Source organism: Saccostrea cucullata, unplaced genomic scaffold, assembly GCF_032062105.1.
Source record: "Saccostrea cucullata isolate Sc308-1 unplaced genomic scaffold, CSIRO_AGI_Scuc_v1 ctg1102, whole genome shotgun sequence".
Taxonomy (NCBI): Eukaryota; Metazoa; Mollusca; class Bivalvia; order Ostreida; family Ostreidae; genus Saccostrea; species Saccostrea cuccullata.
The window spans coordinates 147,934-220,022 of NW_026929005.1; the positions used below are offsets into that span (position 1 = coordinate 147,934).

At 32.2% G+C, this 72,089-nt stretch overlaps 1 protein-coding gene and 2 long non-coding RNA genes across 3 annotated transcripts; all 3 read left to right on the forward strand.

Annotated features, from left to right (window-relative positions):
• The first annotated feature begins 11,509 nt into the window (after positions 1–11,509).
• LOC134279552 (uncharacterized) lies at positions 11,510–12,556 on the forward strand. Its single transcript, XR_009994673.1, has 3 exons — positions 11,510–11,623; positions 12,122–12,230; positions 12,505–12,556. It is a non-coding gene; the product is annotated as an uncharacterized LOC134279552 (long non-coding RNA).
• A 10,524-nt stretch (positions 12,557–23,080) lies between these two features.
• Positions 23,081–26,790, forward strand: LOC134279553 (uncharacterized). Its single transcript, XR_009994674.1, has 3 exons — positions 23,081–23,147; positions 26,173–26,280; positions 26,477–26,790. It is a non-coding gene; the product is annotated as an uncharacterized LOC134279553 (long non-coding RNA).
• Positions 26,791–30,239: 3,449 nt separating this feature from the next.
• Positions 30,240–40,276, forward strand: LOC134279554 (uncharacterized). Its single transcript, XM_062761957.1, has 6 exons — positions 30,240–31,154; positions 36,535–36,793; positions 36,921–37,095; positions 37,330–37,572; positions 37,662–37,768; positions 38,005–40,276. The coding sequence occupies exons 1-6, from the start codon at positions 31,151–31,153 to the stop codon at positions 38,309–38,311; spliced, it is 1,095 nt and encodes a 364-aa protein (XP_062617941.1). The 5' UTR covers positions 30,240–31,150; the 3' UTR covers positions 38,312–40,276.
• Positions 40,277–72,089: the final 31,813 nt, after the last annotated feature.

Here is a 72,089-nt window from a genome sequence, read left to right on the forward strand (position 1 = left end):
AATATGAAACCAAATATCGCAGAGGAAGTGATGTTAATGACTATGATGCATCTTCATCAATAATATATGAAATACCAGGTAATAATACTTCTTGAAACACAATCATGTAAAATAAAATGTAAACTTCAGTATAATTAATTTTAGATCATAATTTTCATGAATTCAACTGATTTACAATTTTTCGTATTAATATGTTCATGTAGGTGATTAGAAGTGCCCTGTGTCTAGCCTGGAGAAATACATCGGAAAGCTGACTCCAAATTGTGAAAGTTTCTGGCAGAGTCCGGAATGCCATATCAAGGAATCGGATGCTGTTAGGTACGATAATTCTCCAGTAAGTCATAACACTTTGGGAAATTTTATGAAAACAATATCTATGAAAGCTGAACTCTCAACTCTGTATACAAACCACTGCATACGTGCCACGTGTATTACTAGTTTGGATCAGCGTGGGATAGAAGCTAGACATATCTGTAAGTGGACATAAGTCGGAAACTTCGATAAGAGGTATTCAAGATGTGTTAGTGAATTCAAAAAGCAAGAAATTTTTGATGTTTTATCATCTGTGGTTTACCCATCACCAAAGTTAGGGCTAGAAAACTCAGTATTTCTAACACATTTAAATACCGATACTTCAGATCAGAAACTCGGCTCTTGGATTTAAATAACTGTGAATTTGAGACTGTAATTACCGAAAAATTGCTTTCTGAAGTCCTGGTTATGAACATATTTCATATTTGTTTGTTCCAGAGGAAAGGGAGAATGTAAAGTTTACAAAATGCCTCAAAACTCTGGTCCAGTACTTGGATATGTCGAGCAAGTGCATTTTCACTATTATGTTGGAAAGGAACAAAAAAATGAAGAAAATGTCAAGTTTTTTTTTTCTGGACTTTTGTGATCGTTAATGGTTGTAAGATGTGTTTTTTTACTTTTCTATTAAACATTCAAATTTGAAGTTATTGTTGTTAAAATTGATATTTCTGAATATGCATTATTCTGTTGAAACTGTTGAAATAAAATGCTACATCAAAAATGTGTTCAAATTTTTCATCATTATTATTGTCGGTATAATAAAACAATTGATCACCCTTTATGAGGTCAGCATGGTGAAATGATGCCCCTTGACCTGACCCACTCGATGACCTGACCTGACCTCGGCCCATGGCCTCGGTCAGGTCCGGTCAACTCGTGGGTCAGGTCTCCGGTCATCATTTCACCATGTTGACCTCATAAAGAGTGATTAATTGTATAATGATAAGTTCTTAAAATCATATTTCTTCTGATATAATAATTTTTATCAATATAATAATCTTATCCAAAGCTATTTGTTCAACTATTCATTTCTTCGTAATTTTATGCATACAAAATCGGTAAACAATGTTTAAAAATAGTGCCGGAAGTTTTAATGAACGGTCGTATCTGCCACATACGACTATTCATATAACCGCAAAGTAGCAAATAATGTCGTATGTGTCACTTAAAACCTTTCATATCGATGGGTTGTAGATACATGTACGACAAAATAATATTCTGCATTACCATGGTAACTATTCGAAATATGACCACCATTTTTTGCCAGAAGATGTGATTTAATGTTCGCATATTGAATATCTAAAAGTCACTAAAAGGTCGTAAGTGGCACTTACGACCTTACAATTCAACGGCGTCGATAAAATTATAGAAATAAAAACAAGGAACAAAAAAAAATTATTAAAATATAATGAAAAGGAAATTAAAATAAAGGATTAAATTTGTAACATTTAATTTGAATGTTTAACCATGTCACAGATTACTAATTTTATCTCATTTTATTGACACAGGTATAGTTTTTTCCCATTAATTCATTAATACGTCTTCGGATGTATTCGAGATGGAATGAGCTGATTTGAAGTTAAGGATGGGAAGAAGAGTGCCTGGGAAATATAATTTCAAAATTTCAAATTTTGAGAAATGTTGCCTTCGAAAGTATAGTAAGAAGGGTGTATATAGGTCATTTTTTAACATGTATGTTCTTGGTAAGGGATAGTTAGATTTGCAGGTATGGAGTAACTCGTGTTCTCCTAGAGGGACTTGTACACTTTGGATTCTCTTTTGATATTTTAAAGCTTAAATGAAAAAAAAGGATCGCCAAAATCTAATTAACTCCATACAAGATTGAAATGAATGAAATAAAGAAAAGTAGAAGGATGTGTGATAGCAAAATAATTGAGCATATTACAGTAAATGAATGTTGTTATTATCAATGACATCCGAAGAAAAACAAATGGCTAAAGTTAGATTTATACCCCTGCTTGAAAAGTGAGAGGGTATATAGTGATCTGGATATCGGTCCATTTGTTAAGATTTTGGTTACCCATCTCATATCCTCAACCCCTCTTTTATCGCTAAATTAAATTAAAATTCACCCATATTTTTAATTTGTTACATAGTGCCTTTGTGTATCTCCGAGAGTCCTTTAAGTTTGCTGCTTAACCAAGCATGCATCATGGCAAGTTTGGTTATAATTTGTTCAGTTGTTCTTGACAAGAACCCGAAAATGTGAAATTTTTGCAGACGAACAGAGAGACAGACAAAATACTCACTTTAGTTTTTATCTCAGATATGATGAAAACCCTAAAACTTTACCTCAAACTGAGCGTTGATTTATCCTTTGATTTGCTTCGTTATGTTTTTTTTTTTTTTTTTTTTGCGAAGTTGTTTATTGGAAAACCCCAATTTTTCCCCTTTCTTTTTTATAAGTTTAATTTTTATTGGGAATCCCCATTTTTTCATATCTCGATATATGACAAATGTCCACGTTTTTGTCATCAGACACATTACTTTTGAAACTCGGATGTGAATTTAGTCCCAGCGTACAGCTAGGTCAAGGACTCTCGTTAACCTATCAAGAGGCTCGAAAAGACGATTGTGACATCACTTTAAAACTATACAAATCTGTGTTGGTGAATAAATACTTATGTTCTTTTTAATACACACTCTAATAAAGTGCTTTCTATTTAATAGAATATTTTTCCGAAAAAATAACTAAACATGTTTTTGGATGATAAAGGCTTTAATAATTTTTATTGACAAATGTCAGACAAGCATTTAACAATCATTGGGTACCACACACCTAAATTGGTAAAGGGTGTTATGGCACTTCACCTTCTGGGGTAATCCTTAGCAAGGTATAACAATATGTATAAATCGACTCCTAGGGTACCCCTTAGCGAGTCAGCTGGGATATGTAATTATCTCCAAGGGGAATCTTTATAATTAGCGAGGCTACTACCTTTTATACCAAACAGGTAAGCCCACCATACCGAGTAGGGCAAAAATAACCACCCGTTATACCTATCAGGGTACGAGGTTACTGTTATACTAAACAGATCCCTCACACAAGCTCCTAGTGCGTTCCATAGCAAGCTTGTATTGCTCCTAGGGTAGCCTTAGCGAGCCACCACATACTCTTCCAATCACGTAAAATAGATAGTCAAACATAAACAATAATTAATATGATTATGACTAATGTATCTGCTTGTCTGACATATCCTTTAAGCTGCAACATCAACATATCGTCAGTCTTCAGTCCCCTTACATGTAGATCTCAATTTTGTGCCAATAGACATAAAAATATCCATAGATAAATTTTTAACCTGAAAACTAGAAATAAACACCAGAAACAGCATCATCTCAAATTCTAAACATGTTTGATGTAAACAATCTATCAACAACTAAGATTTAATTTCTCATTAAGAGGGAGTCGTGGCTAGGAAACAATTATCACAAGTGCATAAACGCTGGGAAAACTATCGAACGAGAGGAGGAATGAGCCCATGCGCCCCTTTTTATCATCAGTGTTTTTTGGAAATAATTGAATGTGTTTATCTAGGATTGCTTTAAACAACCTTAATGGTTAAAGCAGAGATCGATGCAGTAATTTGTGGAAATCATAGGGCGTCTTTTTTGAAGTATGCAATTTCACTTCTTAGCATAATCTATCTACCTTATCCAACCTCTGATGATTTGGAGATCTGTGTATGTTCTGCTCACAATTTGTATTGTTTTATGGACTTTGAATGTATTGAGTGAATATCTAAGTGGGTGTAATAAAACTATTACAGATATAATAGAATACAAAAATTATTAGTTTAACTTATAAAATTAATTTTTTTCTACACTTAATTCGAATTTTCTCTGATTTATTTGTCGATTGTTTCTTTATTTCTTCTTTGTTTAGGATTTTACATTCGCAAACATCCATATACTGCAGATTTGTTTTTATCCCTCTACATCTCACTATTCTACAATTGAATGATGGTGCAGCCGTAAGTTAAAAATAAAAAAGGCGATTCAAAATGGGGGATATTCTTTTTTTCAAACTATTTCTTAATGTCGTTTACATAGGAGAAAGGATTTGCAAATATCTTATTGGGCGTAGTACAACTATGTAAAATTCCAATAGAACACTAATATGATCACTGTGAATCGGAAAATTTAGTCGTTTAAATTTAAAAATGTGCTATTTAGCTCAAAATGGCAAATCAAATGACTTTTATGCACTCGATTTCGTAAAATACCCAAAACTGCTTAATTCTGATTTGTTTTGCAGAAAATAAATTTACAGGTTTTTCTTTATACGAGGGTTGATCCAAAAGTAATGTCACAACTTTGATAAAATTGCTATAAATCTACGTAAAGCAACAGAATTATATATGTTGGAAGCTTTATTTATTTCAAATCAGACCTGAAAAATTCAAAGGAACATGATGAGTACTTTTCAAAATATCGGATTTTAAACAATGTGCGTTTATGGTAGTCGCCGCACTTAAATATAACGTCATACGACGGATACGCACCGTCATTCTTTTAAGCGTTTCCCTTTGTTTCATTTAAAGATATTTGTTATTCGCAAACACTTTCACCAATTCCACTTTCTTTAAGAATTCTTGGTACCATTATACACTCACTCTTTTCATAATTAAGCCCTCTGTCAAAATTTTGTGAAGAGTAGCATAAGACAACCTAAAAAATTCACAGGTCACTCTATACGGCTGTCTTTTTTGACAACGTCTGACACCATTGAACGTTTCCGTCCGATCTCCTATCTTTGGGTCTTCTTGTCCTCTACTGGTCATTCAGTGACCAATCACCCGCCCAAAATTGCTTAAACCATCTATTAAGATGTCTCTTATTTAAATTCTTTATTCTGTAAGTCTGATTAATTGATGTAACTGTCCCTTGTAATGATTCAATTATTTTGAAGCAAAACTGCATTACAACTCGTTGAGCCGTTTTTCCCAATTTCGACAATCCCTTTGTTCAATTCAACAGAGCAAAACAACAGTTTTTACAATCACAAATACCAAAGCCATAATTTAATTTAAAGACAAAAATGATGAGAATTGTGTCTTTTAAAAAATAACTGGGAGATTAGTACTTTTTTAGAATCTTTTTAATGTGCTTGTCTTTTTCATTCTAAGAAAAAATACATTAAAGTCTTTAAAACGTGACGTTCTGTTGTAACGCGGCGACACCCCCTATGCTCTATGTTTTAAACATTTATTAAAAAAATTTAAATAAACATTAAATTTCAATTTCACTGATAATTAGATTCAAATTTGTGTATCTTTTGGTATATTGTATTTGATAATATGACGCCGAATATAAAAGATATGGATACTGTGACATTACTTTTGGATCAACCCTCGTACATGAAATAATATTTAAATTTGCAATGAAGTTGGAGGATATTTTTGTTAATGACGGATTTTTGTTTGATTGCTTTTATTATTACAATAAATTTTTGACGACAATTCCGAAGACATTTTTTCTATTACCCGTCTTTTCATGCTTCGTCATATAAAAAGTTAATAATATCATATAGTAATTGCTGTTTTGAGGACAATATGAAAATTAAGCTACCCCAAGAGCAGTATTCCTCAAGAATTAAGGTATATCAGTTGTTGGAAATTCTTGATCTATTTGTAGTCCAGTGTAGAAAAATATGTTTTTGTTCATGTGGAAGGTCTAGTGCAACATTACTTAGTATGATTTTTAAAATGATGAACCGCGACCAATTAGAGGGCTAGTAATTGTTACATTATATAAATCTGAATATATTAAAATATCCAAATATAAACATATTTTTTTAAAGAATTATCAGTATAATGACTGTCCAGCTCTTACTCTGTGTCTCTACATTTGCATTTTGTTATTCTCAGTCAAAAATTCAACTGCATTCTCAAATATTTCATGTTGTGAACGGTCCTCCACCACCAATTTTGTATTTAACAGTGTATATAAATTTAAAAAATTTGAAATTTACATATCTAAAAGAAGAAATGTTTGTGTTCAATCCTACCTCGATTCTTAAGTGTTGATCAAGTTGCCTTGTAAAGTTTTTGGAGTGTTCGACCTTTCTACCCTAAAAGACAACAAATCTTTATGCCGCCGCTTGAAAAGCGGGAGGGTATTGAGTAATTAGTGTGTCCGTCCGTCCGTCTTTTACCCTTTTGGGTACCCATCTCTTATCTGCAATTCCTTTCATACCACTGAATGAAATTTGATAAAATTTCACAGAATCTTTATTACATATTGCCATTGTGCATCTCCTATTTTACTTTTTGATCCAACACATATTTTGGGTTTCACATAGCAAAACATGGACACTGTCTTTTTTATATTCATATGAGAGACAGAGGGTATCATTTAGTGAGCTAATTGCTCACAGTACTGCTACTTCATTTTGCATAAGGTTTTGAATGTGTATTTGTGCGACTACATTTTGATCTGATCCCCTATCATGTGATGTGTATATTTTTTTTTTCCAATTTTGTCATTTTAATAAATGACATATTTTTTCTCAATCGTGGTGTTGAATTTATTAGATTATATAGCAAACACCATTGAAAACAGAGCTGCATTGAGATTGTGCAGCACGAGGAAACATAAAATCCCATTGTGACGTCAGCAAACCCGTGATCTACCTTAAGTACATTTGTATTTGTTCTAATTGTATTTTTGAAATATCAATTGTATTTTTGTTTCAAAACATTTACTAGGAATACCCTAATCTATTTCCCTGGTGCTACAATGTAATATCAGAATATTTTGTCGATTCATTCTGTTATTTTCATATACATGTCCGGTTTTCAGAAGTGGCCTCTTTTATGAGAATTTATGAGTAAACAAAAATTTTGCCTGGACGTTTAATTCTGCCCTATGTTAAGGGAAAGTCAGTTTTGAGGGTGGCTGGTTCGGAGATGTTATTTACTAAAAAATGTTTTTTGTCATGTATGGTTTGAAATAATAAAAAAAGAACTACATAAGAATGCGATATTTATTATCTTAACACTCTTTCTATAACAAAGAATAGAACATGGGACTAAAAGTTGTCAAAATAATAGAGGTATTTCATTCTGTTAAGTTTACTTGTCATTCAAATAATTTTGTTTTCTTTTTTTATTTTTTCATTTCCTTTTCTTTTTATTTTGTTATTTTCCCAAGGTGGAGGCATGTCGATTCGGCACGTAAATACTGAAAATAAGTGAAATCTACTTTAATGAGACAATAAAGAAAATACATATTAAACAGGAAAAATGCATGTCAAAAGATTAATTTACAAATTATCAGCATCCCTTAAAAATAAAGAAAAAAGCATGCTTATCTCAGGATTCTAGCGACATTTCCAAGTATTTTGGAAATAAAACTTTCGATTTTTACAGATTTAATGTTTTGAAATTCTAAGCTCTCTGTTGTTCTTTTGCATTAATTTGGCACGAGTGACAGAGGAAAAGCCGACCGTAAAACGTAAAAAGTTGACTGTCTTCGAAAGAAATATAGTGGATGAAAGTAAATTACCATACCTTTTGAATAAACCGTCATTCCGAAGACAGTCAACTTTTTACGTATTACGGTGAGTGTGCCAATTTTTTTTTTTTTTACTGTTTTTGATAGCGTCGATAAAGCAAAAATGACCCTGCATTGACTGGTCAGTTACAGAAAGCATCAAAACATGTGATTATGATGAACATCCAAGTTTGGCTGATTATCTAAGAATGGTAAGGTTTGACCATGGCAAATCTTGGAGATGTGAAAGAAGCAGCCAAAACCATTCAACACATTAATGAAACTTTTTACATTGTTTTGTTTGACAGAGAAATCTCAACGCGCTTGCAGTAGCAAACTACAAACAAGCAAAAAGATATATTCAACAGTATGCAGTATAAAAATGAAACATACAAAAAGCTTGTCTAATCTGTATAAATATTTATTAACATGTGTACATGTACATGTATGCAATAACAAATAAAGGATTGATTAGTTAGTAACGGGATGAAATTAACAGTTTTCTTTATCTTGGGAAATGCAAGGCTAAAACTATTTCATTTTTTTCAAGACGACACGCCATAATTTAGAAATCTTTGCATATAAAATTGCCATTCAATTTATTATGGGCAAATATTATACAATTATTGCTGTTGTTTTTTTAGGTCAATATAATGATTTAGCCATCTGAAGAGAAAAATATTCACCTGGCCCGAAGGGCGATGTTGAATATTGTACTACGAAGATGGCTAAATCATTGAATTGACCTCAAAAAACAGCAATAATTGTTTTATCATATGATTTACTGATAAAATAATACAGCTCATTACTTGTTTGCATTTAATTAAGTCTTAGCCAAATACAAGAAAGACGCAGAATTAAAATGTAAATAAACTTTATTAGTCGTATCAATTTGAAATGTTATTATCAATTTTAGTTGCCATGAAAAAATAAAGATAGATTTTGAAAGGAAGGAGTATTATCAGGGAAAACTGACAGCCATAAAGTAAAAACTGTTTTTTTTTTCAGTAAAAGTTGGCGGGGGTCCCTGCATCCCCTCTTACAACCCCAACCCGAAAATGTATATTCGCTTATGTTTTGTTCTTATGAAAAAGAGTCATAGTCGTTTAAATAGCTTTCCAAAACAATTTGTTTCAATTTGGAATTGCCCTAACTATTCTTAGATCAACGTAGAGGAAATAAATCCAATTAGAGAGATGGAAATTATTCAATTATGTAATATTAAATATTACGTCGAATAATTAAAAAAAATGAATCACCATCGAATAAAACAATAAAAACATTTTGCAAAGAAATAACAGGAGGTATTTGTATCTTACAAAAGAAAAGCGAGTTTGAAGGATTCTAAAACTTGTTTATAAATAAATCAGTAGAGAGAAAAGACAGACAATCCCCCCCCCCGAATCAGTAAGACTATGAACAGACAAAAAGTCATTGGAGACAGGAAGTTGGATTAAAATTGATAGTGGAGGAATTGAATGAGTGGCTTTTTTCAACGAACCCTTACCTCTATTTTCTTGCACTGATGACAAGTATCCGTTATCTATATACTATAGTAGCATGACAAAAGTGCGGCAAGGAGAACTCCGTGCCCACTAGAACACGCCAAAAAACACAAATGGCAAAGGATTAACCTGTTGTTTTAAAGTGACATTCTTTTATATGTTACAAATAAATTTCACAAAAATGATACAGAAGTATGCATGTGTTTGTGTGTATGTGTCATATGATGTCCCATATGATGCTTCTTATTAGTATTCATGAATATTTTGTTGAATTTTTCCGTAGTGCTTGAGTTGACCGGGAGAACAAAAAACTATTTGACTTTTCCCTGTGTTTCATTGAAATAGTGACAAACTGTGGGTCAATTTAGACAATCACAGGAAGAAAGAGACCTTTCAGTTAAAACTGAAAGGCGGCTTTCAGTGACTTTTCAGTTGCCATTCAGCCACTGAATGGCAGGTACATTTCAGTGACCTTTCAGTCATATTTCAGATACCTTTCAGTCACCATTCAGCATACACATTTCAGTTATCTTTCAGTGACCTTTCCGTCAACTTTCAGTGACCTTTCCGTCGTCTTTCAGTGACCTTTCCGTCGTCTTTCAGAGACCTTTCCGTCAACTTTCAGTGATCTTTCCGTCAACTTTCAGTGACCTTTCAGTCAACTTCCAGTGACCTTTCCGTCGTCTTTCTGTTACCTTTCCGTTATCCTTTAGTACACATTTTGGTATCAATTCAGCAATTTTTTTCACTGGCTTAATAATTTTTAATCAGTAGTTTTTCCTTAAAAATATTTTGCCTAAATTTATTATCCTATCTTAACTGTGTTTTTGTTTTCTTATCGTCATAAAGGTACCTAAATAAAACTGGTAATCATAGTTAAACTTAGATGTCCAATTGTATTTCAAATGTTTATCCAATGTTAAAAGACATATATGGCATATTTTTTATACGTTCGGACTAACTACAATAAGAACGATCTTTCTATTTCTTTTGATACTTTTAATATTGAAAAGTCTCTTGTAAATTATACAACTTAAATCAATCGTGTTTCATAGATATCCAAGATTTAAAATAATAACCGATTTATTTCTGACTCGGAATTAAATATCACACACAGTTTAAAGTCAATTTATCCATAGAAACGAGGGGATATTTAAGTTCAAATTCGGCGAAAAATTTGATTTAAACGTATAAATATAGCAAATATCCTGTAAAACTGCACTTGATCTTGTATTTTTTTTTTTAGATCAGATATGCCGTATACTCCCTGGTATAAGTTTAAATTGCTATTATAGACTTTAAAAATATGTCTTAACAATTATTTATTTTTATGTTAAAAAAAATAATAACAATTCAACAAAACACGTAAAATAAAAAAAAAATATGGACTCATATAAAATTAAAAAAGATATTTAATTTTCCAGTTACGAGTAGATTTTAAAAAAAAAACAAAAAAAATTCTTCAAGTGATAAAAAAAACAATGATCCGATTCTCGAAGCAAAATTCCATAAAATGTCGTATGAGTTTGTCTATTTTTTTTCTGTAAATCTCTAGTTCGATCTCCGAGAAGAAGATTTCTTTGACAAGAACAGGTGCCCGTCGCCGATAATTGTCATCATCCCGAGAAGAGATGTGTAATCAATCAGTCTGTCCCCAAAATCCGCGCAATAAACATAGAATATACAAAATATATACAAGATATATACACATCGCAGCTCCTCGATACAACAGGTGAACCATGTTCCATTTCGATTTCTACATATTGATTGATTTTAATTCAAGGGCTAATTAAAAGAAGCCGTAGCTCAATTGATAAGGTCACGGACTCCCCTAATGTAGATTTTCCAAAGGGTCTGGAAAAGGTTTGGAAATCCATGGAATTCCAATCATTTCCATACATAACTTGAAAAGTGTGTCTGGAAGTTTTTGGAATATTTTGGAATTTGAAAGAAAAATTGGACTTAGACTTTTTTTGGCTTGGAAAGTAGTGGAATTCTTTGGAAAAAATGGTCAAATGAGAAACTTAGCCATTTTCCGCGCTGGAAAACTATGGAAAATTACTAAGATTTTTTTAAACTGTCGACTAATAGTACAATAACATCGGGATCGAAGTCGGGCTCGATGAACAATTAATTTTAACACGCCGAAATTCAAAATATCGAATGCCATGTTGATGTTGATGTTGCACAGACGGAAAGTTTGAACGAGAGTGTCACGAACTTGGGGATCATGATATAATCTGATTATTAGCTTGGGATGGAAGAAGATGAAGACATTTTAAAGACCGGTAGGTACAATATTGTACAGTATTTTATGTGTCCTTGATTGAATGAAGAATGCTTCTGCTACTGTTGATTAATATTGGCACCATACATAAAATTCCTGATGGTGAAATCGTTTGGACAAGCACTATTTCTGTAATTATTATTTAACAAGTCTAAACATATCATTAAAGTCATGGATTTTAACCCGAATTTCTTTGTTTGGAATCGAACTGATGTAAAGAATTTTACCTGTACCTTCCTTTGTTCCAAGATCACAGGTACTTGGGTCGTGGTTTATAAATATGTATAATGTACCTTATTGATAAATAAAAAAACTTACTTTTTTTTATATATCAATAAGGTACATTATACATATTTATAAACCACGACCCAAGTACCTGTGTTCAAGATTACATTTACAGAGTATGATGTACATGTGTATGTAATTAATAATATATTTTGTAATGCATGTTCATTACCATTTTCAGCTCTTATCTTGCATGTTTTGATTGTTTTAATAGTTGCTGCATAAGCCATTACCTGATATGATTTTCACAGCCCTGTCATTTGGTAAAAGTGGATATACATATATAGATGCCTAGCTAATCAGTCACTAGGCTTGTGAATATGGTGAGAACCAGCTCAAATTATCATTGAAAACAAATAAACTAACTTTGATTTTATCAATCCATGTCTTTTAGCATAAGATTAAAAAAATATTGCAACTATGCCAAGTAAACAACATTTAAAGGTTTATATTCTTAACATGCTTAATCTCCATATCCTAGTAATTTATAACAATGAATTTTGAAAGGTAATCTAAACATGCTAACTGCACGGGTATGTATAATTATTTTAAATCAAATGGCTATCATCTTCTATGAAGTATACATGCATTTTACAGGAATCCGGATGCTCACAAGATTTAAGACAAGAACTGTATGAAAAAAAAACTGGTAAGATTTCTTCATTATTTTCTTAATCAATAAAATCAGATGAATTGAAATTACATTTTTTTCAATGTTAGTCAGGCATTGAGTTTGACAGCTCTAGCCTTTTCATTTTAGCTCAGCTGAGCCATTTTAAGGCTTAAGTGCTGGATAGCTTCAATTATTTTCAGCCGCCTCCAACCCGCCACCTTTTCCTTTTATAAGGACGTTTAATTCTGTGTTTATCTTCTTTTCTTGGTGTTTAATGTGTTTTACGTTGTTTTCGGTAACGTTTCAGACCACAAGAATGTTTGATATATTTTGTTATCAATTATATATACATGTATACGCCATGAATGTACATGTATTATGTAATCACGGTTTACAAAATAATCATATTCATTATTCCGTTTCATTCTGTTATGAATTTTTGATACAAATAAAAAGTTGTTTATAAATAATTTTATGGATTTCATAATCAATTATTACATAATTAATTACAAGTATTTTCTATAATTAAAGTCACATTAGTGGCAAAGTGCAATATACCTAAATGTCTTGTTGTTTATGAAAATAGAGAGTAAAGGCGGTTTCTTGAAATTCTGCGATAGTACAATAACTTTGAGTTGGGTTCACGAAAGTACCCGAAAATGTTAATGACTGAGAAGTTCCACAAATTAGTTATTACTGCAGTTTTATGAGAAATTACACTTAATATAGCAATAGTTTTATATGTAATGGGTGCATTTTTATGTTGCATTTACACTGTTTTTGTTTTCTCTTTGAAAGCAACAGAGATACGACAAATGATGGCATGTATCAACAAACCTGTAGAGAAGAACCCTCGCGAGCCCAAAGAGTGAGTGATGACTTAATCTCACAAAACTTTTGTTAGGAAGTTGTTTTTCTCCAAAACCCATGTTCAGTTTCATTTTGGTCGTCTTTGTCAATGCAGCATTCTCATTCTTTATCCGTACATAGAATTAAAGTGGCTGTACTGTACATCTCATCAAAAACAGGCTTATAAAAATTTTCCGATAGAATTTGGAATTATTTACTACTCATAAATGTATACACTTTTAGGAAAATTACAAAATACCATAAGTAAATAATTCTGATTATTTCATGAAAATTAATAATTATTTATGGCCCATAAATGTACATGTATATATACATCGCAACGTGTTCAGTTTCCACATTCCAAGCCATATACGCATGTGTAGTTTTCTTAAACAAAACCGGGATTACCTCTCTCACCATGCTGATTTGTTTAAAGTAAAAAAGTCGTAAAAAATTCCAAATTGATAGGAAAAAAATTTATAAGCCTGTTTTTGATGAAATGCGCAGTACAGTCACTTTAAATCTATATACGGATAAAGAATGGAAAGCATCATGCTGTACTTAAATATAATTAAGTATGTTAACAATTATCTTTTGTCACGAATACGCGTTCGTACATTTCTGCTTCTTTTTCAAAAAGGCATATAATACTTTTACAAAGTAAAGCTAATGGCATCCGAACTTTTAGTGAAAGCATTAATATTGCAGAATAAATATGTTTATCAATGAAGGGCAAGTAGGACTTCGATAGCCTCTGGTTTTTTTCTCTTTAATCCATGACCATATGTTTGCCTATTACTAGCATATGTTTGCCTATTACTAGCATTTTTACTCAACATTACTAAAATGTAAATATAACCCTATAGACCAATTCCAAATCTGTTACTTCTAAACTTCTAATTTGTAAACCTTGGCCTAGTTATCAATGGTTTTAAACAAAATCTTCATTAGTGTTCAAGACAAAATTTTATTATCAATTCTACATTATCATTTGCTTTGATCAACATTTTAGATTGATGTTTTTGAATTACATAAGATACAACTTAAATAGATTAAATAAATCTAAAATTGAAAGCTGTTTATAACTAAGCGGTATTTTAATTATATTTAATCATGTCAATCTGTCGATAAAACAAAAACAAATCAGAAAATTTAACTTTGTCACTTATAAACACTTAATTATGTACTTACCGGTTTCAGAACTTTGTGTTTCAATATCAAAAAATATTATTATACCCCATTTTAAATATTCTAAACAACGCGTCACTGATTGGTTCTAAGTGATCACGTGATCGGGCCGTAAAACATAATATTTCCCGACCGTCTTCGGAACACCCAGCGTATTTTCCCGCAATATAGTTCTCGTTCTTTGAACGAAAACTCCCGAAAGAAGTAGACGTCACCATAGTCTGGTTTACGTCCCAAAACTGATGATAATGTGTTGAACAAAGGGTTTTATACAAGTAGTAGCTTTACGTAAGAAAATGAAAGTGAATTTGAGAGCGGTGCCGAATTTGAAAGTTTATGTTTTTCAAAGGTTTTGCTTGTTTCAGTATAATAAACAATTCATTGCATGAATGTTCGGGAAATATGAAGACTTATTTAGACAAGAAATATCATAATCATATTTTAAAATATGATTTTTCTTGGCTGAATAAGTCTTCATATTTCCGTCACTATGTTGCAATAAATGTATAATATTCCTTTACTTTTATTCTCAGTTTTCATGAGTCTATTGTTTACCATTTAGGAAATCAAAAAGCGTATAAAATTGATCTTCAACATTTAAAAAAGCATACTTTATCTCCAAGTGTTGAATGTACGAGGGTTGTCCGTAAAGTTCGTGGACAAGCTAAAAATTTAGCAAAAGTTGTGTCATTGATATTTATTGTTGACATATTTCTAATCCTTTACTAAATGTGAATTGAAAAATGTAAAAATTTATTCAATTTCAAATGTTTAATTACAATTATGGGTTCATAATTAGACTTGGAATGGAGACACGGAGCACTGCAAAATTTCAATTTAAAAAATAATTATCACTTTATAAATTTCATCTGTATTTTATAAAATTCTGGGGATATCTGAAAGAATTTTACAAAATGAGGTTGACAGAAGCTATCACGTCAAATCTGCAAAATATGAACGTTCAAAGTTTCCAAACGGCGAAGCAATCAAAGATAAAACATACTAAGACAGGATTGGAATCGTTCAAAAAAGAGACGTTTTCGGAATAGGTGGAGCAGTGAACAGTGATAAAATTCTGCGTAGACATCGGAAAAACACCTACAGAGACCAATACATTCTGTTAACAATAGGGAATACATAGTAAAAGAAGTCGTTTACTAGTATTTAAGTGGCATATAATATTTTCAGACGGAATGAACAGTTTACAGGATGACATATGCGTGAAGGTAAACTCATTCCGAGATTGCAGTACATGAAAAAATACTATTAGAATTCAATCGGAGGATTCAGTTGACTACTAGTTGACGGTCAACTGACCGTCAATTGACCATTAGTTGAATTTTTGCCATGCAAATGAGGGAGCGGTCAACTCATTTGCATAGAGTGGACCACTGTTGAATGCTCCTATATATTCTTTGCAGTTGACCGTTAGTTGAATACTCCACTATTTCCTTTACAGTTGACCGCTAGTTGAATACTCCACTGTTTTCTTTGCAGTTGACCGCTAGTTGATTACTCCTCTTTTTCCATTGCAGTTGACCGCTAGTTGAATACTCCACTATTTCCTTTACAGTTGACCGCTAGTTGATTACTCCTCTTCTTCCTTTGCAGTTGACCGCTAGTTGAATACTCCATTAGTCAGTGTACGTAGGTTGCTTTCATTAAATATTTGAAAAAAATGGAGGGAGATTTGAAATCTAAGACAAGCAGTGTTCTTGAAAATATGAAAAGTCAAACCAATAGAGTTTCTAATTTGACATAAATGTACTTGTAAATCTAAATGCATTATAAATGAATTGAGCTGGCACACTCTCATAAGTTGTTACATGCCTTCTTCATTTTCTGGGCAGAAAAGGTTACATGTATAAATAGAATTAGTCTAAAGCAACGGTATATTTTTTACCAACACAACAAGAAACACAACAAAACACTTGATGCATGACAAGTTTTCAGAACTCTTTCAATATTTAAAACATAGGTAATCAGAGATTACAGAGCTCACCTCAACGAATGTTGTCTTTAAGTAAGGCAAAGTCACACAATTAACCAACAAAAAGTGTACATTCCAGAAATGAAAATATTTAAGCAATTTTGATCGAATACATCGAAATAGACCTACATAAAAAATTTAAACTAGTTGTTCATGAAAATGTAATTAAAATTAAGCATCTGAAGCAAATTTGAGAGTTTTCATCTCCTGATGCAACCTTTGTGCAAGTTTGGTTTGGTTTATACAATGTTATATAAGCCTTCAAGTTTTTTGGTAATTGACCTGCACCCATAACTTTTACCTGGTCTATTATCTGAAAAAATGTATGTCGAATTCAGCATCCAAAGTAAGTCCATTAGTGTGCATCCTAAGATGTATCGTCCATGCAAGTTTGCTCATTATAGGGCTCATAGTTAATTGGAAATGATACATTCATCACAAACTAACATTTTCACTCATCCACAAAATGTAGGTCAGATTCAGCATCCGAAGCAAGCCTGGTAGTATGCATCCTTAGATGTATCATCCATGCAAGTTTGGTCAACATAGGGTTTATAGTTACTTGGAAATGAAACCTGCACCAAAAACTTTAACCTGTTCACTCAACCAGAAAATGTAGGTCAGATTCAGCATCTGAAGCAAGCCCGGTAGTATGCATCCTTAGATGTATCATCCGTGCAAGTTTGGTCATTAAAGAAGTCATAGTTACTTGGAAATGAATTATGCATCAAAAACTTTAACCTGTTCACTCAACCGTAAAATGTACATTGTAGATCAGATTCAGCATTCGAAGCAAGCCTGATAGTATGCATCCTTAGACGTATCATCCATGCAAGTTTGGTCAACATAGGGCTTATAGTAACTTGGAAATAAAACCTGCCCAAAAAAATTTAACCTGTTCACTCAACCGGAAAATGTAGGTCAGATTCAGCATCTGAAGCAAGCCTGATAGTATGCATCCTTAGATGTATCATCCATGCAAGTTTGGTCAACATAGGGCTTATAGTTACTTGGAAATGAAACCTGCACCAAAAACTTTAACCTGTTCACTCAACCGGAAAATGTAGGTCAGATTCAGCATCCAAAGCAAGCCTGGTAGTATGCATCCTTAGATGTATCATCCATGCAAGTTTGGTCAACATAGGGCTTATAGTTACTTGGAAATGAAACCTGCACAAAAAAATTTAACCTGTTCACTCAACCGGAAAATGTAGGTCAGATTCAGCATCCGAAGCAAGCCTGATAGTATGCATCCTTAGATGTATCATCCGTGCAAGTTTGGTCAACATAGGGCTTATAGTTACTTGGAAATGAAACCTGCACCAAAAACTTTAACCTGTTCACTCATCCGGAAAATGTAGGTCAGATTCAGCATCCGAAGCAAGCCCAGTAGTATGCATCCTTAGATGTATCAACCATGCAAGTTTGGTCAACATAGGGCTTATAGTTACTTGGAAATGAAACCTGCACCAAAAACTGCACCAAAAATGTTAACCTGCTCCAAAAACATTAACCTAGCCATTCCTTTGCTGAAATTGCAGCATCTGAAACTTTGACTGGTACAATGAAACACATTAGAAGCATCTTCCATGCACGTCTAATCAATATAGGACATAGAAGTACTTAAAAAGAAAACTGCTCCAAAAAACTTAACCTGGGACGCCAACGCCGACACCGACACCGACGCCGAGGGTATTACATAAGCTCCCCCAACTTCGTTGAGGTGAGCTAAAAAGTACACAAAATAGGGAGTTTAGGGACCTATACTGGCTAGAGTTTTTTGTATTCCTATTATCTGTTTAAAAATAAGAAGCTTAGTAAAACAAATCTTAAAATTTTATATACTTACAATAGTACATGAGATATTTCACACGCGGAATCATCACGAAGACAATAATGTTTCAAATCAAAATTCCCATCTTCTACAGAAAACACACATGTACTGATTCAAATCTTGGTTGTTGTAATTATGGTATAACAAACCCGACCTATGATAATGTAATTTTGAACCCAACATAAATGTAGCGTGGGAGAAATTTTCTAACAAGTCGGAGTGTTCAACTAGTGGTCAACTCTGGTTCTACGTGAAATTTCAAAGTATTAGCATTCAACTAATGGTCAACTGGCCGTTTTATGCAAATCAGTTGATCGCTTTTCAGAAAAGCATTCAAGGCCGAGTGGTCAACTGTTTTCGCATTATCAGTTGACGACTAGTTGACGGTTAGTTGACGGCTAGTTGACGGTAAACTACACATTTTCGTATGGGACGTACTGTGAAAAATGAATTTCGTAACGTGATCATGACTTTGCCGTATTTCCGTAAAAAAATCGTCTTTACACGGACAGTGGTTGGATGATTGCAGGATATATGCAGGATATATGAGACAGGCATTGTTAAATATTATTTTACGAATAAAACCTGAACATTTTGTTCAATTTTTATGATTTGTCAAAACAACATAAGCAATTATTGAGTTAAACGCTGACTATGTTTAGAAAAGTTACATGTGCTCGTATTTTGCTTTTGACGTCGGGTAACGTAAAGAATTTTCGTTTTAGTGCTCCAGGTATGAGTAAGTGTCTTTTTTGTGTCTGATAAAAATATAACTATTTGTGCTTTGTTTTTGTTGAAAACTTGCATATTTATAAAATGAAACATGAATTTAATGAAAATAATAGTTTCATATATTTTGTCAATGTTTGTCAGTAATTATCAATGTTGTCCACGAACTTTACGGACATCCCTCGTATTTTAAATGTTTGCAGATGACACAACCCTGTATTTTGTGCTTGAAAAGGCTTGCACAGCCTGTCAGATATTATACAATGACCTTGATAAGATAAGTGCTTGGGCAAAGCCGTGTTTGGTCGATTTCCATCCCTCAAAAACCGAATGTCATCATTTAAAAAATAAAGCATCCTCAGCACACATCATCAGACATTCTCCTATTTACTGTATCTCTGATCATGGAAATAGCTTAACTGCATTTATTGATCTTGAAAAAGTAGAAGCCCTAAATAAATACTTCTCCTCTTTATCGAATATTGAAATATATAGGAAACAGTCACCCGACCAATACTAATTGTGTGAGGATATGTAAAGTGATATTGTCATTCTGAAGCAGGAAATAATTGATGTAATATCCATACGTACTGTAAATAAAGCAATCGGAAATCAACAATTTAACTTATTTAGAGTCACTTTGTATGTTATTTAATATCTTTGAATAAACACGCTTTTCCCGATTCTTGGAAATTAGTTGATGTTTTCACTCTATTTTTAAAAAAATGACCCATCTATAATATACATCAAATTACAGGGACCAATCTCTTTATTGAGATGCAGTAGTAAAATTATGTAAAGAAGAATATTTAAGCTTAATTCAAAAACATGGAGCACAATGGTGTTCAAGAAAGATAAATTTACTCAATTTTCACATATAATGTACACATTATATACCAAACTCGACTCTGTAAAAACCTGTGCTAGCTGTTTTCGAAAGCTTCAAAGTGTGTACCTGTCATTGATTTCTTTTGATATACATGAGAATCAAAGGATCCTAATTTCAACACGCAGCTTCGTAAGCTGCTTTTATATTAACTATTTGACATTTTTAGATGGTGATTCACATGATAAGACATTGGTACATAATAAATCTAATTTTTAAGGCTTTTGATAAATGTTCGAAATTTGACGAGTACCCAGGGACCACAGATAAGCCTTATTGAGACATATCTTTTCTTGACATTTAAATGTAACAAAATTTCAGCTTTGTAAAATTAGGGGTTTATAAAGACATGGAAAAGATAATTAGAATTTCTTAATCAAACATTCTTGTTTTTTAAAAGTCGATCATAATAGGTTCCTGGTTTTTAATTAGTTTTAAAAAAGCAACAGTAAGCTGCCGACTTAATGAAAGGTTCAATATTTTCTGACCAGGTCATAGAATGTATTAATGTATCACTTTTTCGATGCAACAAGTCATCCGTGCCATATATGAGATGTGTCATTAACAAGAGAAGATAGGTTAACAGGTTAACAATTACAACATATGTGGGAGCCTTGCAAGTCATACTTTACTGTGTTTTTCCAAAGTTCTACTGGAGAGAAAAAAAACGGTTACTTTTCTCACAAATGGTAAAAAGACATAGACAAATATAATAAATGTAAAAGGAAACATATGTTGAAAGCTTTATAATGTACTACAATGCAGTTTTGCAATCTATCATTAATGTTCATGCCCCTCAAAAATCAAAGAAGTTCCTTTACGACTAAATTCATTTTGGTTGACGGATGATCTTCATTCTGCCAAAAGAGATCGCCGATGGGTTGAAAGAATGAAAAAACGAACATAATTGTTTGTCCTCAAGGATAATATTATTTTCAATGAGACATATATGGAGGTTACTTCACTCATTCTGCGCTGTAAAACAAAACTCAAAATTTAGGAAATAGACAACGACTCATAACAAGTCTTTTATCCCCAAGAAAATGTGTACTTCTACAGTATTCATTCACAAGTTTTCAGACAATCTCATGTGTAACACGAATTGTTTGTCTTTGCTGAGCATGACAACGAATCGAATAATGCACACAAATTTTGCAATTTTTTTATTGTAAAGATTCAGAAAATCAGAAAAAAGCTATATCTTATGAGCAAGTCCCCTACTATTGATGGTGTCCTTGGAAATAACGTCAAGTTTGATGGAAGTGTTTGAACTAGTGTTATTTGCTGGGACACGTTACATTATCGGTGACCGGAGTCTTGTGAATAACATATAATGCCTATGAAAGTTTAGAAACAATGTTCGGAGTGAGTTGCACCAATCATTGTTGAAATTATCAACAAACCCTTTGAGACGCGAAAGTACCAATGAATTTCAAAATTGTATAGTACGACCCTTAATTAAGCGTCAGTGAGTTGATAAAAAATGAATTTTAAAAATACAGACCTCTTTTATACTTGCCATTTCTTTACACATAGACAACATTCTAAAACTAAATAAAGAGATGGCTGAACTCATCAACTTTACTACGAAACATGTGGCAAATACATTTTAGGACGTAAACTCCGTTTTTGGTGGGTCGGTTATCATGCAACTAACGTTTCATGTGTAAATAAAAATGGGGTATTTTCGAATGAAAAGTTAACGTAGTATTTACTGCCAAATAAATTCAGTTACTAGTTCCTGTAATTTTCACCTTCGTAAAATCAGTCAAATACGATCGCCCATAACAGAGGATGCCTGCAGAACATTCGTAAAAAAGTTCAAAACATTGCTTCCAGACTCTAAGTGACACGTTTACAGCAACGAGTGTATTACACCAATTTGCTTAACACTTTATTAGTTATCTGTGGAATATCCAATTCTTTTGTAAACTTTCAAGGCCTTACAGATACAAGACCCGCCATAAATTCAGGAACTACCTCAAGTCTATCGCCCAACAGCTCACTTCGGTTTGGGATTTATAGAGCTTTCTAAAACAATGTACTCATCGTAGACTGAATTGATAAACCTAATGTAGATTTTCCAAAGGGTTTGGAAAAGTTTTGGAATTCCATGGAATTCCAATCATTTCTATACCAAACTCGAAAAGTGTGCTGAAAGTTTTTGGAATATTTTGGAATTTGAAAAAAAAAAATGGACTTAGACATTTTTTGGGTTGGAAAGTAGTGGAATTCTTTGGAAAAAATGATAAAATGAGAAACTTAGCCATTTTTTGCGCTGGAAAACTTGTGGAAAATTACTTCGAATTTTTTAACTGTCGAATAATAGTACAATAACATCGGGATCGAAGTCGGGGTCGACGAACAATTAATTAAGTACGGCTCCGCGTAAAAATCATGCAGACAGTACAGATAAGGTGATTCATCGACCATCTTCAAATTCAATAAAATTGGGTTTAATATATTCATTTGGGTCTAGAATGAATATAAACAGTTGATTTTGTAATAATTCTTCTTTTTTCATATAGCCAGGGATAAAGTACTTGAGGTGTAATTTTGTATAGATAGTGTGCAAATAATGCCTATTTCAGAAAAGAATATCTTTAAAACCCTAGAAGATGTACAAAAACTTAATATATAATTCAAGTGAACATGGAAGGCTTAATAAAAAATTACTTTAATATTTTTGTGCAAACGAAGTATTGAAAAGATACAAGGTGTTTAAAATCGAGAATTTGTCAAGATTCTTCAAATGAGTTATCTCCCTTTGCAATTTTACATAGGTGGCGCTGTAAAAACAATGGCAGCCTCCATGGTTAGCTGTACGCTGCAAAGTTATTTTGACGCATCCTCTGATGTTTATTGCAAAAATATGGGTGAAGTGACATAAATTGGTTGAAAGGATTCTACAAGAACAGATTAGGCATAGTTTTCGGGCAAAAGTATAGCCATGTGTCGTGTTGATTAGTATATTGACCTTGTTGACGTTCTCCCGAAATGTACTCGCCTACTGACACCTTGTGATCTATCTCAGAAGTTTAAATTCTACGGTAATCCACCAGAGTCCAAGAGTAAACTCTCAGAGATATTGTCAGCTTACTCGACTTGGAGAGGGAAGATAATGTACATTTGGACAGTTACATTTGACCAGGTAAGATCAGGTCCAGAACACTGCAGAACAATTTCTTGATTAAGATAATTAATTTTGTAGCTTGAAATAGCTATGTTATGAGCTTTAATATGTTGACGGTGTGACCGTTAGGGCGAGCGCATATACTTATCCATATTCATTTAGATTGGACATGTAAATCTGCACGTGACATTCGGTGCGTATTAGATTCTTACGTCATATGACGTCGTTTGTATGTTGCTTTACCAAACGGAAGCCTGAACAAGGCTGATTTCAATCAGTTTATGACTATCTTTCTGCAATAAACAGATAAATTCCTTAAATCAAGACAAGCTTAAGTTTATTATTCGTTTAACTTTTGTTGTTATTCTCGCAAGAATGTTGCTTTAGAGTTTGTGTATGAAGCGATGCATTGTGGGTCTAAATTACTGTGGTAAATAATTCTTTGGAATGAATGTGCAGTAGTCTGAATTTTCTCTTTGCCCAGGCGTTGTCATCAGAGCTCGCAGTTACGTGCATCGCTTTGCAACCCTTGCTGCACTCACTATTAATCTATTCAAAATAGCTTGGTAAAGCTTTTTATATGCAGTCAAAAGTATTTTACTTTACAAGTCCTATATGACAATGTATTATGAGTCTTTAAAAAAAAAAGCAAAAATCATAGATACTTGTAGTATTGCAGCTGTTGAATACTTTTAATTTAATAAGCAAAAGACGAATTTCCATTTTCTTAAGAGCTCGGGTACACTACCGTTAATGGAAGGTAATTTTCAACACAATGTTTCTGTCTCTACTCTAGCATTCTAAAATTAATTGAATGAGTCCCCAAGCAGGGTGTGTCGATTTACCCAAATGGACCCAAATGGACCCAAATGGAAACTCAAATGGACCCAAATGGAAATCAAATGGAATATAAAATATATATATTATAGCGAATTCTCAAGTTTTTACTGATTTAAAATATTAGAAAATAATAAAATTAAAACAAAAAGAGAATATTTAAATATCATTTTTTCTTCAATTGTACTTTTAAAAATCCGATTTAATTCTATTTGTAATAACTAATGAACATAATTTAATACAAAACTGAAGCATTTGATAGTTTCTATGGCCGTAGGAACGGAGGGTGGGGCATGCCAACCCCAACCCCCCTCCCCTGCCCCTACCCCCAAATAATTTTGCCGGTATATAGAAAATCATCAAAACTTCATGTTTCAAAATACAATATTAGAGAAAAATAGGGAAAAAAAATCCATTTATTACTGTAAGTTCATTTATTTTCATCATTATACAGTGGACCTTCAGATATCCGGACGCCATATATCCGGATGCTTCAGTATCCGGACGATTTTTCATCGGAACGAAATTTTAAAATGTTATTCTGTCTTGTTTAACTGGTGATTCAGATATGCGGATGCTTCACATATCCGGACAAATTGACTGGGAACCAAAGCGTCTGGATAAATGAGGGTCCACTGTAAATATGTATGAAAATACGATAATAGGTATTTAATATTCCATTTGATTTCCATTTGGCTCCATTTGGGTCCATTTGTGTTTCCATTTGGGTCCATTTGGGTTCCATTTGGGTCCATTTGGGTAAATCGACGCGCCGCCCAAGCATGACAGTCTACTATTTGTTAATACAAATCAGAAGCGACACACGGTTTTCGTCGATTTACTGCATACTTTATTTACTTCATCACCAAAAACAATAGAGTTTCTATTTTACTTTATACAGCCAAAATTGAAAGATTAGTTTCCAAAGACACTGCTCAATGCTCACATTTAAAATTGTAGTTTTAGATAATAAATACAGTGAACCTTCAGATATCTGGACGCCAGATATCCAAATGCTTCAGTATTCGGACGATTTTTCATCGGAACGAAAATTTTTAACGTTATTTTGTCTTGTTTAACTGGTAATTCAGGTATCCGGACACTTCACATATCTGGACAATTTGACTATGAACCAAAGCGTCCAGATAAATGAGGTACCACTGTAGTTGCTTCCAATACATACCGTACAAACCTTGTGATGTTTGGATGTCTTACTTTTGATATTTGATTAAGGGGTTAAATGATAATTGTGCACCTTGTGCTGCTGTCTAAAACTATGTAAAGAAAACTGATAGCCAATTTACATGCAAATTTAAGCTGATGTGTCATCAGATAATCTTGTCGTCTAGACCTGTTTAAGTTACTGTGCACTCCCCTATGTGCAATGAGGCATGAATAAGTATGATGGTATGGTTAAGGCAGTGTTTGAAATAACTGTTGCTCAACCGCCTGAGATGCACAAATTTTGTCACAGGCAAACAGATTTGTAACAGATTACAGATATGACACCCAACTGAAAATGAAAAACTTTTCAAAAACATGACCTTGGTCATGACTTTTGAATGAAAAATAAAGGGCTTTTCTCATTGGGATTCAAAACCAAGGCACACATGGATCTTAAAAAATAGATAGAAAACTTGGAATGGTTTAAGTAACAATCTTTTAAAATCTTCTCAAGAACAGCAAAGTGATGATATGGAAGCATTCTCTGGTGATGTAGTGTATAATAAATTGGTTAAGTTAAACCCCCCTTTGGGTAGGATGGGGCCACAATGGGGATCAAAGTTTCACATTGCAATATATAGGGGAGAATCTTCCCTAGAACAGCAAAGCCATGATTAATATTGTACTGATATGGAATTCATTAGAAGAAGCCTCAAATAGTGTAGATTCTGTTTAAATTGTACTGAAGTTAAAACTGGAGACATATTGCAAATGATGAAAAATACACTAGTAGAAAAGATATTTCACATACAGCAAAACTCGTTTACTACGAACACGGATATAGCGAATTCACAGATATAGCGAAGTTATTTTAGATCCCCAGCTATATAAATTTAACAAATTCCTTATATGGATATAACTAATTGATGTAGTAAAGTAATTTCATAGGTCCCGGTGACTTTGTTATAACTTTGTTTTACTGTATTTCATAAATTAGTATTATTGTTTTTCAGATGAATTAAACCCCATTTTATTTTCACAGAATGTATGCGATTGGGCTGCATCATGGTTTTAAAGGAAAAGGTTACACTATTTATTACAGACAGCAAGAAAACATCATTGAACACCACCAACTAATAAGACTCCAAAGGTGGGAGAATATATGTCATGCATTTATAGATTTTTAATGAAATTACTGCATTATATAAACTTGATATTCCATGTAAAGTAATTTATAAAATCAAAATAACCATTTTTTACCTTAATAATAATGTAGCTTAAACTAAAGAATTCTAAATTGATGAATGATAAGTACATGTACATGTATATTGTAATTATTATTTTAGGAATAGTGGAAAATAAGATATTTAAAGCTGTCAAAAAGCAGAGATTAGAGTTCAGTGGATTCTATGACGGTACTTTGGATAATGTTAATCAGGCAGCAATTCTCTTCCCAAGGATCTTAAGTGCTTTTAGAAGAGGGCTAACAAACAAAGGACAGTCACTTACTACAGAAGAGAAGCAGGGGAGATTAGTGATATTCTGAGTGGCATGCCTGCACCTTACAAAGATGTAAAACTTTAAAAATTGTGTTTACATATACAATGATTATATGATAAATGTATCTAATAATCAATATTAATATGATTAATATTTTCAAATATTTTTTTTTACATTTTACTGTTCATTAAAGAAAAAATAATTTGTTTTGTATTTGAATTTGGAAATGTAAAGGAATTTATTTTAAAATGTAAACTGATATTCTTACATGTAAACATGTACTGACGTGTGTACATGGTGTATATATTGGACTCTGACAAAAGATGATGCTACTTCTTTTTTTGGTGAAATTATTAATCACAATGATTTTTGTGCACACGATTTTTTTTTATTTTCCATAGGGTATGGTATCTATGAAACCTACTCAGCCTTTTTGTTTGGCTATTTTTTAAATCATAGATATATTTTATTTTCTTGATAACTGAAATCCTCAAAAAATGATATTTTGTTGTTTGTTGTCAACATGAATTATCTCCCCCTTTCAGCTTGAAATTAGAAATAATACTGTAGATATAGATATAATTTGATTAATGAAAATAAATAATTGTGTTGTATTTGGATTTGGAACTATAAAGAAATTGTTTTGAAATGCTATTTATAATTTAACATGCATAAATATATACATGACATTTATTTGACCGTAACGATAAAGTGAATTTCCCATTTTTTGTATAAAACTCTTCAATGGCTTTTGGAAATTAATAATCAATTGCACAAAAATGTTTTTAATATTTTATTTGCCATAAGGTATGGTGTCTAGGAAATAAACACTGCCTTTCTGTTTGGCTGTAGTGTATTTTTCTTTAAATTTTTTATCATATAGCTGAATTTAGCTGTAAATCTTTTTAAAATTGAAAATTTCATGTTTTCTCGACATGGATTATCTCCCCCTTTCAGCTTAAAATTAAAAACTATTATTGGATGTGGTAATATTTGGATTAATTATGAAAAGTAAATGATTTGATTGTATTTGAAAAGGGAAATATAAAAATATGGTTTTGAAATGCTATTTATTTTTTACATGCAAACATATATGGCATATATTGGACTGTGACAAAAAAAGTGAAATTACCATTTTTGTACAAAATTCATCAGTTGTTTTGAGAAATTAATAATCATTTGCACAAAAATGTTTTAATAATTTTATTGACTTTAGACTATAGTCTCTATGAAACTAGCATGGCTTTTTAGTTTGGCTGTGGGGTTTTTAGAAATTTTTGATAGATAAAAATCCTAAAAAATGGATATTTTACATTTTTTGCCGATATGGATTATCTCCCCTTTTTAGCTTAAAATTAGAACACATTACTGGTCATAAAAATATTTTGACTAGATATGGATAGTAACTACTCATGCTGTATTTTAATAAGAAATAAACATAAATGTGTTTTATTGTTTAGTTTTCTTTTCATTTAATCTTCATTATTGGTATTTTTGCCTGTTTTTAGAGGAAATTTCAGCCATTTTTTGCCCAAAACAGTTTATCGGTTGCCATGGATACCATTGGCAGAATTAAAAAAAAATTATAATATTTTTGGGAGTATCTTAGCATACTCTACCAACATGCAAAGTTTGAAGAAATTCTGAAACCCCCCATGAATCACCTTCTGCATGATTTTTACACGGAGCCGTACTTAAAACAATACGCTGAAATTCAAAAATATCGAATGCCATGTTGATGTTGCACAGAAGGAAAGTTGGAAAGAGGGTGTCTAGAACAGGGGAATCATGATTAGCTTTGGATGGAAGAAGATAAAGACATTTTAAGTCCCGGTAGGTACAATATTGTACAGTATTTTATGTGTCCTTGAATGAAGAATGCTTCTGCTACTGTTCATTAGTCTGGACACCACACATTAAACCATGTAAACTACCCGACAGTGAAATCGTTAGTGCACTATTTCAATTTTGTAATAATTTAAGATCATGGATTTTAACTCGAATTTCCTCGTTTGGGATCGAACTGATGTAAAGAATTTTACCTGTACGTTCCTTTGTTCAAGATAACATTTACAGAGTATGATGTACAATTTAATAAATTATATATTTTTTAAATGCATGTTCATGATCATTTTCAGATCTTATGTTTGATGGCGTATGATTGACTTTAAGACACTTAGCAAATTTGATAGACATCATTTCGGGAGTAGTTTACACAGTAAACAGTAGTTTTTAAGAAACGTTTGACGGTAAAAAAAAAAAAAAAGCTTATTACTCAAAGGTGTCCCTATATTTTGAAAAATGAGTGAAAAAAACAGCGTGTACTAATGCCTTAACAATTATTTTAAAATATCAGTAATTGTAGTTATCCACGTTTGTTTGATATTCAAACAGACAAACGTTTGAATAATTATTCCAGAATGGACAGTTGGTAAATACATTTTACATAGATTTCAGCACCATTAAAATAAAGGCGAGTAATTGTAATTATATTTGGCGTGTGAGGCTTCTCGCGAAATTACGCCATAATTAATTACACGCGTATATTTAGGAATCTACAGTTATAGAATCGTCCGAGAGAATCCGAGTAGAAAATCCAAACTGAGGCCAAAACGTGTGAGAATCGTGTACAAAGCGTGTGAGAAACGTGTACAAAGCGTTTCTTGCAGCCTTTCGTGTAAACCGTGCAGCCTCTCGTGCAAAGCATTTCGTGTAAATCGTGCAGCGTTTCGTGCAAAACCGTGAAGCGTTCCGGGTAAACTGTGCAGCGTTTCGTTTGCGCAGCGTAGTAGCACGTCTCAGGGTCTGTACTTTCATTGGGTGGATATAAAAGATGTTTGAACATCCTCCACACCAATCTGCTTTCAAATTGGTAACATTACCTATTGGGGAAATGTGCAAGTTTTCTATGGGTAACTGGTCTGAAGGGCCCCAAATTCTTACTTGCATATTGTTGAAGCAAGGGCATTATTTGGTCAAGTTTAATGGGTGAAAAACCTGGGTCCCATAGCCCCGGGGCGTAGTCCCCGCTATGCAATAGCATTTGTTGAAGAAGGGCGAAAATTGTAGTTTTGTGCACGAGGACTTTGGTTGTTGAAAGTGCGGGCTAAGTAACATTGTTGCACGCCGTGAGGTTTGTTACACTTCATGCATAGGTGTGCATATGTGCAACCTGTTTAGTACAATAGCCTTGAAAGTTATTGTTGTAACACTTGGGCTGTACCATGTGATGCAGGTAAGGACCTCCCTGCCTGTGTTTGCGAGATATTAGATGTCGATGTCCTCCCAAGAAGTTGACTTATCAAGGCTAAGCTTGAGTCTAAACTGCTCATCGTATTTTATAAAGTTGCCCCCTCCGTCTGCCCCGATTCGGACGTCATGCATGTATATGAGTATGTGTTGGGTTTTGGGAGATGACACATTAAGATTGTATGCCGGAAGCGAAGTCCTAGTGTAAGCCGCCATTAATCTTTCCGGAATCCTCGATGTTTTACATTTACCCAAGTAAAAATCTACATAAGGAGTTCCAAGTAGCCTGTAAACTGGTTTTCTTTTTAGAAGAACTAGCTTAGAAGGGTACAAAATGATCTACTTTCGGTTTAGTCCTATTTGAAATCAAAATTTAGAAAAAAGTACATGCTTATATCTATAGTTTTGGTGTCTCATCTATATATTGATCCTCAATACTATGCCTTATCAAATTGGTAAGCCACACAAGGAGAACTGACAATGACGTGATTTCTATATATAGATTTGTTGACGCCAAAGGAAAACTGGTCCTCGCACAATTTAAGAACTAGCTTACAGGTGTGCGATCAATAGACCAAATCCAGGTAAAATAAACCTAACAGCAGGGACTGCGATGCTTAAATTTATACGCATGCTTTACAGTCGAAATAAAAACAAATAAATATGCAAAGTATATCATTCAAAGACTAAATTAGATTCTGCAAAAAATGAATGAAGAGTGGTCAACGCTAATTTTATGTTAATTTTTTAGACTGTAATTGGATTTATTAAATTAATTCCTGTCAAACTTTAATGATTAGCTGCTTTTAAATGAAGTATAATTATTGTTGATAACTCTGTATTGTGTTAAGAAATTATAGTTCAAGGAAAGTATTTGATTTTAAGTAAATTGTAAACACCCAGAAGCACAAATACCGCTAGAATGAAATTTTACCAAAAATCGCCTGGATGCTCTCGCAGACGTCCGTGCTTTGCATATATATAGTGCGGCCAAAAGAAACTGCGCATTTTACGCTGGACCTTGCTTGCAAACGGAATCTACCTACCTTCTAGTGCTATATTATTGGAATAATTTGTGACCTTAGTTGGATCTAATTGTGAGAAAATCACATGCCTTCTATGTCTATGTGCCTATAACAATATTTGATATTGGATCTTGTACTTTGAGCTACCTTGCTGCTGTGCAGAATACTATAGTGAATGTTTTATAACCTGGAAATATTTAGCTTCTGCGATTGATGTTACAAATTTGGATATAGGACATTCATGCCATGGGTAAGTAATTTTAAAATATAATTTGGTTATTAACTAATTAAGACATCTAGACAATATGAGGGCTTTTCATTGTGGAATTCATCAAGGTTTTCCATTTTTCAGAGATATGTATGCAGGGCGCCAATGTTCTGTAATTGCTTTAATTGCAATTTGTTTTTTTACTCTACAGAGAAATTGGACTGGCTTAATATCTAATGACATTGAGAATGTGGTAAGGGAGGGTCATTTAAGATATGTAAGGCATTTAGAAACTATGGGAATTGAACCTAGAAATTTACAGCACAATGAATTGCCTAATTTTATTGAAACATTTATGCCAAATGTCTTTAATGCTGTAAATATTTATGTTGAAATGTCTCGATCAACATATGGTGTTGTTGGACTTCCTGGAAATTTGGCTGCTCAGTCTACAGATTTTGAAACTGGACTCTTCATTTGCTTACAATCCAGTCAGTCTGTTTTACTCACATTTGGGGATTTCACATACAGTGTTGTGGTTAATCCTATTGATAAAACCTACTTGTTATTTGATTCCCATGCCACTAATAGATATGGTATAACTGATGGTGATGGATCTGCAGGGGTGTTCTACTTTGAAGACTTTCAGGAGTTATATCAGCATTTAAACACATTGCATAGTGGACAGGAATTTGAAATTTCAGGCATTGATATCACTCCAGATAGTAGAATTGTTAGAAATCAAAATAACGTAGAAACTACTACTTATACTAGACAAATTGAAACAGATACTGTCAAGAACTACCAGCAGGTAAGTAGCACAAAAAAACATGCTAGGGAGGAAAGTGTTTCAAATCACACTTATGCTTTGTCTAACAATTGTAATGTTAAGAAGAAGAAATTCAATGTTAATCTTAACAACACAAAGTCTCAAAACAATTTGAATCATACTTACCATAAAGTTGATGAAATGGTCAATATTAATTGCAGTGGGCAATTCATAAATATTGTTTTGCCAGAAATTAATATAAACAAAGTTTATGACATTTTACCAAATGCGCCTCAGACATGTGATAGTACACATAATGCAGCCTTTATTTATGACCCTAAAAGTCTTCAATTAGATAAACAGTATGAAAAATTGATCTCTATGAAACCAGATAAGTTTTGTACAGTATGTAGACGATTTTTATTTGAAAATCAGATAATGTATAGTAACAGTGAATATGAACTGTATGATGTGTCTGTAGGTGATGTTCTTTGTAGTTTATGTAAACGGCATCTAAACAAAGGTATGAGTCCTTTAGACTTTGTATGCAATGAATTAAGTCCTGGTGATGTGCCAACTGAATTGCAGAATTTGAATTTAATGGAGAAAAGATGCATATCTTTAATTAACACATTCTTTTCCTTACTTGTATTACCTGCATATCCAATAGGGCAACTTGGAATGCGAGGTCTAGCTATTCATTTACCTATGCAACTTCCTGACCTTGTAAATAAATTACCACGAGATGGACAAAACTCAAATTTAGCTTTCATATACTCCTCAGCCAAATCTAAACCAAAGGTTATAAGAGTTAGGAAGGTGTTTGAAGCACTTTCTTGGTTGAAAGTACACAATTATCTTTATAAGGACCTAAATATTTCTAATTGGTCTAATTCAAATTATACAGAAAATGAACCATGTGATGTTAATATTGAAAGCATTCTGGAGTTAAGTGGAATACCTACAGATTATGTACAACCAAACATAGATATGGGAGCATCTCTTCTTAATAACAGAAGGGGAATTTCATTACCTGTTGTTAATGATTTAACAAACATAATGTGCAAGACTAATGGAGAGGAAATGACATTTCCATGGTTATTTCCATATGGAAAGGCAGGTTTTAAATATGAGAGACAAAAAAAATTAACATTCCTTCAGTATTATAAATCCCGTTTATATAATATTGACTCTAGATGGCGTAAAGATATTTCATACCTTTTCAGTTCAGTAAATTCTTTTGAAAGTAATAGATTATTTGAATGCATTTCAATTTACATGCGCATTAAGAAAAGTGATAATAACTTATTACAGCTGCAGAATTTGACAACACCTTCCCCTGATTTAATGTCCAATTCTTACATGTTTATGAAATCAATAAGAGGTACAGTAGCATATTGGAAAGATGTTTTGTTTGATTTAATTGCAATGATGAAAAATCTAGGTCCTCCCACACTGTTCATGACTCTTTCAGCAAATGATTATCATTGGCCAGAACTTGCAACAATGTTGAATGTTGATTTAAAAGATTTGCCTTCTGCTGTACAACAAAATCCTCTTATGGTAGCAATACACTTTGAAAGAAGGTGGCGAGCATTACTAAATAAAGTGATTAAGGGACCAAAAGCCCCTTTAGGTATTGTAAAAGATTTCTTTGCACGTGTAGAATTTCAAGCCAGAGGAAGTCCACATCTACACATTTTCTTCTGGATTGAAGATGCCCCTAGCATTTATAATGATACTGCAGACAATGTAACTTCATATATTAATAAAACCATTTGTACACAATTTCCATCACAATGCAAACATCCAGAATTACATAATTTAGTTAAAAAGCTGCAGGTACATGATCATCGACAATCTTGTTTACGTAGAGGAACCTGTCGATTTGGATTTCCCTATGCAGAATGTGCAAAAACTCATTTATTTACAAGTTTGAATGTTACTTCATCAAGAAAGTTCTATGAAACTAAGAGAAATTCACTTGAGTCCATGATAAATGCATATAATCCAACTATTTTGTTACATTGGCAGGCAAACATGGATATACAAATGGTTGATGGACCTCTAGGTGTTGCTTATTATGTATGCTCTTACATTTGTAAATCCGAGCCTAATACTCTAAAATTAGCTCTTTCAGAAACTTTGAAGCAGTTGAATGAAGCCAATCCCCCAGTTTCATTTAGAAAAAGGCTAAGTAAAATTGGATTTTGTGTACTAAAACATCGAACTTTAAGTGCACAAGAAGCTGCCTATAGAATTGGCAATCTTCAGTTAATATTTTCCTCCAGAGAAACTATCAGATTAGTTGCAGTGAAACCAGAAAATAGATATAAAAGACTGAAATCCAGTGAAAATTTAAAATCATTGCCTCCAAATTCCACTGACATATTTGAAAATAATATCTTTGATTATTATTGTGCAAGACCACAAGAACTATCCACAGTGAGCCTTTTCACATTCTGTAGGCTGTATAAAGTGTCTCATTCAAAGAGTAGTGGTAGTAAAAAAAATATGCATCAGATACAGTTATGTAATGGGCATTGTGTTTTTGTAGAAAAAAGAAAGAAACCTGCTGTAGTTCGAGTAACTAAACCCTCCCGTCATACTGAGGAATATTATTACAGTTTGCTATTATTGTTTTTGCCTCATGTCAACAATGATGATCTCTTAAAGCCATATAATTCATACAAAGCAGCTTTTATCAATAAGAATAATGATTTTGACAAACAAGCTGTGAATATCGGTTATTCAGGTGATGAACTAGAAAATATTATTCGATCAGTGCATTTATCAGAGGCAGAAATAAATGTAACACCAGTATCAGATTATGAAAATTGTCCACCAGTGATTATAAATGATACAATTCCATGTGTTGATTCAAATAGCTCTAGTGCTGAACACATCAGAAAAAGTATCTTTAACAAAACTACCTCAATTGCCAATGATGATATTGAATGGCATCAGTTAGCAACTGGTATTAGCAACACAGATTTTATACAATCTATCGAGTCTTTAACAAATGATCAACAGAAAATATTTTTGTATGTGAAAAACCACTTTCAAAGAAGCAAATCTCAATTACAGATATTTATTACTGGTGGTGCAGGTGTCGGAAAAAGCTATTTAATTAAAACTCTTGTAGAATATACCAATACTATGCATGCCTTATATGCAGGAGTAAATCCTGTTGTTGTTTTGGCACCAACTGGTGTTGCAGCATGCAACATTAATGGTTATACAATTCATTCTGCATTAAAAATACCAGTTCAGCACTCAAAGAACTATGATTTTAAACAATTGTCTTCACAAGTGTTGCAGAAGCTCAGAAATACTTTTCAATATGTTCATACCATAGTCATAGATGAGATAAGTATGGTAAGTGCAGTAATGTTAGAACACATTCATTTACGATTGCAGGCAATCAGAAATAATGACCTGCCATTTGGTGGCTTTCATATGATTCTTGTGGGAGATTTCTTTCAGTTAAGACCAGTACGTGGAAGTTTTGCTTTTTGTCATTCTATTTTGTGGAATGGATTTCTACCATTTGTACTGCAACAAAATGTTAGGCAAGCTGAAGATGTCACATATATGAAACTGCTCAATAGAGTGAGGATTGGAAATATGAATGAAAATGACATTGCCTTATTAAAAACCCGTTTAGTTAAAGACCATTCAAATTTCTCATCCATTTTTCATATATTTCCTACTTGTAAGCAAGTTGAACATCATAATTCAAACGTCCAGAAGACCTTGACAACTGAGGAATTTGTTGTAAAAGCTCAGCATTTTTTCTCACAAAATGATTTAACACCTGACATTGAAGTTGATGATGCTAATTTAATCCCGATTGATGATCGTGATGCTGGTGGCTTATTATCTTCACTAACCTTGTCCGTTGGAACAAGAGTAATGTTAGTTAGAAACCTTTGTGTCAAGTTTGGATTAGTAAATGGAGCAAGAGGTTATATACATGCAATACACACAACTCCCTGTACTGATGAAATAATTGTCAAGTCCGTTGATGTTAAATTCAATAATTCAGAAAAACTACCAAAATCAGTTTGCAATTTTAATGGATCTGTAAGTATTGAAATGTATAGTCAAGAATTCTATTATGATGGACGATACATAATCAGAAAAACTTTTCCATTGATGCCTTGTTGGGCTGCAACTGTCCATAAAGTTCAAGGTTTAACATTAAATGAAGCAGTTTTATGTCTTGATGATACTTTGTTTCAAAATGGACAAGCATATGTTGCATTAAGTCGTGTAAACAGCTTGCAAGGTGTTTTCTTAACAGGATTATGCCTTGGTAAAATAAAACCAGATCAGCTAGTGTTGAACGAGTACCTAAATATGTTGGAAAAATTTAACTTACTCAAATAAATTTTTCATTTCTGCATTCCTAAGTTTTGCATATATATATTGAGTACAATGCTTGACTTTGCACTTATAGAACTTGATTAAAAATTTTTGCCAAAATTTTGAATTGATTGTGAGGCATGTATCTTCATTATATCATAACAAAAGTGCTTCTTAATTTTTATAAGGTATGTAACATTTTATTATGCATTTGGGTCATATATCCATTTTTCAGGTGTTTTTTTTTATGTTGACAAATTTTAAATATTTTTTTCATAATTTCAGATTTCATCTCGTTAAATACTCTACCACAGAATCCTGAGAAGGATGAATTCTGTAATGGCTTCTTCAAAGTTTGTGTACTTGACTGTGGGAAGCCCCAACCATACAAATCTACCAAAAGAGGAGAAGCAACAATGCTCCAGGCAACCTGTGCTGACATTACAAAATACGACAACTTTATTTTTTATGCTGTTGATCACTTTCCACTCGTAAAAAAAAATGAAAGCATCATCATTAAGGATGTGATCAAAAAACCAAATGGGTACATTGTTTCAAATATTAAATACCAAATAAATAAATAAATGAGGCCTTTTACATTTACAAAGTAAACCTGAAATTTAACTCTGTTTTAAATGCATCATAGAAGACAATTTTTTTTTACATTTTAGTAACATTGCAGTGACGGTGAAGTCGGATGTTTTTGTGAGTAGTGCACTACAAGTTCCACAAGAGTTGCGAGAAAATTATGAGAGAGAAACAAAAAGTGGGAAAATTTGGGAAGTCAAAGATGCCGCAATATCGCCTCAAAAAACAACAATCACAGTGTGTGGCCAAGTAGTTGCAGTAAGTACATATTGATATAATTTTATATTAGGTTTTTGAAGAACATGTACTTTAAAAAATGTTTTTTTTTTTATCAGAATCATATTTTGTTTTAATTTCACATTCTTATCTGCATTGATAATTTATTATTTGTACATATTACATGTTTATCTTGATATTCTCAAAATCAAAACATTTATTCTTTTTCATGATAATTTTTTATCAAGTTAATAAATTTTACTTTGAAATTTCTAGTGCAACAAGATCACAACAAAACGAATTCGGGAAACCCAGGAAGAAGTAAAATTTAAAAGAATTAAAATCAAAGACAACACGGGATCTATTAATGTTGCCCTTTGGCGTGACATGGCTGAAACAGAAATTGCAAAAGGAAATTGCGTTAAACTGCTGAACTTCTCTAGGACTTCCAAGTTCGATCATGTGCTGCAATCACAGAAGCCAGTTCTTGGCAGTAAGCCTACTGGATCGTCTATAGAGGTATAGTATTTTTAGAGTCTTTTAAAATAATTTTATGTTAAAGTTTGTCTGTATGGTCTGTATCTGTCATTATTTATTAATATTTTCAGTTCATGCCAGACATTGATGACATCTCATCCACAGACGATTCTGAAGATGAAGACCTCAGCAAAGTCACCGGGCAGGTGCTAGGGGTCCAATCCCTGTATCTGTACAGGTAAAATGTTATTTCAACTACATATTGGGGAATTAAACATCTTTTCATAATAAAGACACTTATTAGTAAACTACATGTCTACATCATTTATTTATATCATTTATAACACTGGAAAATCTATATCAAATAGAATCTTCCAATATTATTGATCATAAAAAGCATGCTTGCTATAAAGTTTTGTAAATTTTTCCAATTCTCCTTAGAAGTAAGTATTTCTCTTTCAATTTATTTCACAGCTGCTGTATAAACCCACCATGCTGCAAGAAAAAGCTGCAAAACAACATCTGCACAACTTGCAATATGCACTATACCGCAGCAAGTGCTGGTTCTGGGGCAGTATGTAAAATCCTCCTTCAAAGAAATGGCATGAACATGCAGACTTATACCATGTTCACAGAACTCATCCAGTCCCTCTTGTCTTCCATGAACTGTGATACTGCACTAGACAGCACAACCGTGTCAAGGATTGTAAATAAAATTCCATTTACAGTTTCTTACGTTGCTAATGGCAACAAACTTGCACACATAAAATATATTTCATGATTTGTTGGAAAGAAAACATTTATCCTGTCTTTGAAGTTATGTACATTATTACAAGGATAACTGATAGAACAATAATTATTTTATGAACTTGCACTTCTCTTACAATAATTGTTCTCCAATTTTTGCCCAGTATGTTCAGTATTTCAAATGTTATCATGAGTAATTTTTATTATCTGTTACATGATTGTTAACAATCATGATTACTAGAATATGCTCAGAAATATTTTTTTCTTTGAGTTTTTCTTTATTGTACAACTGATGCTCAACATTCATTAGGATTACATGCACTTTAACATTACTTGGACTGGTTTATAACTTTAAAAAAATATTTCTGACTGGCTTTCTGTATAGTACTGATGATAAACAATCTTGATTTAAATATGTCTGTTGAGATTTCTTGGGATGTGGTTTTTTTTTTATTTGTGCACAATTCTTTTAAGTAGATGCCTTATAATCAAGATTATGACTGTATGTCCTTGAGATTTCTTGGAATGTTTTGTTATGTTCCTTTTTGTGCACAATTTATGAAAGTATATGCTAGCGTACAACTGATAATCAAGATTATGACTGTATGTCCTTGAGATTTCTTGGAATGTTTTGTTATGTTCCTTTTTGTGCACAATTTATAGAAGTAGATGCTAATGTACAACTGATAATCAAGGTTATGACTGTATGTCCTTGAGATTTCTTGGAATGTTTTGTTATGTTCCTTTTTGTGCACAATTTATGGAAGTAGATGCTATGTACAACTGATAATCAAGGTTATGACTGTATGTCCTTGAGATTTCTTGGAATGTTTTGTTATGTTCCTTTTTGTGCACAATTTATAGAAGTAGATGCTATGTACAACTGATAATCAAGATTATGATTGTATGTAATTTGAAAATTCTTGGAATGTTTTGTTATTTTCCCTTCTTGTACAAATTTTTTATTTAGATGCTCAACAACAATAATTTTATGTACTGGGCATTTTTCCAGCATGTGTCTTTTTGTTCAGTAATTTTGGCTTTGTGTTCACTTTTTAAAACTGCAATTGATTACACTCCTTCAACTGAGTTTTAACAGTTATAATATTTCAACTTTAACATTTCTCAGAATGCATATTTCATTTTTCCTTCTCTCTTCTTATGAGATACATGTGGACATTACATAATTTACAATTGTCCTGTTGATGTGTATATAATATATAAGGTTTAAAACTGAATTATGTCCCCATTTCATAATCAGTAGTATTTGCTTGTAGTTGTTTAAAATGTAGTTGTTAAAATATAGTTTAGTTTTTTTCCAGGTAGAGTTGGAAAATATGTAGTTGTTTAAATATAGTTTAGATGTATTCCAGGTAGTTGTTTAAATATACATTTGCATTCCAGGTAGAATTTTAAAATATGTATTTCTTTAAATATAGTTTAGTTGTATTCCAGGTAGAGTTTAAAATACATTGTATGTAAGTTTAGTTGTATTTCAGGTAGAGTTTTAAAATATGTAGTTGTTCAAATATACAATAATTGTATTCCAGATAGAATCACATTTTACTGCCTACAAAAGATATCTCTTTTGATGCATAACATTTATATAGAGCTTGAATCACAACTTTTTAACAATAGTTTGTACTTTATATACACAATGAGTGTGTGAAATATTTTTCATTTATTCACCAAAGGCTTTTTTTTTATAATGTTGTTTGTATAATTCCGATCTTAAAATACATTGTACGGCAGAATTTATGTTCATACGTTTTGTTTAAAAATTGTATTTGTATTAAGAATTTGAGTTGTTTTTTTTTACTACTACCAGATAGTTTGTATTTGTAGTTTTTCTTTATTGATTTTTTACGCCTTTCACCTTTATTAATGACATATCTTTGGAAGTATAACAATTAATATTCTGTACATTTTTACATTTTCAAAACTTCAGAAGGATTATATATTATGCATAAAAAATTCTGTTCAACATCTTAAAACATATCATTCCATTTTTAATCATATCAAGTTTATTCCTTCATTTCATTGATTATTATTGTATTAAAATCTGTACTTGATTTTTTTTTACTGAAAAATGTTCTTTTCAATAAATGTTTTAATTTTTTTTCTCTTCATTATTTTTTTATTTTAACTCTGGCTTTTATTTCATAAATAAAGAATGGCTGCAATTATTTTTGGATATCAGTAAAATGAAACCAAAGCAGTCTGTGATAAACGTAAAATAAGAAGGAAAAATCACTTTTATAGGCATTAATAAATATATAGGTAGTATCCATAGTTAAATCCCTGCGTGGTAATCTGCCCCTCCATTTTTAATTGCTGTTGCTTGCACCAGCAAGTAATCTTCAGAAATTTAGTTTTGCTGTATTATACAAGGAGAAGAATTTTTTTTAGCCCAAACTTTCATTTCTTCGGTTATATTGATCTTCAGCATGACTATTTTTTAAATTTTGCAGTCGCTACATTGCGTCGTCCCTGCGTTTGGCCTAAAAATGTTAGTTTAAGGGACTCTGACCCTCAGCCAGGAAGGACAACTCTTTAATTTATAATTTAATTCAAAAAGTTTTTAAATGAAGCTTCAAAATTAAATATTTTCATGCAACAATTCTCATTATATGCCTCTCAATGTGTTTTAAGGTTCTTTGCAAAGCTCCATAAATCACTTTTAATTTCATATAATGTTAAAAAACACTGGTATCTAAAAATGCTTTTATGGGATAAAAATTTCTACTTTTAATTAGACCTTTCTGAGAAGTTCAAAGAACTTTGAAGCACATTGAGAGGCATAAAAAGAAAGTTGTTGCATGAAAAGATTCAATTTTCAAGTTTCTTGTGAAGCCTTTTTGAATTAAATTATAAATTAAAGAGTTGTCATTCCTGGCTGAGTCCCTTAACAAAACGTAGGTAAAGGTAGATTCTTTTGAAAGGTTTATATACTTAGCCTATGTGGGTAGCAATTATCTTTGGACTGTTATGTTATGTTATGTTAAAAATACCTGTCAGCTTATTTCTGACGGGATTTTTGCAAGTATAAAATTAGGGAAATAATCCATATATTCAGCATTAAAATATTTTCCTTTCTGTTTTCTTTCTTTCACATTATTGATACTAAAGAGATGACATTTCAGGGGGAAAGCCAAACTTGGATCATATTATCATTATTGCTTAAATTTAAATCCCACACAAGTATATGTACCGTTATCTTGAAATGCGTGTTTGGGGCACCGAGGGGGTCACTACATCAAAAGTATGGCTGTGTGTGGCGACTGTGACAGTGGATTCTGCCGATGATGTTTGCTGGGCTGGCCTGGAATATACTATTTGACTTTCTACCGTAGTGGCTTGTTTTATGGCCTTAAATAATCTTTGGAAGTTTCTTTTTTAATTTTTAATATTAGGGGGGGGGGGGTTTCCATTGCCTTTCGTGCATCATAGAAAAATGAAGCGTATTTAGTTTTCTGTTTGCTGAATAAGTCATTAAGAACTTCAGGTATAATAATCCATATATTTTTTGACAAGACTTTTAAGTAGAGCTTTAAACAAATTATAAATCATATGTATATATGTACTAAATATAAATTTCTAATTTTTCTACGGAAAGGACTGCCTTAACGGAAAGACTTATTGTAAGAGAGACAAGTTGATTCCTGTCAACAACAACGTCCCCACCGTTGCAAACCACGGCCAAAATGTTCGATCCTCTCCCATTCTAGGAGAGAGCTATATGCGGACTCCGGACCGTGGCTTTAGACGATGCCACGTCCCTCGATACCAAGTTTTTGTAAAAATGTTAAATATTTATGCACCCGATTTTTTGGGGGGCGTATATTGTTTTTGTCCTGTCTGTATGTCTGTTTGTCTGTCTGCATTTCTGTTTGTCTGTCTGCTTTAACCTTCGCCATAACTTTTGAACCGTTCGAGAAAGAGACTTCTTATTTAGAATGCAAACTCCTTCAACTGACACCAAGGTCAATGACCTTGTGACCTTGACTGTGACCTATATGCTAAAGATAGATTTTCAGAACTTTCGCTGTAACTTTTGAACCATAGGAGATATACTTTATATTTGATACGCATACCTCACTAGTTAAGTGTTTTCAAATGACACCAAGGTCAAAGACCTTGTGACCTGGACTGTAACCTATGTGCTAAAAATAGCTATCAATTTTGTTGCCGCCGGGTGCATAGTGTTTCACAAACATATTTTGTTTCCTTTTTTCCTAAAAAATATATAATTTCACCAAAAAAAAAAAAAAAAAAAAAAATCGGAAAAAATTGTATAAAAAAATTACCGATTGCTTTTGTTTGGTAAATAACAACAAAAACTGGTCTAAGGGAATAAGATTGTACAGAATGGCTGCCATGGCAACGGAATTGCCTATCAATTCAATATAATTCCAAGTAATAAATCTTCTTAGGGTATCCAAAATATAAATATAAACATTTATGGAAAATTTAATAGATGCTACCAAAATTACAGATTTCTAAATTGTCAATAAAGCCATAATTTCAGATATTAAGGAATAAGTTTGAATACAGTTTCCATGGTTACGGAATACCTATTAAATTTGAAATATATTTTCTTAGTAAAATAGTCACTTGACATATCCTAAAGTATGCATACTATCATTAACTTAAGACAATATAGTTGGTATCAAAATTAAAGATTTGTTAAATGAGAATAGATGGCATTAGATGACAGATTTAGAGGTCTGAAGGTGTATGTTTTTGACGACGGTTTCCATGGCAACGGAACGCCTGATCAAATTAAATTATATTTTTTTAGTAACATCCTTGCCTTATCCTTCTCCCTAGTAAAGATAAATATTTTCTGAGTGGGGGCCTTAAATGGCCCTTACCCTATATACTTCTTTGCTTATGTTTTGCATTTGAGATGCCCCCTCTGGTAACAAGACTATAGAATTATGTATTTGTTACATATATTGTATAATATAGAATTACTCATCAAATATTATAACTTGAACAAAATGTCTATTGTAGTATTCGTATAATTTCCTTTAAAGTGCTAAAAATTGGCATTTTCCTATATAATCCTATTGTAAATGTACCTGTATTTTGAGACGGCCCCTCAAAAATACCTGGGCGGTATTTGCATGTTCACTGAAGTTAATGTAATTTATATATGGTATAAAAATGAAGAGTTTCGCTATTGTAGATTTCACACAATAAAACTGAAGTCGTCCCCCTTAAATTAACTTTAGCGATTAAGCAATTAAGGTATTAATATTTTCCTTAAGTTAAGACTTTTTTGAATATATTTTCCTGTACTAAACGAAAATATTGAACTAAAGCAATTCAGCATGTTCTACTTTCCTCGGGCTTTGTGAATGGAAATTATTGAACTATCGGCATTACATTTTAGTCATCCACTAAGAATCATCGGAAATCCCGAGAAAGTAACACCTCACCGTTTTCCACAAATAAAAATTTAGAATGATACCGCCTACTCATGGTTTAAAAATCAATTTTTGTTTCTTGTTGGTTTGCAACGTCTCAGCCTCGCTTCATCATGATTGAAAAGAAGGAAAACTCCTCTAAAACACTAGAGTAGCAATTTTGCAATGAAAGATTAACTAATAACTGCGTCTGCGATAAAGTTGCATATTCGACAGACTGCGCCGGGAAATGCAGACGTATTTACGCTAAACGTCAGAGATACTTGTACAGTGTTTGGAGTCCTTGCGGGGAAAAGGAAATGTCATATTTCTTTGACGTAAGCATTGAGTGTATATTGCATTACAGTTCAGTTGTAACGAGTTGATATCATACATGTATATTTCAGAGCCAAAATGAATTTGATCTACCCTTTATATATATTGGATTACAAACCTTCATAAAAATCCTTACAGATAAAGATACATTGCGGGTTCTAGTAAATGGTCAGCAAAGCCTCTTTCGTTACTCCTCACTAAGATATTTACAGTAGTGAATGTAAAACTTCAGGAGTACTCTGCAACAATATATTCAAAAAGTGGTGTGAATCAGATGTGGATACTCCAAAATTCCGAATATCTTTTGGACAATTTGAAATCACAAGATTTTACAAAAATCAACAGCTTAAAAACTCACTACTTTTTTAACTTTATATACAACCATTCCACACGATAAATTAAATTCCAGGCTTTTTGATATCATTGACAGCTGCTTATATATAAATACAATGAAAATTGAACTCGTATATAAACTCACCTGGTCAATGATCATTTACAAAATTATTTTGTTAAAACACATTCTGATTGTACACATAAGTACTCTGAAGTTGACATCAAAGAGATGCTTGAGTTTCTGATTAACAATATCTATTTGGTTTTTTGGAGACCAGGTATGCTGAAATAGGAAAATCATATGGAAAGATGGGGAGTTTTTTTTAGATAAGAGTGAAAAAAATGGCTTCAAGATACCCAGGCTTTTCTTGAGAAAAAAAAAATGGAGAAAAGGACAGTATTTTGTAAAAATTACGAATTCAAATTGGACATTAAGGCTAGATGCTTGTATAACGTGACGTACTAGTATCAACATGTAACCTGACGTTATATCGAAGTCTACCCCGGATTTCACAACTATCCATTTTCAGAAAACTCGTTTGCCTTATTTGCAATTGGAACGTGGTGAAGTTTTTCAATATTGTTGCATAATGAATTTATATTATAAATATCCTTATTGTTTACTTTCATCAAATCACGATAAAATTTTAGAAATTCCACGAACGTTTGGATCAACATCGTTTGTATAATGTTATCCATTTGATGAGAATATCTCCACTCATATATAGCTTTACATGGAAACTAGTCAGAAATCAAGTGAGCTATCTTTTAAATCTAAATTTACCTGGTACTGTTAATCATATTAAACAATTTAACTATTGTTTTCATCCCCTCACTTCCTGGACAATCACGTACGTTATGTAATAAGAGCAAATACATACTCTATGCAGGGAAATTTTTGCCCCCGTTTTATTTCCGCCCCTTTTGCCTTTGTCTCAAGTGGGCGATTTTAAAACGGGGCGAATTAAATGTTCACAGCATTAATTCTTTAACGGAATCGTGACTGGGTGAGTCTAAAAATGCCCTTTAAAAAAAAAAGAATTAAATTCCTTATATTAAATTATACATCTTTTAATTTTAAATCTTTAAATTAACAAAAAGAAATGGCATGGGCAATGTCGCTGAACATAATGCTAAATGATAAAGCCACTCTTCCCAAACAATTTGATGTACATGCGCGGATCTAGGGGGAGGGGGGAGGTCAGGACACCCCCTGGAAATTACAAGGTTAAAAAATGTATATATTAAAGCAAGAAAAAAGGCGTACTACCATGAACCCCCTTGGAAAACGTTGCCCCCTTGGTAAACGTGAATATGTGTGAAATTGGTATGAAAAGTGAAAGATTTGAGGCAATAGAAGTCATAGATAAACACCACTATGATTGTATACATTTAAAAAATGAAAATTATAGAGTATGCTAAAATTGTTGAAAGTCTTCATCCTTTTATCGACATTTGACACAAATAATCACAATATACCATATGTACCATAATTACGACAATTTGGAAGCAAGCATTGACGACAATTAGCGTGATGACTGTTATATGAAATAAATTTATTTCTACTTTTTAGGATATTTGTATAAGTGACATCAAAATATTGCTCTGACGTCATGCCTTTGTCCTTGCAGTCACAAAATTAACCTGTAGCTATCCGATAATAATAATAATAATAATAATAACAACAACAACAATAATAATAATTAATTAATTAATTTATGATAACAAAAAGAAGGGTGACATAAAGATCAAATATGTCTAGAAACCCAAAAATGTTAGGAAAACAAATGCAGGGAAGGCAAACGCAAGGACATTAAGTAACTACAATATGGCAAATTCATGAAAAAAAATCGAGTTTAAACCTTCCTCGAAATTAATACTTCCAACCTTTTGAAAGTGTTTGATACAGCACTTTGAATACGTGAATATAAATCCATCCCTAAGAAAGAATCAACAAAATCTACGTAATTTCCATTATATAAACTAAACTCCAGTTTAAATTTCTACTTTCCATGGTAATGATTATAATATCAACCAAAAATATGCCTGTATCAATGTCAATTTAGCATATGATAAAAAAATGTTCCAAGATAAAAAGAAAATCTTTCACCAACGGATCCCTATCCTGCTTAGCTAGACGATTCTTCGAATGAATGAACTGAAACAAGAGTACACACATAATTTTTACTGTCTCATTTCTTTTGTCTACTTTTGAGACGTATAAAAACGATGGATACCCTAACTCCCATTGTATTATTATCGGACACCTCCAGGTAACTTTTCGACATTTTAAAAAAAGCAATAATGTTTTAATTAAGATAATTTTATATGCCTCATAATATTCTATATGTAAAATTATCAGATTGTTGTCGGCCCTAATGAGTCTCAAACAAGCTGATTATTTTACATATAGAACAGTATTCGGCATATCAATTACTTACAAATACATTTTTCTTTAAAACTGTTATCATTATTACAAATGTACGACTGGAGGAGGAGGCGCATCAGGCACAATGTTGATATATGGCTTTTCATCCTCGTTCATGTCAGAAAAATTGATGATTTTTTTGATAAAGGCAGATTGAAAGTTCTGTGGGGGTTGCCTATGTTTTGATTTATAAAGAACTCTCAAAAATGGTGAAGATCTAGTACAATATTGAAGAAAATGACAACTTGAACTCCTTTTCTCTCGTTTGTCACATATTTCACGATCCATTTCGAATTCTTCAGTGCTGGAACTCTGCTTTGAGGTGGATGGGTATGAAGACTCAATAGAAAAGTCGCTTGATTTCTTACAGGAAATGAAAAAAAAAACACACGTGAAAATTATTACGTAACAATGATGTAATAAAAACACAATCGAAAATTAATGCCCTGGTCACACGGAGAGTTTAATTCGAATAAAACTTAGGTTACTGCAAATTAAAATTGAGCCGCGTTCACACAGAAAGTTTAAAGCGATTTAGTTTAATGTCTGATTTCTGAAACCTTAGTAAACGTCATCCTTATTTTACTGCGCATTACAATACTTCTCATCACATATAGCCCCGTGTGAAAGCCAGGCGAAGTTAATTTGAACTAAATTTTGAGCCATCCGAAATGGCAAAATTAAGTCAAATGCCACATGTCGGTGGTCAGCTTTATGAACTTGTGCTATTTTTGACTGATAAAACTCAGGAAAATTGTGTAAAATGTGTGTACAGACACTGTGACATTATGTAAAATGTATCTGTTTCTGCATAAGGTGACGTTATTTGCAAATGACGTCGCAATAGCCTTACTGAAGCCTGACTGTAGAAAGAAAAGTTTAATTCGCTGCCGTGTGAACGCAATTTAATTTGCATTAGTTTGATTCGAATTGGTTTACTTCACATGAATTTAATGCAAATTAAACTCGTCGTGTGAACAGGGCATTAAAATCCTCATCGAGCTTCCACTGTTTTCTAGGATTTTAAAATGACCAGTAAATGTTGTGATGTCATAGCTTAACTTTCAGAAAATCGCTCACATATGAAATACAGATACGTGTCAATCAGTGAGAGACTATATATTTTATGATTAGTGTTATGTATTATTATATATTTACATTTCCGATAAATTTTTACTCAATGATTCTTTACAAAATAAAATGCAGTTTATTTAAGCATTGAGTCATATTCTTAGATGTCTTCGGTCCTATAACACTCCTGGCCGTGCCGAAAATTCACTAATTCTTAATGCACATTACATTAATTTTTACGTGAATTTTTCGGGGTAATAGTTTTTGATTAAATTGAAATTAACAGTTTTCATTTTGGTGTTCCTAGAGTATTGAAAATGCATATAGTTCCTAATGTGTATTCTAACGTGCTGACTAGGTTTCGAGTGTGCTATAGAAATTCGAACTTGGATTTGGATTTCTAATGGATTTCATAGGGAAAATTACGCTGAATGTAAATATTTTCTCATGAACTACATTACATATGTACCACGAATAAGCATGAATATCTCAATTGTTACGTCATAATACCACACTTGACGTCAAAAAATATAATGCACACTGTTTTGCTTTAAAATTGACAGTTGGATGGCGTAAATCTATGGTGAGTCATCAGACAAATAATGCAAATATAAGAAATAGATTTGATTTTTGAAGATTCATGAGGTATATGAACTACAACGCTTCACTCCAGCATATTTATCATGAAGCGCTAACGCGCTTCATAAAATATGCAGGTGTGAAGTGTCGTACAGTGTAGTTCATAATCTCATGAATCTTCAAATATTAAATTAAATGAACATATGATTATTGTATACATTGCTGAGGTTTTGTACATTGATTTTACAGGACCATATCATATGTACATATATGACATGCAGGAGTTGGAAGGATTGTCATATATATATATGATAATTAAATAATAAATATAGTCTGTCAAACATTGAAACCTATGTGGCCATTTTTTTAAAAAATATATTTTACTACGTAGCCAAGGTTTGCATATCATTAAGTCAAATGCTGACTGACATTTTCTGCAAACTGTAAATTATTGTAATGTCATTTTTTACATAGCCATTAAATTGTCAAATGCTTTTTCAGTTTTCCAAATCATGACGAAGAGCACCCTGCTGGTGTGACCAAGTTTTCTGATTTTCTAAAAAGATCCGAATAGCAAAGTTTATTATAAATGGCTAATGAAGTTAAAATAGATATATGAGAAAATAAAATTATGTGTAAAAAGAATTATCATTCTTTTTGTTTCATGTTCTTTTCTTTTTATATCTTTAGCCATTTCGTAATAGAAAAAAATACTCTCCATCTGACTTACCGAAAAGGTATGTTTTTATATATTGTGTAATATGGACGCAAAATGTGATAATCCAAAAATCGTGTAATTACATTCTGTGTCAAAATATGTTTTGGTGATTTCGACGCAAAATTTTGTTATTACATTTCAAGTTGTAACAATGCGTAATTCTTTTTTTTATTTGAATTAGAGAGTACAAGTTTCAAAATAATTTTACTCGACATGATGCCCAGGGGCCACATTGCTTACCGGAGCACTCAAGCTCAGGAAAAAAAGAAAGAAAAATCTGTTAAATAAAGTATTTTTTTAGCAATTTTCCCTACCTAGCTTGGTTAAGGACTGCCAAAAGTAGATCACTCTATGCAGAGCTTCGGAAAATCAATTATGACTTCACGGCGAAACTGCACAAATGAATCTCAGCGAATAAATAATAATATTTTTTTCATACACATTGTAAGCATAAATTAATGTGTAGCTTATCTTGTCATTACAACACTATTTGAATGTAAAATTAAAAGTACTTGATCTCGCTGTACTGACAGATATTATGTCAAAGACTAGTTTGACACGCAGTTTCTCCGTACTTGAGACGCATATCAAGTTATAATTGCAACTTGTAAATGTGAAATTTAAAACTAAATAAACTTAATCATACTTAAATTGAGTCATGGTTTTTAATGTATTAATTAATGTTTCACAGTCTTATTAAATTTATAACGAATAGGTTTCTTAGAGTCGCAGTCATGCACTTTTATACACAAACGCACTGCAATCAAAGGCACCTTTCCTAGAAAATCTCAAAAGGTCAACGATATCCACTTTACTTTAAATTATAATATTTTGTACACATGTAGCTATTGTCTCTTCTTTATCAAAAAGTGTTTGGGGCAAGTTGTGCGCTATTGAATTTTTCTGTAATTCTTCAATATTTCAATGCCTATAATGTTAATATACGAGGTTTATCAAGAGACACTTACATTTTATATAATTCCCTTGCACTGGGAAATAGCACCTAGCATTTTCGGGTTCAGAAATTTGTCTTAAAGAAAAAGCAATCAATTTCTTGGTGAAAAATTATCCATATACTCTTGAACTTTTACGATCTTTGTTTCCGTACATATTTTGTTTTCTAATTTTAACGATGTCACCTGACATACAGCTGATGTGCATAAAGTCGCTGTAGCCGAACTCGGGTCAGATCACATGCATACATATGCATTAGTACAATTCCCTTTAAACTTAAACACATGCTTATGAAAAAAGATATCAAAATTATTTTGATTTTCTCAGATATATATATTTCGTATGGGCGTTCTTAACTGGCTGCATAATTATAACAATGTCAAACTTCGAGGCCTTTCCTACCCGGGGGTCAGGATTTGAGAAAAATTGATTCTACATGTACACAATTTGATGGTACTTTAATATAAACATATGTAGGACCAATTCTTTTTGTTATTCTATAAACTGTAGACGTACTTTATTCAAGGGGTCATAATTCCGCAGAATCTCAATTTCCGTTTAATCCACGGTTTGAAAGTTACGCGGAGTTCTCAAACTGTCACTATTTGCCTTGTTTTTATATTAACTAAGCTTGGACAAAATTTCCGTGTATGTAGTGTAAATTAATACCACGCGGAAAAGAGTAGTTCTACAGTATAAGTTTGATTTTTCCTGGCCAATTGGTTCTTGAGAAGAAGTCTTTTCAATCATGTCATTCATTTCTGGCTTTTTTGTAATTATCTCTCCACGGAGGAGGCTGTGGCCTTCATTCAAACAAACTGGAATCTTAATCACAATAAGTATAATCTCTGTCTTCTTTGATAATTCTTGAGATAATGATGAATTTGTGGAACGTTTTAGACAAAACAGATGACAAAGACAACAACAACGATGGGGATAGAAACATGAAACAAATAAAAATAACGAACAGTTTTTGAGATAAAAAGTCCATAAAACAATACGAAACAGGAACAGCGCATACTCCGGCCTTTAAAACATCAGAGATGTGATCAGGTGCCATGGAGGAGTGAGCATCCCCTGCCGGTCACAATCTTCGTGTACTCTTGTCATGATTGGGAAATAATGGAAAAATCCGTCGTCAATTTAGTGTATAAATAATGGTTTAACAATTAGTATGAAAAACATCAGTCAGCATGTGATCAGAAAAGTTAACTTAAACCTTCATTTGATGCGAACTTAAAGCCTAGACAGAAAAATAAATCTCAAAATGTTTCTCACTGAAAACTACACTGTACTTGGAAACCATTTATCATTTTTTTCTCTAACCTTTTAAATTTATGCTTTATTCGTGAACGAAGTCTAATTATTGTTCACTTACATGTACAATTACACGTATGTCCTCTTCTTGATGTCTTAAATTACAGCACCCCATAGCTGCCTACAATGCATCAGAACAAAAAATGGCTTATTTTAGATATTGGCATATATTTTTTTCTGTAGTTATAAATTCAGTACTACCGTCTCTATATATAGGTAGATGTGCATGTACATGTTATACTGTTTATGCAGCAATATTTTCTTTCATGATCAAAATACGTAAAAAGCTAAATTTTATCATATTCCTCTAGGGTTCACGACTATGGATTTTTATGAAGTTTAAAAAAGTTTGAATAAAATGTTATAATGAGTTTTTAAGTATGTCGAATTAAGCTATTTTGTCATGTTTAGGTATTTACAGTTATTTTATATTCAAATCATTTCACTCTTGAACTTCTTGAATGGAGTATATCTATTGAAAGTTAAACAAATTTAAAATTAGTTTGTACAACTTTAAAGACATGTAGATGCAATTCAAGGTAAGGCTAGAAAACATGTAAAAGTCAAAATGTTGACGAGACACTTAAAAAAATAATTCAGATAATTTTTTAAAACCTACACGTGTTCCTGTTTACACATGTACCGACCATCGTCGATTTTTTCTTCACTGTTATCAATTGAAAATTCTTAAAATTTATTCTCATTAAGCATTAAAGAAATCAAAAGGCATAAAATCTATAATTGTCTATGAAAAAAAATCCATAATTTACCTCCCACTCAGTGTTCTTTTATCCTTTGGTTTGCTTTGTTATTTGTCCTTTATTTTGCGAGAATAACAACATTTGGGAATCCCCATTTTAATCCTTAAACCTTGCCGTTTCATGGTTAGTCTAAAAATAGATATATAACAAACAAAAAGTACTTTTTTGATTATTTTTTATCTTTCTAAAATATATAGGTAGTGTCTGACATTTTTTAATTGCTGGCTAAAATACAAAATTTTTAGGTAAAAGAGTAGTGGATTATAAACAAATAAACTTTATTCAATTAAGAAGAGCGGATTTATATGATTACAAGACATCATGTTTTTGTCATGCCATCATAATTGAACTTCTATATTGGTCACTACCTTGAATAACGTTTGGGTTTAAATTCATTGCCTGTTTGGAAAAGACACATAAAGCATTAAAAAAGATATCATCTCAGTCTATTATTATGATATGTACGCATTTAATTAGACGTTGTACGGAGTTTGTTTTGGTAAACATTTCCCGAGTACCATGATATTTGTTGCAGAGCGAAGGAATGGACCGAATTGCATGATAGGGGAACAGTTTAGAAGCATATATGTACTTACAACATTTTTCACACGAGAAATAAAACCATTTGATTCTGTTTCTTTTATTAAAAATATCTGTGTGTTTATTATTCATTAATTAATCAAAATGACGATTCTTTGACCGCGACTCTTGCCATTTTGAACAGGCATAAAAGTAATAATTATACCATAGGATTAATATCTCTACCTGTGTGTAACAGGCCAGGTGACGGTCTTTGGTGAGTAGTTTTCAATCACAATACAGTAGAGCATGCTTTTTTGTGTCGAATCAGCTTAAATAGATATATTAACTCCGCATGTAGGTGATAAAGGTATATTGCTGCATATGCAAGGGAAGTTGACGATTGAAAGGTTAAAGTCATCACGTATATAAAACATCTTGGTTGTAACATTACCATAAAAGTCATTTTCATTTAAAATATAAAACAGATTAGTCAGACTCTGTGTGTATTTTTATCTCAAGCTAACTTGATATAGTGAGAACCTTAAAATTAAGACAAAATGTAGAGAGGGCCCATAGAAATTAAAAATGTTATTTGAACATATATCGTAATTCACACACAAAAATATAAATCAAACGTTCACATTTTGCAGATGTAAGCGAATTCGGAAATAAAGTTACAGTTGTATAGACCATATTGGTGAGTGGATTTGTGTTGAAATCATCTACATAATTCATGTGTAAAATTTGGCTCGTGAGGATACCGCATGGTCGAATTTATGTCAACAGTCTTTTTATTGGTCCATTGCCAGACGCCATCTTTATTTAGATCCTCCAATCCAATCCATTAAAATGCTGTTTAGATTAAAAAGAAGAAAAGCTCTGTTAACTTTCAAAATTGTTTTAAAACTCAACTAATTAGTGCTACTGATACACGTATCTTAAAAGATAATCAGAAAAATCAATACATTTATGCATTACCCTGATCTCATATACATGTAAGGCACAAACGTATGACAACATATGCACGTATATGTATGTATTTCTCATTTTAGCTTTGATACTTCCTATTTGATAAAAATGTTTGCAAAATTTTTGCATTATACAAAATACGAAATACATCAAACTCACACAGTTTGCATTCATACTTTTAAACAACAATTTAGTGTGAAACTTTATACATCTTATCTTATTACATATCTTGCATTTTTAGGGTTTTTTTTTTATATATTAGGGCTTAATTTCTGGGAAAATAATAATCACATTCTTGTAAAAAAAATCAGCAAAAAGATTCGAAAATATACTATAGATTTTCATATAAAAATACATTAAAGATTTGAAATTTAAAAAAAATATTTCAGCTTGACGTTAATATGTACTATGAAAAATGCTTTGATTTTATAGTTAAAAAATCTTTTTCATTTAAAAGAATTGAATTTTAAGATGACTATAAATTACGTTTTCCCCTTGTTTTTGAATTTACTCATGAAACATTTAATAAATTCGAGTACAATTCCTGAGAATGATTTTCAGATGATATTGCTTTTAAAAGGGTTAAGAAAAAAAGGCTATGAAAAATCGATATCAGGAATAAAAACTTACCAATTGCACTTAAAAACACAGCCCCTGAAATGCTGACACGTAAAAATCTATTCATATTTATAAATTGCAGAATAAGTGAAATATTAAACGTGAGTTTTGAGTAAAAAATTCAAATATGTAGTTTTATTTTTTTCGAAAATGGAAAGAATATAAATACTGATAGAGAACATGCAAATAGGAAATTTTACAGAACAAATACATATCAAATGCATTACTTTTATTCTAAACAAAAGAACAATTGTAAAAATCGTCTAGCCTAATTTATCTTATTCAAAAGCATTAAAACAGCTTAATATTTTGCATCCATGAATCCATTAATTAAGCCAAGTTAAATGTTTACAGAAGGTCAACAGATAAACTAGCCATTGTTGTACGGAGATCTGTAATTTGTCTTCGATATTTTGATCCAACATTTAATGTTTAAAACAGAGCATTTAAATTATACTTTTCCCCAACTACATTGATGTTCTATTATTACAAGAGTATATGTGTATAAATATTTGAACAAAATCGTTTTTGACAGGAAGTTCCGAGCTTTTTGTGTTTTTCTTCAAAAACAGGCTTTGAATTTATAGGGGAAAGTCCATCTCCCACTATCTAAGTAACTCACGTATCTAGAAGCGTTTGTCAGGCTTGGGACGAAAAACAATGCTACAAGTGGAGTTTTATGAAGAGACTTACTTTTACAATCGACAACAGACTTTTACAATTTAAACAGAGACAAACTCCAATCACTAAAATGTAAAAGTCAGCTGTCAAATGTAAAAGTAAGTCTCTTCATAAAACTCCAATATGAATCTACGTGTTCAAATACAGATATTATTCCAAGTTTGAAAATATTTTTACTTTCACAATCTTATTCACATTATATATTATCACAATCTTTATGCTTACACTATTTATGCCGATTGATTATTGACTACTTTCATGTTCTTGAGCGTGTTTTTCTTTATTTCTATATTAAGAAAACATTTTCTAGGGCATTTATTTCCACTCGTTCGGGTTGTAGTCCATATAAATGGCTTTCATGTGTACGAGAATTTATCAGTTTCACACCTGCGTATATTTTCTTTATGATTTATATTTGCGTTAGATTGATTGATTGATTGTATATTGTTTAACGTCCCTCTTGAGAATTTTTCACTCATATGGAGACGTCACCGTATGCCGGTGAAGGGCTTCAAATTTAGACCTATACTCGGCACTCAGGGCCATTGAGCAGTGAGGGTTCTTTATCGTGCCAGCGCCTACCGTGACACGGGACCTACGATTTTAAGGTCATATCCGAAAGACCCTTGACTTTCACTTCTAGTGCCGAGCGCTTGGCGAAGGAACAGTCACTACCTTTGTTTACGTCTTAGGTATGACGCGGCGCCGCGAACGAGAATCGAACCCGGGCCTCCCGATCACGAAGCGAACGCTCTACCACTAGGCTACCGTGACCGGTATATTTGCGTTAGATTTATTTTGTTCTACGTGAACCAACAGTGGTGTACAGTAATATACAACTATCCCACGATGAAACCTTTTAAATATTTCAAACAAGAGGGTTGCCTCGGATATATTGTATCCTTTTTATGTGTCAATAAATAAAATAGAAATTGTGTTTTCATCCATATCAACTTTACGTTTTTTTCTAACCCGCTTGCACCCGAATAATAAAAATCTGCAACGGTAACAATCGCTTTGTTTTGCTCTTAGGAAATGGAACTGAAGCAAAAACAAAATCTTGGGTTTAGGTTGTTTTTCTGGCTACTGACGGAAAAACCTAAAATTGCGATTGTAGTCAAAGAAATTTATCTGAATTGGGTTCTGCATTATACAAAATTTCAGTGAATAAATGTGCAAGATAACGTCAGATTACATATTTATCTTTCGCGGTAAACGTCTTTACAATTCTCTGATGCCGCCTCCCACCCCTCCTCCATTTCTGAAATAACTTTCTGTGGTGATTTTTAGGGCGATTGTTGCCCTATTTTTTACTTTTTTGTTTTTAAATTTTAAACATGCATTTCTTTTCAGAATTTATAAGAAGGGCGGATGTTGCCCATCTTTGACACTGTTTAGGTCTGAAATAAACATTCTGTATACTATACATTTTTGCGTTACGGTACCTCATTGAATAATATTATGAGCTTAAGATTCTATAATGTTTTTTGCTATATGCGTTTGTTTCTATTATGTAATGTGTTAAATTGCATTGGTATTGACAATTATACTATGTGTTGACATATGCTGTTTGCTTTGTCATTTATCTATTGATAAATTACAATTCAAATTGCAATACTGCCTTTTCATTTGTGTCAAACAGGGCACCGCCATATCAGGTATCCATAAAAATCCTTCGTCCCCTTGATACTTTCTCTGATTTGAAAAGGCGTTGGCTTTCAGTTCGTGCTTTCATTTGAACTCACTTTCTTGTGAAAAAATGTAACTGTTTTTAACAACATGAGGAATATATGTAACTCAATAAAGGGTTTTTTTTTTTTACATTTTTAGAGGTGTCCATCTTTGCTCAGTGATTTCCTGCAAACACTAGTGATAATTATGTTTTTTTTCTATTTTGATCAAAATTTGACTGTTGTTTTCGTCGTCATCCTTGTCATCGTTTTTGTCGTCTCCATTTTCATCTTTATATATTCTTTTCATACTTTCGACCTCTCAAGAATTAAGGAGCCAATAATTGGTTATAATAATATAATAATATTATAATAATATATAACAATTATAAATAATTAAAACAAAAATGGTTTTCTGATGGTTTATGTTACGTGGCCAATTTGAACGAAAAAAAAGTAGAATAAACATTTTCAAACAAAAGTGCCTAATTATTATCATGAATAGACATTTTTCTAAGTAAGCAATAACTAAATTTATATTACAAAACTCACAGGGATTATTTGTTTTTTTTCCCTATCTTTTAATGAAGGAGAGTGTTTTTCATTATTAGGATTTTGTATTCATAAAGAAACCACTAATGTATTTTTCTTTTAATTACATTAAATCCTTCAGTTCGTCATTTTGGCTTTTAATAATTAACGTTAAGTTAAATGTTTAAATGTATTTAACGCCAAATTAACAAATACATGTATTTAAATATTAATACCTATCTTCAAATAATTGTACCTATCTTCAAATGAATTTTACCTATCTTCAAATGAATTGAACTTACATGTATCATTAAATAAATTGTACCTTCGATGTATCTTTAAAAGAATCAGAGATATGTACAATTAGATTACACCCATCTTCAATTCATTTGAAGATAGGTTCAGTATATTTGAAGATAGGTACAAATACAATGAATTAAAGATAGGTATAATTGAGCTAAAGATAAGTACAATTGATATTGAACTTATCTTTAATTACTAAAATATTAGCAATAGTAAGTACTCTCTTTTTCATACGTCATTTCCGGTATAATAAGTTTTTGCTCACTTATCGGAATACATGTGTGTTTTAATAAGTATATGATGTTTATTACACATTTAAAATTTACCTTTATTTCTTCGTTCATCCTCGTTGTCGTCGCTCGTTTCCCTCCATGTTAAATATTGTCTCATTATTTTCAACAACACAAAACGAATAGAACCTAGGTATAATTGAATTCTACTTATCATCAAATCCTTTGTGGATATGTCTTAATTGAACCTATCTTTAAATCAATTGTACCTATCTTTAAATCAATTATATCTATCTTCAAATCAATAAGAGATAGGTAAAATTCAATTGAACTTATCTTTAATTGAATTGAGGATGTTATTCTATTAAAGATAGATATAATTAATTTGTACCTAGGCATGATTATTTAGAGATACATGTAAGTATAATTATTTACACCCATCTTTAATTTAATTGTACCTATCTTTAATTCAATTGTACATATCTCAAATGAATTGAAGATAGGTACAATTAATTAAAAGGTAGATGCAAATATTTAAAGATAGGTACAAATATTTGAATACATTGTATACGCAGTACAGTTAAGGTGCGCAATGGAAATATCGACTAAATTTTGTATTTAAAAATGTATTTGTAACCGGGATGGCGATTATTTTTAGTACATTATTTATATCGGATAATTGTAATAATGATTAATAACTACATATCTAGGACGATTATATTTTATATTTAGACTAGTCCCGTGATGCGGCAGTCACGCGATTTTAGCACATTGACTTGAAGTATTGATGTTACATATAAATATCACTAGTGCAAGGGCATAACCAAGTTTAGTATATAAATAAATTCAACACGCATTGTAGTTTCTAAAAGGTGCTGCGATCCTGTCAAATTTCCGCAATTTCATTGTTAAAATAATATTTGTATGACCGAATGCTATATTTTTTGTTGATCAGCGGCATGAAATATTGATATAATTAAATTATTTTTAAGATTTCATCAGGATCACAGCACTTTTCAGTTACCTTAATAGTCTTATAGTTGAAATGTAAAAGCTTACTTTGATCAATAGAGTGTATGTCCTTGCACTAGATCGATTTATTAAGACCCCCCACATTACCCTCCGATGTACTTGCATACAAATATACGGCAGTGTCAATTAAATACGTAATGTACAGAAAATATCTTAATAAAATAGCGAAGAAGACATTAAATTCAAGTCATTGGCCCATAGAATATTTGTAAATAGTATTTTATTTAATTAGAGAATACATATTTTGTTGAAAAAATATTACTTGATCTGTCTCTCACTGCATACAAACTACGTCACGGTGTAAGAAATGACAGTGTATTGCGATCAGTGACTTGTTTATAACTTGTTATGTGGGATTTAACTAACGACAAAACAACACGCTGTAGTAAGTTTTTATGTAGTTTGATGATTTCTTACTGGTTAAATTAGCAGATAAACTCATTTTGTGGTATTTTATAGAAATACTGTATGACGTGTATTATGTATGATGTCATAGTCAAGTTTTCCCGTACAAATTAGGCTCCGCCTCCTTTTTGTAACCTTAACTGTGCTGCGTATGCTAATTTGGCGTTTCATATGAATGAACTCGTCATCTCCCTCACTGTGATGTACGACTTTAAATATATTCTGGAATATTCAAATTTCTTGTTAATATTGTATACAGCATTTCTTCAAAATTTTCTTTACTTTATGTACTTTAATATTTCGTTTAGGCTTTTTATATTTCTGCACATATAATGTGTACCTTTCTCTTCTTTATGCTGCATCTCTGGCTTTGAGTATTTAATACTTAAAGTATGGTTGTATGCTTATTGTGTATAAAATGAAATGGTACTCTCTTTTTCCTCTTTTTTTAATTGTAAAAAACAAAATCAAAAATGTAGCTATTTGAAACATATTTAATTGATTCTTTTTATTTACAAACACGACCTTTGATGCATATAATTAAAATAGAACAAATTAATCTTTGTAACTTTAGTTAATAAATGGGGTGTGTGCTCTAGTATAATTATCTTTATTCAGAATTACTCAAAAGGCATAATGTGTATAGATAAAACTGCACTGTCACTATATAGGTAATATCGGAGGAGGGGGTGCATCAGGAATTTTTTTTATATTTGGCTTAGCTTGCTCGTTTATTTTGGAAGTATTGTAGTGTTATGACCCCCATCCCCCTTATTTTTTTATATCATTGTGTTTTCGATAAGTAAAAGAAGTGTACATGATAGTATTTAAACAGTTTGATTTAATGTACATCAGTATAAAGTTGACTTACTTGTTTGTTCTACGGTAAATGAAGAACATGTTTAAATCATGTTTACTTTCGTTTTTCACACTTCCTGTGTTTACGGACTTTACTATGTTTTGTATAATGAATACTGAGGCATTCCGAATGTTAGATTATCGATTTTTCTATTATTGCGGGAAATATGAATGGCATGTTCTTTCGATAACGACTGAATGTATACAAGATTTTTGAAAACATGAGAAATGTTTATAATTTAAATGTTACAGGTTGTTCTATAATTTTTCTAGACGAGAATCGACATGATTTTACTTAGAGAATTCTGTATTGAGATTTTCTGTTATATTTTCTGTTAATGTCACGTGATAATACAGATTCTGTGTTTTTCTGTATTTTTCTATGATTCGCTCGTGCAAAGAATAGAATTCTGTTTTTCATGGTATAAAAGCTAGGAAAATTCTGTAATTGAAGTCTTTTGGTTCTCTCTCATTCTAGGCAACGTAAGTCATTTTTATTTTGTTATTGTTTAGGCTACATCTTGATTTTAGAAAGGAAACTTATTTAATTTTTATCTACGGAAAGTTGTTTTATTGATTTATGAGAAGTAGAAATATTTGGTGATTTATTTGACTAATTTTAGGGATTTATTTGAGACTTTGATCAGTTGAGATTTGATAGCAAACTTGATTTGGAAGAATTTTATTGAGTTGTTTAATTTTAACTTTATTGAAAAGACTGGTGAATCTGATTTCTGAAATTATTATTTCTTTTAATTAGTTGTGAGAGAAATGATCTTTTTAGAGAAGTCTTAGTTAAAACATAACTTGATGATTGTCTCAAGCGATTATGTTTAATAGATAATTAATTTAATTACTGTTGTATGCAGAGTTAGGGTATTTCTCAAGAGTGATTTTCCTCAGAGAAATTTTATTAGGATCTTTTAGATTCTTAAGGGTGATTTTCCCCTGAGAATTCTATAGTTTATTCATTTCTAATTATTGATAAGAAACTCAGGAGTGATAGCCTCAGATGAGTTTAGTTTTGAATTCTATACAAGAAGTGATTGACCTTCTTGCTTTTGACATTTACTTATCCCGAGTTGTCCCCCTTTAATTGTGTTGAAATATTGGTCGATCTCGTCGTCGTGTTAATTTAATGTAACGGTTTTTCGCACATGAGTGAAGTCCTCAGTCGCGCTGTTTTATGTATTTTGCTTGTTATGTTGATTCGAATGAATAAATTTATTAACTTTATGAACTTTAGTCTCATTTACAAGTCTTTAAGACTTCTGTTCAGGTTTTGGTCAGGTCATTGTAAAAGTATTGAGAGCCGAGTAGGTCAGGTCATTTTATTATTATTTTTATAAGAGGTCATATTTGAGTTTCCTTGCTGATGGGAGATAATCAGCTGGTGGCAGCGCTACTGGGAAAAGGACTTTCCCGCTACGGTATCTACAATTTGCATTGGATCAGAGGAACAGAGAGAAGTTGAAGTGTTCTTAATCTTTAGCCGTTCAACTGAAAAACCGTAAGATAAGTATTTCCAATTTGGAAATATGGAATTTGTACTTTGAGCAGGTGACACTGAAGGAGGGGATATATCAGGAACAATGTTGATATAGCTTGTTCATTCGTGTCAGAAAAATCGACAGTTTCCATAGGATTGAGAGCAATTATGTTATATGAACAATCAGGACTTCTACGACATTGCTGTTGAATTTCATCGCCGTAAGAGGAAGGGTTTCTATCATCCAATAAAGAATTCCAATTTTGAAGAGTAATATCAGTAGGTTGATCAGGAAAAACAGTGAAGGAATCGCATCGACAAGAATGGTCATATTTGTTTCAGTCTGCTCATTTATGTCAGAAAAATCGATAATTCTAATTGGATCGAAAGCAGAAACAGGTGGTGAACATGCAGCTCTTCTAAGACATTGCTGTTGAATTTCATCTTCGTTAAATGAAGGATTTCTCTCACACAATAAATAATCCCGATTTGGAAAAATATTATGAAAAGATTGATCAGGTACCGACAATGGAGTGGATGCAGTAGGAAGAATGTTTATAGTTGGTTTGGCTTCTTCAATCAAGTCAGAAATATCGTCGACTTGCTTTGGATTGAAAGCGCAGAAGGTACGTGAACTGTCAGAGCTTCTAAGACATAGCTGCTGAATTTCATTGCCGTAAATTAAAGGATTCTCATCATCAAATAATTTATCCCAGTTTGGGAGAATACTATGAGATGGTTTATCAATAAACTCAGATTTCTTTTTCTTATGTTTATCACATATTTCGTTAGTCATATCGATTTTCCCAGACTCGAAACGCTGCATTGAGATCGATGAACACTTGAAATTAATGTCACTTGATGTCTGAAATGTAAATGGATTTATGAATAGATTTTAATGTTAGAATCCTGTATGTGTAAATGTTACACTTTGATGTATTTTGCAAAGTGAAAAAGAAAAACAAAATCCCAAATTTATAAGATATAGAAATGTACAGCACAGTACCGAATAATAATATGGAAAACTGAAGAGTAAATAGGTAGAATAAAAAAAAATCTTCATCTTACCACCTTAAAATGTTGGTCGGTGTATAGAGAATAAAAAAAATACGACAAATTTGGGTTTTGCTTGATATTTTTCTCAACTTCCTAACGGCAATTGATATACTTCTGTACATATAAAATATTCCTGAAGAGATGGAGTACAATACAATTCCATTGTGAATTGTGATTGCTCCTCTGCTGTTGACAATCTTCCTATGATAATCTATGCTTTTATTACATTTGATAGGAGAAAAAAAGGACCGAGAAACCAGAGAAAAACATCTATCCTGGCGAGTTCACCACGATATTTTAAATTTTCGACATAAGCAGACATGCTAAGGAAAGATTTATTTACCTCCATCATCCCGGACAAATAAAGTGCTATAAAAACATTCCTGCATATTTCTGCAAACAACTTTCATCTATGCTTATAATATAAATAAACATAGCATGACCTTGGGAAATTCCCTAACCGGTTCTACAATTGAAAAAACTTACCGGTATACAATAAATCAAATAGAATAAATAAACAATATTTGATTTACATATATAAGTGGATTCCTGATGATGGCGGACTTATATAACTAATTAGAATTAGTTATTTTGAATATTTATTTATTATTTGGCCTGTTATCACACCGCCGAAACACTAAATTAGTGTCGGATCTAAGTGAAAACGGGGTTCGTGGCTTGATGGGAGTCACTTTTTTATAACAGGACAAATAAAGTGTAAACCTTACTGAGTTTGAATGAATGTTTGTTATTTTTTACGTGTCTCTCTAGAATTTTTCACTCATATGAAGACACTGGCACTTGTCGGCCGACAGCTGCAAACATTGTTCTCTACTGTATACAGGGTTATTTTAGCCCCGTATTATTTTCGTCCTTTTGCAATTTCGAACAATTTTGCTCCTTTTTAATTCGCCCAGTCATATTTCTGTTTATGAAAATAAGTTGCGTAATTTCGATTCGCTACGTTTTAAATTCGCCAAATCAGGAAGAGGGCGAAAGAGGTTAAAATAAAACGGGGGCAAAAATTTCCCTATATACAGTATTCGGCACTTAGGGTCATTTAGTAGTGAGGGAACATTTTCGCATCAGTACCGACAGCAATACAGGACCACAGTTTATAAGACTGGTTCCATGTCTAACAGAGGGATTCGAACCCGGGGCGAAAGGACCAACAACTATCTTTGCAATTTAGAGCAGACGCTCCAACAACTGTGCCTCAAGGGTGACGAATGTCAATATAAATAACAGGAATGAAGGGGTGGTAAATACATGTAATGACCAATATGACTCAAAATTAATATAACGTTATAATTCTATCGGCCAAGATGACAATAGAATTATAATATGTTTTGTAATTTCAAAAATTCTAAATTTTCCCTTGTTTTCTCCAAAAATTTTTTTGTTTTGTATTTTTTATAAATATGTCTCGTTCATTTCCCGAATATAAACTATATGTATACTGACCGTTTTATTTTTGTAGAATCTTCCGTTAAAATCCTTTCCATTCCCATATTTTTCTCTTTTAGGTCCTATTATTTGCTGAAAAGTTTCACAATATAATTTTTGGCATAATTAAAATCGATAACTAGTAATCCCTTATAAAGTAATTTTCCATTAATTTATATGGCACTCATAATTCGTTATTCGAATTCACTATGTTCAGTTCCCGAGAATATTCTGTATTACTCCTTTATTGCCAAGAGTCTGCTTACCAGTTGCTTCGCTGGATTACGTTTACGGGTATGTTTATTTGCTCTTTCTGGTACAGATGACGGAGCAGCCTCGTCATTCTCTTGTGAATAAATGTAGCAGCATCTCATTGTTAATTATGAATGCTAGAAAACAGTTACTCATTGTCAAGTAAAATTCGCACAAAGTTTCACGTTCAAATATTTTATAGAACAATGAATATGAACATGTAATATTAAAGATTCTACAATCTTACAAAATAAACGTTTTTTATCTGTGCATTTATGCTGTAAAAAGGACTAATGGGCCACATTGCCATTGGATGAATCATATGAATGAGAGTTACTTTAAAAAGAAACATGCATGTCTGACATTGGAAAATTATGTAATTTACTATATCAAAGGCAGAAATAGAACATTATAAACTTCTGTTATTCATATTTGCGCTGAAAGACTTTGTTATGCCTTTCATAAAGCTAAATTACATTATTGTTTTCCTGTTCTATATTTATTTCTTATATAATACTATATATTCAATTATACAGAAATATTTGTCATGAAAAGTTATTAAAACATTATTTTCATCCTATTTATTATAAATAAAACCGAACTGAATTCCTTGACCGGTTTGGTTAACAAATATTCTGGAACTTTATTGAAGTACATTTTATTCTTGATTTTCGATTCTCAAAAAAAAGTATAAATCATGATGTGTATGAATAGAAAAATATTAAAACAGTATTCAAGAAATCCAGGGTAGCAATGAAAGAAATAAAACCAACTCACCACTATTGGCTTTGTGTCGTCAATGATGTTTGCAGAATAAGGACACTCAATAAAAAGTCAACATTAAAAATATTAGAGATCGTGTCCTGTTCACAAAAACAGATGACTGACGTGATATAATTAAAAATGTCCTTGTGATATTGAAACCTTATTTTTGGTAGTTCAATATTATTAACGGGAGTTATTTCTTGAACAGTCTTGAAAATAAGAAATGCAAACCTTGAGATTGTGAACACACTCTTTTAACTCTTTACAACTTGCTGAACTGTGACGCAACATATACTTAACTATCACGTCATAGAAGTATGACGTTACCTTTTCCCCGCAAGCACTTTATAGCGCGATTCAAATTTCTCTAAAGTTAAGTGTAACTAATAAAGAAAAAAAGAAAAAACAACTTTACGTATTAAATATATATATATTTTTTTTTTGCAACTGTAGTAGTTATTGTTTAAGAACTTCAAAATGTATTTGAAAACAAGAAATGATTATAATTTATATATTAGGTTTTAAGGTTTAAATTTTAATTTTTAAAAAATACAAGTTTTATTTATCAATTTATTTGCATAACCGACAGTAAAACCAACGAATTTTAAAATACCCCCCCCCCCGAAAATTGATGTATTTTTTGAAAGAAATCAGGAAATTGCAGCAATTTATTTTATCAATCAAACAATAACTTTATTCCTCTTGCTGTTGTTGGATTCCATGATAATCATTAAAACAGGAATTGCTGTACAAGTGAATATTGCAGACGCCACATCCGTAGCAAGTGTCTTTTCTTTTCCTGGGTGTTAACACGAAACACCGCTTGCAGTAGGACCTGGATCTCCCCAACCTTACAAATATATGGCCTGTCATACTTGAAGTTTGTGACTGGAAATAGGTTCTTTTCTCCCAGAGAATTGTCCAATCAATTGCTCCGCTAACGCCAATCGAAAATCAAGTTGACTGTATCTTTTCTTCCTTGACTGACCACTTTCTTTACAGATGACAAATGAGTCGATGACGGCCAAGTTAAGGAGGAAATACAATAAGTATTTCCACCATTTTCGACTCTGCCTACCTAAAGTGTACTTCGATCTTAACTGATCAAAAATATCCACCCCTCGGAAATAATTCTGGTAATTTGCGATGGACTCGGGACGGCGAACTACCACTGTAGATCCGTCCTTCAGTCTTCGTGAGGCGGGTGCACTTTCATGTAGAGGAGAAGACGTCGCTAGCACAGCCACGGGTCTCGTATCCATCCAGACGGTGGCCGTCAATTGTCCATCCTGTCTATGAATAAAATTTTAATCCATGTACATGTATTTTAAACTCTTTGAATTCACTTGAATGAATTGCATATTTAAATTCATCAGTTTAGTAATTTGACACTGATTTGGAATTTCATATTTCTAAATGTCCAAAAAAAAATTTATCAGTAACAAATTAGTACCTGATGAGATAATCCCCTTTATTAAGTGTGGGGAGGGACTTCAAGTCCGTGGGAAAGTCCTTCCTGGTCCTTACTATAGTGCCACAGGGGAATATTTTTTTTGGTAACAGAACTTTAGCTAAGGTTATCGATGTGAAGAAACTGTCATAAGATACATGAAAGTTCTTGCCAACAAGACTCTCGGTAAGTCTCTCAACCACACCCTGGCACAGCGGAATTTTCTGTCGCTGACCACGTGCTTTCCCCATTTACATGTACACCTCAAACTGGTGACAAAATCCAGACACACTGTCACAGCGTAACCACACCTTAAGGCCCCAGCGAACAGGTTTTGATGGTATATACTGTTTAGCCTAATATAAATATATTTTTAATATAATCAAGAATAGTTCTAATTAATTGACATTCCATTTTTTTTAATTAACATCATTTCGAACAATTTGTCTTTCTATAAATGGGCTTTTAAAAAATTTCAATTTTTTGGATTGAAGCTGTGGAAGTAAAGCTTGTTTACTTATTAAAAAAAATTAGATTAAAAAAAAAACCAACCGTATGGCGGCCTTTGTAGGCAATCATCTCTTTATCAATTGTTTGGTACTGCCCTGGACTGTATGACTTATATATGTTCTCTGAAACCATGTCCATTAAGGCACGGATTTTACACAACTGATCATTGTCATCAGTAACTGAACTACAATGTAGATACTGGGTGAGTTTTTCATAGCGTTTTACTGGCATGACATTCTGAAAACCCGCATTTGCCAAGAACTTGTTTTTGCTCCAATAAAGTTTATAATCCGGTAGCTTGTTGATGCCCATTAATATCAAAGTCCAATATATGCTTTCATCTCTTCTGTAGTGCAATTGTACCAATGCGGATCATGACCTGTAACATAGATATAGTGGGAACTTTTATTGTATCATTGTCTGTCCGCCGTGACCAAAGATGAGAATTAAGGTCTTCCGCTCAGGCGGAAGACCTTCTACTGATTCTGATGGTTAAGATTATTCCCTATTATTCTTTTTTTTGTTTTTTTTTTCCTAGACGCCAACTTTGAGACCTCGTAACTCGCTCATTTCTTAACGGATTTCGCTCAAATTTTCAGAGTTTTTGGACGTTACAAAATTCAATTAAAATGTTTTCATACATTTCAAAAATCCCCTTCCGCTTTCGAGTTATTTCCCTTTAAGTGAAAATTTGGTACTGTTCGTTTCCAGACAAAGGCTCAGAAACGACAAAAGCTGGAGCAGAATGTCTACTGCATTTAAATACTAGAAGAATTGAAGTTGTGCACATCGGTTTTTCTTTTTCGATTTCTGCGCTCCAAACGGTGCTAGATAGGCGTCAAAAATGAGAATGCCTAAAAGCGCCAAATTTTACATATATTTCCTTGTGTATCTTTTAAACTAAAAATAATTTGTTAAGACATATTTCACAAATATTGTGCATAATTTTAAGATCTATCATTTGACATCATTAAAAAGGGGCTGGCCCCTCAAATTAGGGGTCAAGGAGGCATGAAAGTTTTTGCATTATAACTCAAAAACGGTAAATATTTCGATATGGTTATTGATTTGAAATGGGTTCTTTAACATCTTATTGATCTCATGAAAACGTTATTTTGTTCGAATCTTGTGTTATTGAATGAGCAGCAAATTTTATGTACAGGTAACTGATTAATTTTATACGGCAAGTGAAGAATTATTTATGCGTACGCGTATAACACGTATAACTGAAATAAACTGGATAAGAATAATATACTTAACTAAACTGAATGTTAAACTTTGTTGAAATAAAGTTTTTAACGTATTCTCTAGCTGGATGTCATACAGATTATTCAGAGACAACTTTCTCCTTGTATTTAGTTTTAATTACAAGACGGGAGATAGGAAAAATACTTATCATCTCTTATTCGATTGATACTCAATGTTGCATTATTTATAAAAAAAAAAAAAAAAGAAAAATCAAGCTTAAAATAATTCACTGTCATTTTATTCATGCATCGTGAATTTTCCTCGGACCTTGACTGCTTTGTTTACAGTTGTGCAACCTGTTTATCGATTGCGCATGCATTGACCTATATACATTCCGGAGGTCAACATTACCCCTCTTTGATTTTTACGCGAGTCCCCGAGTTATCTAAAACGATGCTAGTCATCGATTTACTCAGTTTAAAATCAAGAATTTGTTATTTGCGTAAATCGTAAGTATATTTCTAGACACAAATATAAAGGTTTTCTTGAACATGTACGAGTATTAAAAGATAAAATGTCTGATTCTATTTTTTGGCGAATGAATAAAAGGCGCTGCGATTTTGCTCAGGTACAGATGATTTCTCTGGACGAGTCCATCGGTTACACTGAAAGGTGACGCAGGATGACCTATCGATAACTCTGCCAATTTTGATAGTGATTGTAATTGCACATGTACATAAATTAATGTAAAATTCTACCCTTGTGAAGTCAATTATTGTTTCGTTATTTAAAGAATCGGGGATATCACTACTGCAACTTAATTGTTTTTAATTTGAACGGATGATTCTATATTATTGGAAAGGTACACATTTTTTAGGCGCCGTCGTCTCCCTCTCAACTTTGAAGTAATTGCAATCGTTATATGTATACGGGCCTATATCAAGTTATTCTAATTGTTGCTGAATTTATTTCAGAAAAAATTGCGATGTTGTTTAAATTAGCAATTACAAATAAACATGACAAATGCACACAGTAAATTGTAAGTGGAAGTGACGTTTTTAATTCTCATGAAAATCGAAAATAAAATTAAGTAACTTTGAGTTTTGCATAATTTGCTACATAACTTATCATTGTATTTTTCCGAATGATATGCTCATAAATTTCTTTTATTTCCTCAAATAAAAAGCTAGAATATTACAATGACACGATTTTATGTGCATGTACATGATATTAACTAAACTACATGCTGTTTTACACAGAAGAGCACCCAACATGAGCTTTAAGAATACGAGAAAAAAAGAATAATTAGAAATTCTTCTAACAAATGCAAAATTTCTTCCTGTTATTTCATACAAATATTCCAAGCCTTTCTTTCGTGTTTATTGGACTAAAAGAGATTAAATTATTAAATTTCCTCTCATTGCGATACGTAACCCCCTGAAATGATACAATGCTTTTCTTCAGAGTCGAGAATGGCAGGTCAGGGCTGGTGTTGAAATCCATGATTACTCCATAACCTATTATAATATTAACCAAAAATCATACGCGATATTGTTTTTAATTCGCAGGTTGTCAAATAAATTTAAGAAAAGGTCAGCAAAGATGAGTATGCCTCACTAAACTTTTTTATTCATAAACTTTTTATAATTTCTAGAGTGTACAATCGAGCGTCGAAGTGTGTATATGTACTACATGTACTAGTTTTTTTTTTTTTTTTTTTTTTTTTTTTTTTTTTTTTTTTTTGGGGGGGGGGGGGTACCAGTTTTCGCTGCATTTGATTTCCTGAATTTTGCATTGCATTTCCGACAATTAAACAAAGTTAATAGAATATAATTGGTGACAGTAACACAAGTGATTTATAAAACGAAAGTCAAGCAATAAAACGTTAAAGTTTGTATTTTGAAAAATAAATCAAGTCAAGTCACATAAAACAAAGACAGGTTGAAACGCTCACACATGGACATACATACAAACGTTTTGGTAACTCGGAATAGTCCAGCGTAAAACTATATTTTCTTGATGACGGAATGTCCAGTACATCTAATGTTCACGTCCGGGATAGTTCACGGCAGTTTCATCACACATTTTATCATACAAGTCGAACGCTCTTTGAGGTTGAGGATTGACACTAATTCCTTAGATAAATACTGAGTATCAAATTCCTTTTTACTGTCTTAACTTAACTTGATAGGTAAATAATTTTAGCATATGTTAAAGATAAGCATTAGAAATAATTCTTTTCATAAAATTCAATTCTGTTACATTTCAAATGAATTTGTAAAATTAACTTCATGACAATTGTCATGCTGCAGATCTGTAGCTCGCTAGCCGTTCTAAAAAATTGAGATGGATCACCAGAGAGCTACAGTGCCATCCATATTATCTCAAGTTCAGGCTCAGAAGGACTATTAAAAACGGTTGTAAGGAATGTTTAACTGTAGAAAAATTTAAGGAATGTGTTAGAGACACACGGTAAATAATATTTTTAGATTCAAGCAGTTGAAAAACACGGATATTGAATATAGCTTCAGTGCAATTTTTTCTAATATTTTCTAGTTTTCTTATTCTTCGTATTTCTCAATTTATCATGTTCAAATAACGTGTATTTATTTTTTATTAGGGCACATTAAACCTTATTTGTCAACCAGTCTGACAGTGTCCATCTGTCACGAGAACTTTAAACTTGATAATAACTATTGAATGAGTTGAAATAGGACTTTCATATTTCACATGTGCATTATTTGTGACAAGAGACTCAAATATACTGTGATTTTTTTAACCCCATGACCTTGATCTTGGAGCTTGACCTACTTAAAAAATAACATTACTTTAAATTGACCATAACTATTGAAAGCTTTCATTTTATAAACATGTACATGTAATACCTGTGTCAACGCCTTTGAAAATTCATTATGATTTTTGACCCTTTGACCTTGAAGTTTGACCCACTTTTCAAAAACATTAACCATAGTCATACCTTTTGAGAGAAAAGAGATCGATTAGGGCTTTTATTTTACCACTGTGTATTACCTGTAACAACATTTTTTTAAATACCGATACGCTGATTTTGACAACGTGGCCTTGAGGCTTGACTTACTTTTCACAATTTTAATCTTGATCATAACTTTTGAATGAGAAGAGATAGGGTTTTCGTATTACACAAAAATCAAATGTATGTAACCTGTGATAAAATCATTTCAAATACTAGCATATAATGAACTTTGACCTTGAAGTTTAACCGGCTTTAAACATTGCTTAGAATTGACCATGACTTTTGATAAAGAAAGGATAACGCTTTCATACCTAGATTTACACATGTATACACGTATTAGCTGTGACAAGGCCTATCGAAAAAAGTATAGCTTAAGAATTCGTCAATACGGTAGCACACAAATGGCTTTGCTTATCACCAGCGTGTGTCATGGTGTGACGTAAGGTCATTTTAACAAGGTCAAGGTCGCAAACATTCCTTTACTATCTTTTTTAATAGTAAAACATAAATAAGATGACATCTACCCTTAAAAGATTGCTTTAACATTAGAACGTGGCATGACCTTGACCCAAGGTCATTTCTCCTTGTCCGCAGCTCCGACGGAAGACCTACTCGTTGCTTTGCAACGAGCTCGGCTGTAGTTTTGTATAATCTTTCAAAGGATTTATAAATTTTGAATTATTTCAATGAATGAAATTTATTCATTTCCTAGAGGGGGGGGTACAAGGGTTCCGCCCCCTTTTTTATTTCATTTCCTAAAAAGGGTACTGATAAAGAAAATACCAGTACACAATATATACCCCGGTATATTATTTTTTTCTGCAGATAAGAAATGTAAACCATGCATACCAGTCAGATTAATGTTATAGATACTAGACTGGTGTAGAACCCTGATCACAAAACGATGGAAAGAAAAAAAAGAGAAGAAAGCATAATT

Bases quoted from the DNA above. Each gene is read 5' to 3' on its own strand.
- LOC134279554 (XM_062761957.1), top strand. The intron at 37,096-37,329 runs GTAAGTACATAT...TGAAATTTCTAG, and splicing joins TGTGTGGCCAAGTAGTTGCA to TGCAACAAGATCACAACAAA. The intron at 37,769-38,004 runs GTAAAATGTTAT...TTTATTTCACAG, and splicing joins CAATCCCTGTATCTGTACAG to CTGCTGTATAAACCCACCAT.